This window comes from Amblyomma americanum, chromosome 2 (genome assembly GCF_052857255.1).
Source record: "Amblyomma americanum isolate KBUSLIRL-KWMA chromosome 2, ASM5285725v1, whole genome shotgun sequence".
NCBI classification, from domain to species: Eukaryota; Metazoa; Arthropoda; class Arachnida; order Ixodida; family Ixodidae; genus Amblyomma; species Amblyomma americanum.
The window spans coordinates 12281519-12353607 of NC_135498.1; the positions used below are offsets into that span (position 1 = coordinate 12281519).

At 48.8% G+C, this 72089-nt stretch overlaps 1 pseudogene; it reads left to right on the forward strand.

The window, feature by feature from the left end:
* Positions 1 to 149: 149 nt before the first annotated feature.
* Positions 150 to 1484, forward strand: LOC144118339 (ubiquitin-conjugating enzyme E2 Z pseudogene; annotated as a pseudogene).
* The last annotated feature ends 70605 nt before the right edge of the window (positions 1485 to 72089 follow it).

Below are 72089 nucleotides of genomic sequence, written 5' to 3' on the forward strand. Positions count from 1 at the left end.
AGAATGGAGAAATGAAATGAAAGAGGTGAGTTGACAGGAAGAGAGGATAGGGGGAGAAGTAATATATACAAACTGTTTACACAATAAGAAATGTGTCCAGGTTGTGCGCGTGATTATTTCAAGTTGGAGAAATTAAAACACACGCGCACAGCACTGTGTTGCCTACAACTGGAGTGGGGCGTCCAGTTATTAATCGTTCAATGTAGAACTCGCGGAGCGTTCGGTCACTGCGTGTAACCACCTGGCGGAGAACAGACGGGACGTCAAGCCCGTGTGTTCGAGGAATGCACGAGGCTCACAAAGGTTCGCCCACGAGCGCGCGCAGACCGTTACAGAACAGGCACGTGCAGACGAAGACAAAGAGCGCGGTAGCTCGTGCGCCGCGTGACACACCACCATTCGGAGGAAAAGGTGGACGAAGCAAGCCGTGACCGGAATTGTAGAACGTACTATAAAACTGCGAAGACAAGAACTGCATTTTTGACGTGCTGCCCCAAAGGATACGGACATGGCGAGACGCGCAGAGCTCCAACTCAAGCCGCTGAACTACTGGGATCCCATCTCGTACCAGCACGAGCAGCCGTCTCCGTTGTGCATGCTGAGGGTGAAGCGCGACATCGCGGAGATCTACTCCGACCCGCCTATTGGACTGACCATATCACCCAACGAGTGCGACATCACCAGGATACACGCCCTGGTCGTGGGACCTTCTGGCACGCCATACGAGGGCGGCTTCTTCCATTTCCTTCTGAAATGCCCTCCTGACTACCCGATGAGCCCGCCTCGTGTTCGACTCATGACCACGGACGGGGGACAAGTGACCTTCAACCCGCATCTCTACAGCAACGGCAAGGTGTGCCTCAGTATTCTGGGAACTTTCGAAGGACCCTCATGGAGCCCCGCACAGAGCATTGGGAGCGTGCTGATCTCCATCCAGTCCATTATGAGCGAGAATCCCTTCGAAGACGACCTCGCGCCCGTGTCTGCGCATGGCAGAAATCCGGGCATTTCGTGTGGCCTCAACACTACCGTCTTCCACGAGACCATCAGGGTTGCCGTGTGCGACACAGTCGAAGCCTGCATTTCCAACAGCACTGATCTCCCGCGAGATCTCGTGGAGGCCGTCATGAAGTCGTTTGCTGAGAACCACATCATCTACGAGGACTTGGTCAAAGCGCAGCAGCACATGAGCGGGAGGACCATGGCAGGCGGCGGCTCGATCGTTCCTGTGGGATCTACCTACGGATTCGGGCTACTGCTGGCGCGACTGAGAAGTTTGTACGACCGGGTCAGCGCGGGATCAGTAGCGGCTACCCCATCTGGCGACGCGGGTGGGAAATAAACCTGCCAAGTTCCAAGAAGCGAGCCGTACCTGATCACGTGAAACCTGTTGCTTGAACCTTCCCGGCAGGCACCAAATGCTCGAAAATGCAGGGTTCTCTGAAAGAAGCAGTGCGTTTGCGGCCCAGAACAAAGGCGAGGACATCAGGGTGCCTTCCACGCACCTTGAAACTACTCCGAAATAAACATTTTTCTGGGTGGAAAATGTGTCCCGTGAATTCATTAAGCGCTGTTGCATACAGTTGTATGCTGCGTTTAATGCTTTGCTCATTGACTTTTTATGGACAGGTTTCGTACACAGAATTTCTAGAATAGTGCACGCGCTTTGTTGTTGTTGCGACTGTAGGAAGAATGGAAAGTGCGCAGGCCTGCCCAATGACTGAAGCTGATCCCCATTCGCTGCCACGTGCAGACAGTAGGAGAGTTGAAAGAGATGCGAGAGGAAAGATTGAAAGAAAAGTCGCGCATCGCAACAGCTGCGTCATCAGAAGCGACGGCGACGGTTCAACAACAGATATCCCCGTTGACAAGGAGCCCTTGCCACATGTGCGAGAGTCCCCAGATCCCAGCCCCGTAAGGCCAGCAAGCCACCATTCCCCCATCGCCCCTACGCGCTTTGATCCCTCGCAAAGAACCCTCATATTGTGCGTTGTTTTTTTTTTAGGAAATTAAATCGCGCAGTAATTGTCTCACTTATCGGTGGACACTTCTACCGCGCCGTGAGGGTAGGGAGGAAAAGAGACTGTTTAGGGGGGTTTAACGTCCTAAGGAGACTCATGCTGTGAGGGACGCCGTAGTGAAGGGAAAATTGAAAAAAAAAATGGTTTTGGGGGAACGAAAATGGCGCAGTATCTGTCTCACATATCGGCTGGCACCCGAACAGCGCCGTAAGAGAAGGGACGAAGGCGCGACTAAGAGAAGAAAGAAGAGGAGCCGCAGTGGATGGCTCCGGAATAATTTCGACCACTTGGGGATCTTTAACGTTGCACTGACATCGCACAACACACGGGCGCCTTAGCGATTGGAAAATTGGTTTTGAGGAAAGGAAATGGCGCAGTAATTGTGTCACATATGCCGGTGGACTCCGAGCCGCTCCTCAAGAGAGGGATAAAGGAGGGAGTTAAGAGGCGATGCTAGGCTGGAGTCAACTTTTGAACTACTGCACCAATTTTGATAAAATTTTCAGAGATACTCGACAGAAGATTTTTGCTAGCCCGGTTCAGATATATGAGACGGATACTGCGCCATTTCCTTTCACCAAAAACCAATTATTATTATCATTATTGCTAGCCCCAGCATCTGCCTTGTCGCGTCGTCGAAAGTTGGGCTCGCCGGTGTTCAAGGGGGTGTCCCAGCTGCGTTGCTGCGTCGAGCAGGGCGTCTCCACGCGCGGAGTGGCGCGCACTGCCCCACGCACTATGGTGGGCGTTAAAATCGCGGCAGGTTAGATGGCGCGGGGCAGAGCCCGAAGACAATGCACGAGCCCAGAGCGCGTTCCACGCGACTGCTGGGCGCACATAAACGCTGGCCACCGACGCGTCACCACCACGCACCCCTGGGCATCGGATGTCGCCGCCGCCGAGCCGACGAGGGTGTGCTGGATGTCCTGCCGCACATATACCGCACACCTTGATTTCCCGGCTCGACGAGATGTGACACAACAGGGTACTGCGGCACAGGTGGGTTCCTCGCACATGGTGGCTGGGTGGTAGCCGATGTAGCCAGGTAGCCGCATCTGGAGCTCCCCAGCATGTGAACGTACGTATGTCTCCTGCAGCGCGATAACTTCCGGCGAATCATCTGCGATGCGAACTTAATAATAATAATAATTGGTTTGGGGGGAAAGGAAATGGCGCAGTATCTGTCTCATATATCGTTGGACACCTGAACCGCGTCGTAAGGGAAGGGACAAGGGAGGGAGTGAAAGAAGAAGGGAAGAAGGAAGTGCCGTAGTGGAGGGCTCCGGAATAATTTCGACCACCTGGGGATCTTTAACGTGCACTGACGTTAAAGATCCCCAGGTGGTCGAAATTATTCCGGAGCCCTCATTTTGGCGTACCGCGCCGCAAGAGAGCGCACGTTCCACTGCAGGATGGATGGCATGCGGGGGAGGGGCGACTAGACATGATGCTGGCTTATCTGTGCGGGAGCACCTGCTGCTTCTAACAGGCCCGTTGTCCATCGGTGCCCTGCGAGAAAAGTGCGCTGAGGGCGCGCAGCGCCAGCTTTAGGCGCGCGATCTCCGCGTCCCGGGCGTCAGGGGCCTGGCCATGAGAAGCAACCGCAGGCTCGGGCCGCGCTGCACGAGACGCCGGGCAACCGGATCGCCGCTGCCGCTGCTGGCGCGGCCGCTCCTTCGGTTACTGGCTCTGCTGGGGCGGCCCCTGTATCGGCCCTGATGCTGCTGCTGGGGTGCTCTCCTGGCGGCCTGCGCATATGAAAGAGCACGCTATTAGGAATTGACGCCAGCTGATATTAGGATTGGCGTCAGTACGTCTCAAGGATTGCCACCAAGACAGCATCTCTCGCCAGGTGTCTGCGGGGTGCATTTACCGCGCTCGCGCGCTCGTGGCGTGGGACAAAAGGGGAGCAGGGCTCTGCGTAAGTCCCCTTAAGGAGTCGCCGCCGCCGCCAGCCAAGTGGTCCCGGCTGTCTTCAGATCTTCCCCAGCGTCTCTTCCGACCCGACTACTCCTGGCTTCCCGGTATCCGGACGGGTACAGAGCTTCCGGCGTGGGAACGGATCGCCACAGCGGCTCGTCCACAGGCTTCGCCGGCCATCGCTAATGGCAGAACCACTGGGGATTATCTCCCGACGGGGCGCTCCGGCTTTACGCCTCGGCTTCTTCGAAGTTCGCCGACCGGCGGTGTCCTGGCCGCATCCCCCTCTCCCTCGGGCTCAACTTATGCCAGGGGCATGTCCATGTGTGCGGAGGTGTCCGTTTGTGAGTGAGAGGAAAGTTTTGGCCACACCCACCATGGCGAGGGCGTCCCCTACCTGGGGAATCTAGGGAAGGCGCTGTGTATAAAACTGGACGGCAGATGCAGTTGAAGCAGCTCACTTCTGAACTGAAAACCTTGTAAATGTGTAAAATAAACTAAGTCGTTTTAAAACTTTCGAAAGCGCTGCTACAGGGGACACCAATAGAAAGAAGACGAAGGACAAGCGCTACTATCAACTGAAGTTTACTGGAAAAAACACATAAGGTTAAGTAGCTCACACAAGGCAGCCAGCAGCGCATGCGCCTACCCCCAGAATGACAAAATGAATCACTGTGTTGAATTAAGATACCGAATTTTACAATCATGGATGACAACAGATGGTGTGCTGACGCACATGTCGGAGTTTTTGTGAACATGAAATGCCTCAGATAATTCCCTTGTTAGCTGATTGGAATGCCTATACAGAATTTTCTCTTGGTGTCCCCCGTAGCAGCGCTTTCGAAAGTTTTAAAATGATGTACCAACTCGCTCAATTGTCCGTGTTAAACCAAGTCTTCTTCCTCCACTAACGAACCCTTCACTCAGCGGCACTCCTGTCCTGGACGGAGCTGGCGTCATCTTGACCGAGGTTGTGTCGAGAAGCGACTCCGATCCCCACCTACAACAGCGCGGCGTTTGCTGATGCTGCTGGGCTGGGGCCGCTCTGTCAGCCTGGACGACGGTTCGGACCACCCGCCTGGACATTGCTGCCATGGATGAGGCCATTAAAGTGGCCACGTGGCGCTCTCGCTGCCAGTGCAGGCACACCGGGTCCATGCCGCGTGCCCCCCTCCCCTCCCCCCGCTGTTAATGCATTGGGGATTGCTTTCGCACGTACCAGGCTCGTGCGGCCCGCCGCAGCGCGTGCATCGGGCAGGAGCTCGACACAAAATAATAATAATTGGTTTTTGGTGAAATGAAATGGAGCAGTATCTGTCTCATATATCGTTGGACACCTGAACCGCGCCGTAAGGGAAGGGATAAAGGAGAGAGTGAAAAAAGAAAAGAGAGGTGCCGTAGTGGAGGGCTCCGGAACAGATTCGACCACCTGGGCAACTTAAACGTGCACTGACATCGCACAGCACACGGGCGCCTTAGCGTTTTGCATCCATAAAAACGCTGCCGCCGCGGTCGTTTTCGAACTTGGGAACTCCGGATCAGTAGCCCAGCGCCCTAACCACTGAGCCACCGCGGCGGGTCGACACGAACTTTGGAAAAATTGGTTTTTGGGGAAAGGAAATGGCGCAGTATCTGTCTCGCATATCGGCCGACACCCGGACCGCGCCGTAAGGGAAGAGACGTAGGCGGATCAAAGAGAAGAGAGGAAGGGAAAGCGGCACCGCAGTGGAGGGCTCCGGAATAATTTCGACCACCTTGGGATTTTTTACTGACATCACACATCTTAGCGATTGCAAAATTGGTTTTGAGGAAAGGAAATGGCGCAGTAACTGTGTCACATATCTCGGTGGACACCCGAGCCGCTCCGTAAGGGAGAGATAAAGGAGGGAGTTATGAGGGGATGCTAGGCTGGAGTCAACTTTCGAACTACTGCACCAATTATTATATTTTCAGGAATGCTCGACTGAAATTTCCTCAGGAACAAGATAAGGTGCTTTTCAGGTGGCTAAATATTTTCTAACACAAAGTATTTTGATATGTCTGCCATATAATGACAACAAAAGAATTGAACTGTTTTTAGAGTGTTGACATTCTTACAGAAATGGTAAAACAAATATTCAAATGGCCTTATTCTGCACTATAAAGCATCTAGAAGATATTGTCTCCGAAAGCCGGCAGACAGTTCAGTAGGGCACACAGGACTAATAGAGCAGACACACTCAGCCAACTCACGCATGAGCCGGGGAAGACAACGAAAACCAGTGGGTGCTGTCGCACCGCACGGCGGCGCCAGTAAATGGCTAACAGTGTGGCATTGTCCCTCCTCTTGGAAAGGGCATCGTCCGATGCCGCGGAATTACGGGGAGCCGGAATAGAGTCTGTGGCGCCGGACTTGGCAGATTAAGTCCTAGCGGGCGTGGTAGGGCTTCATCCTGGCAACGTGGACGATTTCGGATGCCGCCTGGCGCCTGGAGGAGCGAACAGACTCTTGCGGGAGCACTTCGTAGTTAATGTCAACAAGTTTGCGCACTACCTCGTAGGGGCCGAAGTAGCGGCGCAGAAGCTTCTCGGAACGACCCCGCAGACGGATTCGGGTCCAAACCAAAACTTGATCGCCAGGGTGGTAAAGCACCGCCCGATGATGAAGGTTGCAGCGACGAGCATCGCTTTCTTGCTGGGTACGGGCTTGCTGTCTAGCTAGCGCGATTCGAGTGTGTACCGAGATACGCGAAACAGTAGACAGATTTAGTATAGCGTGCGCAAAACTTTGCGTACGCAATAAAATAGCGTATGTAGAATTCGATTGCGCAGAACGCTAAAAAAAGCTTAGAGTTTAGCGTACGCTCGCAATTTTCTAGAAATAGCGTATCGTCTTTACGGTGCTTACGGAGGCAACGTGACCGCACCCTGTTTGCCCACTTCGGTTCTAAAATGCCTCGTCATTGCGTTATTCGGCACTCAACTGGCTGTAAACGGTTGCATTCGCTTCCGCTTCTTGTTATCTAACTCGGACACAATGTTATATGTGATAAGTTGTCGCTAGTTTTGAGATAGCAGTCTATTTTCAAGCCTGTAAGCCTAACAACAGACTGTTTACACTGCCGTCATGGCAACGGCCGTTTGTGTCATTTTTGTATGGCTTGAGGGCATGGCGTGGAAGCTGGGGGAACCATCTGCAAGTTCTAGCCACCCTACATCCGCCAAAGAAATGGCAGACGGCAAAAAGCGCGTGCTTTGCCGTGGCTTAGTATCTAATTGGCCACTAGAGGTTTTTTTTTCTGACGTGTGGTGGCGCTAGGTACTTACCCAAACGTGGCTGAACCTATGTGTTGTTTGTCCACTGAGCTCCTGTTGCGGAACGGTCCGCAAACGCTCATCTAAAAGCGTCGTTCGCGCTTTGGATTTAGCGTGCGCAACAGTCTTGCGTATTCCGTACGCAAAGAACGCAAACGCTATACTAAAGCTGTCTAGTTACTGCGTCATTTCCTTTCCTCAAAAATCAGTTTTCATTTATGCAAAGTCAGTAATCGTGCGCTAAAATTTATTTTCGGAGCCGCTGTTGCTGAAGTAAATAGCCTGCACCCTGCTTGCATCGCTGCATAACAAACAAGGCGTGAAGAGTTAGTAAAGATATCGTCTCGACGTTCTCCCGGCAGTGGCCGACACGAATTGGCCACCCAGGATGATGGCGTTACCACGACATATCGAACCATCTCTGCGCTGTCTGACGCGGGCGCTATTTCATTCCGCCCATTCCCAAACTAGGAAGGGGATATTTATCTCATCTGGTTAAAGGGGGTTTCCTTCGCTTCGAAGTCTGCGCTGCCAGGTCTGGCTTACAGCGAGCGGTGAGCCAACAGGGCGAGCAGAGATACGGTAACGGTGGTGCGCGGGGGTTTCGCGTGGCTACGCTTCGGCCCACAAAATTCGGCGCCTCGCAAGCCTCAGAGTGGAAAGGAAGAACGAAGAAAACAGAAGGTAAGAGGATAAAAAAAGAGACAACCCGCAGATGGCATGCCCGACAACCGCATTAAAATTTGCACCGTCTTTTTTTCCCCTTTTATTTCTCTTCATACTAACGAAAAAGACAGAGATGCTGGAAGAGGACCAAGAAATTCCGAGGACGCCCCCGGAAGGGACAGAAAAATTTGCCGAGAAGGCGAGACACTGGTTCTACTGGCCTATACGCGGTAGTTGAGAGGGTGCGTGTCGAGCACATTTAGTCAGCCGTCTGCAGTCACCGACGGAACTATGTGAGTCGGGTAGCAAGGAGGGAAAGCATGTCGTTATAGCACGGTACAATTACGATGTAGATTCAAATGGCGTTAAAACGAACCTCGATACCGCTTATAAAGTGCGATGAATGGCATTACCACACAAGTAAAGCAAAAACAACCGCACAGGTAAGCCGAAGAAGCGGTTTATCTCCAGGTAAGGCCTCAGAACTCGTACTGATTCGAATTTGAAAGCGCTCGCATAACTTCCTGCTTTGGCTAAACTGTAATTCTGGACGTGTTCTAGGCATTAATAATGGATGGTGCGTTATGCTGCCTGCGGCGATTAGCACGTGTGTGTCTATCGGCTGGCTGTCTGGCTGGCTGCAGCTACAAATTCTTGTCTTTCAAATTCTGTATCTCGCCTTACCTAGTGACCTCGCAGGCCTCTGCGGAAAGGCAAATGGCGATGAATACGGCGCGGTGTATCGACGCTATTTTGTCCATAGGTTTAGCACCGCTTGGCGAATAGCGTGCACCACCTATTTGCCTTCTATGATAATTTAGCTACCTAATACGCTTACTTAGCAGCTGCGATGACTCGCTGATTCTCCGTCTCACGACACACAGCGCTGAACTGTTCCCATGGCACGGTCTGGCTCGAGGGGAGTGCGCAGGACCGCGTGCATTTTATTTATTTTAGGCATTCACACCTAAACATTTTCACCACCACCACCACAGTCTCAGACCGGCCATGCCTACGGCTGAAGGTATGTAACAGCGCTGTGAAGACGGGACATGAGAGAAGGAGACGTGCACTTCCGTCGTCTGTCTCGTTCGCTTATGTCCTGTCTTCATAGCGCTGTTAAATCCTTTTCCGTCAGTATGAACCAAACAGCCCGCATTAGCCCCCTTCTAGTGTCTATGTCTGCTGTTCAGCTGGAAAGTTAGAAACGCTCTCGTAAAAGAAGGACGACGCAATCTGCACGCAGACCATTCATGGGCCGCTGGCTCCGAAAAGACAGCTTGATCGCCTGTGCGGCAGGGATAGTTATTTTCTAAAGACCGTGGATTCGTTTCCCGTCACGCTAGTAAGGTGACGAAGGAGGAGTACGAGGAAAACATTATTTGAGGCCAACACTAAGGCCCAGTGAAGAAGAATGCTTTCTCCGGCAAGGCCCGCTGATGATCTGCCGAGTCCGACTGAAGCCAAGCCCCCCAGGAAGGAGCAGGAGGGAAAGGGAAATAAGGAGAGGCAATGGCAGTGTTACATGAGTTGAGAATGTGTGCTATGTCTGCCTTGATCTCTGCACAGTTGGGGCAGTGAGCTGTGTCACGCCATCCGAAGTTCAGGTCATTGGGCGGCGGGGCAATTGTCACTGCTGCAACAACGCAAACAGTAAATGATATATCACACAAAATAAATGTGAGAGTGGAATATCTAAAAAAGGTGATCACTTTTTTCTTTGTCTTAAAAGAACGGTCGAGTGCAGCAGTGAATTGAGAGCGAGAAGAAAAAAAAAGATGCTAACGCTGTGTGTGCAAGGGCTACAAAAGGAGTACTGGTTGGCTAACCTGCGTTGGGGAAGGCGAAGGAATACCGAATGGAAAGGGAGGATTAAAATAAGAAAGACGGCTTATTGCAAGCGTAATATAGAGGGCGCTCGCTACTGAGAGCTTATAGCTTATGTCAGCGAGCAGTAAGAAAAAATCGCAGGTGCCTCTATCTCATTACTTTAAGCCCACGCACAGGAATCGTCCGCTAACCAGCACTTCATGCCGAAATTGCGCACCAAGGCAAGCTGGGGCTCTCGAAGGAAATAATTATCAAACGTCCTTAGAAAGTTCAGTCTTCGTACTTGTCTGAGTACTTGTTGCGTTCGATTTTGTAAACTCTCTGTACTTACGCCAGTTTCTCTGTTTCAAGGTGAAGCCAAAAACTTCTCTGGCGTAAACAGCCGTACAGTTCACGTCGTATAAAAGAGAGCCACGCTCTTTTAAGGCGATGCTTACGAAGTCGAGTAAAAATGTAGCCAAATATTGGATATCGGATGTCGGTAGCAATTCGAAACGAAAACCTTATCTCGCTGGCTCTTCTTCAGGAAAAACAAAGATCATGCGAAAAGCGGTACAAAGGCTGCACTTGGTGAAAGCACCGCTATTCAAAGCAGAGTAGAGAGCATTCTAACGTCTTTCTTTCTTTCTTTCTTCTCTTTCTTTCTTTCTTTCTTTCTTTCTTTCTTTCTTTCTTTCTTTCTTTCTTTCTTTCTTTCTTTCTTTCTTTCTTTCTTTCTTTCTTTTCCCGTCTCTGTCCGAGCGAATGTCTCTGTGCGCCAGCGCTTGCTCGCCTGTGTCTGTGTGCTCCCAGACTGCTGCATGAGTTCAGAAGGGAAGAGGATCCTGTTATGGATGATGACGTCACGCATAAAATGCAAGGAAGACCACGCGTATCACGAAAACAGGAAAGGCCAACGTCTTCCGAGAAAGCGGGTGACATCGAAAGGCATACGGCAGCAGAAAAGAAATGCCGATAGAAAAAGAAAACGTTTAGCGCACTGAGCTATTCGGCAAACGACACCCACTGAAGGAGCCATTTCCGCCCGCCGCAGGCATCAGCTGTATACGCTGGTGCACCCAAGAACGCGGGGCGAATTTTATCGCTCTCCGTTATCTTGCTGCTCGAGGCAGTGAACGACACCGAAGAGGCGGCGATAAAAATGTGCATCCGAGCTCTCTCGGTGGCAGTGTTTGCAGGCTACGATTGTGCCGGAACTCGATTCTCGCCGCTTGGGCGCATTCAGCTACATACACACCAGCGTGGTATTTCGCTCTTTCTTGGTTTTGTTTTTACTGGTTTTTTTGCTATTTAGAGTCGTGTTTTCTTCCAGGAGCCCAGAACTGCACCACATAGGAGCACCATCACCGCACACCTAATATAGCCAGCGCTGTGGCTCTCCAACCTGGTGCTTTATTCACTGCGTACCCCGTTCAAGCGACTAAACGAGCGGACGTGCGTACTGTGGTAAAGCCAGAACTCTGTTCGTTTCACCTTTCAAAAGGGAGTGAGAGAAGAGCGGAGGAAAAAAAAACATATTCTAGCGTTCTCCAATTTCTTTTTAAAGTTCACAAACGTCGCGTCTGTTACCAGTTTGCTGTAACGTAAATAATACTTGTAAGTAAAACTTGATTTCCAGCTTTCATCACGTTCAGCACGAATGCGTTTTTAAGCGGACACCTACAGAGGTGGACAGGGAGAATGTTGTCGTAAATTAGCTGATAGCTCGTTTGGAAGCGGATGCTGCGATTGGCAGTAAGCAGCTGTCGATTTACGTGTCTTGGTTCACTGTTAAAAATAAATAATATCCAACTGTCTCACTGTTCGTTAAGACGTTAAGAGGGGAACAAGCACTCGAGCCGTTCGCTTGGAGATGCTCATTGTTCGGTTTCCCCGTTCCGTTCTGTTTGACCTTCGACCTCTACCTCTCTCTGGATTATCAGGACCCCAGTGCCCGGGAAGACGCCGCCGGCCATAAACGCGCCAGTGGCGTCTGCGTTCACATTTCGCGAAGCGGACTTAAGCAATAACATACAAAAGAACACATAGGCTAAATATGAAAAGAACAGGAGCAATGTCTCAACACATGTAAAAGAGCGAAAAACATCCCAAATATCAACTCTACTGAAGCAACTAGGGCGCTGACAAAATATATATAGTGTTACAGCTGCACGACGCCCGACGTAACTGCGCGAGTGCAATAGCCCAGAACTGACCACTGCTAACGTGTTTACAAATTGCAGAGACGCAAGCTCAGCTGATACAACGCCACCAGTCGCAGTGGGTGGAGTCATGTGTGCTTGGAGCGTTTGAATCGCCTCGCTCTTCCTCTCTCTATAACTACATTCTGCTGACTGCATTCACGCATCTGAATCTTTAACAAAAAATGTTCTTACAAGGCCATCAAAGAGTATGGTGGAGCTGCCATAAAAAAACGTAAACCAATAAGCTCCTGCCTGTACCACTAAAGTATCACAGGCTTAACCCAATCGTTATATAAATGAAAAGGCCCGAAGGCAATGTTGTGCTTTTGCCACCCGTAGGCGGGAAAATAAAAAAATGGGGTAATGCTACTAAGCGACCCACAGCCGGGGGAGCGGGCCCGAGGAGACTCCCCTGATCTCCCCTGGGACGTAGCGGAGGGGGTGGGACATAGGTTGTAGGAATGGGACTGAGGGAAGGGTTATTGGTAATGTGATGGGAATGGGGACAGCGAGACATTGACCCTCATTTTATCATTGCTCGACTCCTGTCTGGCCAGGACAGGGAGGGCGTCGATGTTGTCCAATGGTGCGGCTCCACTCACGGGATGCCCGACCACCCAACGACGCAATAGCTCCGACTCGGAGACAGGGAATCCTAACCCGGGGCAGCTGCCTCGGGCTCCTCCACGACTTTCAGGGGTCCGGTTCGGACTGGCGTCCCGCTCCCAGCTACTAACCGTCAAGTGTTTTTCGCGGCTTTTCAGACTCCGGAAGTATGTGTGGTGGATCCAGCCAATGGAATTAGACTCCCGGGGACCCACCTGTGCTTCCAACCAACCAACCTTGCACTTATTTCCTCCCCTGGCTTGCTCCACACCTACTGAGGAGGGAGTGTTCAGGGCCGGGCTGACCGGGCCACAAACCAAGAACCTGGCCGAGGGTGAGATAACCCGGGCCTACTCCACCGCTACTCCACAACATCGACGGTTTTTGCATCGGTCCTACTAAGGTCCCCCTTACCTCGGCGTCCCGCGCTCTAGCCTCACGGCCCCGCGGTCAGCCATCCCTGGCTGCTTCCCCGAGGACATCGCTCCCAAGGAGCCCTTCTGCTGGAAACCCCAGCGCGGACCTGGCCTCTCCGTGGCCAGAAACCGACGCGCCAGCCGGTAGCCACGCACGCCCCCGCGTGCAGAGGCCTTTTGATTTTTGAGCACTTTTTGAGCCCAATTCCGTGAGTCCAGCCTGATTATGAAACCAGGCCTGCCTCCGCACAGGCATCGGACCTCACGTGCGCGACTGGCCCACTCAGTCGCTTGGGAGTCGCTGCCACTCCCATGGGGTTTTGCATCCCCAGGGGACGGGCCCCGGCCAGCCCATCCCCACCGCTGGCGTTGCACCGGAACAAAGCCTAGTAGCCGAAACTACACCGGCCCGTATCCGGTGGCAGGGGGGGCCACGGGCAGGCCGCACAGTCGGATTTCCCCCCCTACAAGGCCATCAGTTCAAATTTTACGTAGAAACCCACAGCGTGGTTCAGTGGTTTTGTTATACGGCTTCCGATCCCAAGGTCGTAGGTTCGATCCTCGCCGCGGCAGCCCTATTTCGATAGATGGGAAATATGCGATCGCCCACGTACTGTGCGATGACAGAGCAGGCTAAACACTCACGGGTGGTCTGCATTAATCCGGAGTCCTCATCTGTGGTGTGCTTCATAACCCATATCTCATCTCGGGACACTAAACCCTACGATTAATTAAGAATTAAATTCTACGAAATCGCTTCCTGTAACTATTTGCTTCTTCTCCAGAGAACATGCTATTTTTTCTTTGTGCGTTGACTATTTATTTTCGAGCTATACTCTCACGCAGTTTCCACTGCTAGTGACAATGTTTTGGTTCACGCCAGGAAGTGTCCGAAAATCTAAAACACGGACCTTATTAGAGGCAGAGTACAGCGTACCGTTCGCCCTGATTGCCCTGCAGCCAACAGAGGGCGGCAATCCCTTATAAAAATGGCCTATATACAGTCTACAGACTTCTTATAGACTCTACTGCCTTCGTATAGATATTTATTTTTGCCTAGTCATAGCCTATAGACTGTCTATAGACAAAAGACTACTAAATGTATGGCCATAAATCTATAGATTGTCTATATGCTGTCTATAGGATATGTATTGCCTAGAGATTGTTCTCTAGGTTTCGTCTATAGAGAGCCTATAGACTTTATAGAGCGAAGCCTATGGACAGTCAATAGAGTGTCTAAAGAAGTTTTTGTAAGGGAAGCGCCGGGCAGCTGCGGGCACACCTGCCGCGCCGGGAACATCTGGCCATATATACGCAGCGACGGCGCGCGGTAGGCGGCAAAGCGCTGGCGCTACGTGCTATGCTAAAGGTCCTATAGAATTGGGGCTGCTCCACGCGCTACGTTTTGAAAATACCCACTGGGCCCGGTATCAGATTCAACATTCCGGCCCTCTAAAGCGCTTTCCTCTCGGCCTCTAAACCCCAGCAAAGTGTGAAGATACAGGGCTTCCGTGCCAGTCTCCACTCCGGTCGTACTTCGCGCTGAGCGCCTTTATAGCCGACAAGCGTGAAAGCCCAAAATATACCCACGACCCGCCGCTATAACTGCTCCGGTTAAAAGCAATATAAACTTTCCCGCTCCGCACCCCAGCTGGTTTAACTCTGGAGCTGTTATCTCATCGCCTAAGCAAAAGAGAATTTAATGGCTTCCCTTCACTAACTAACACCTCCTCCCTGCCCGACCCCGACCCAGACCAATCCCGTTCCTCGGCGACTCTTCCAAGCGTAAGCCATACGTCAACGTTCCTTTTCTTCTCTTGAGTTCCAGGCAGCCGGAAGAGCCGGTGATGGAACAGGCAGCAAGCGACAAAGCAAACCCTCGTCCATAAAAACCAGCCGGAATGAGACCGTAGAGCGGGCAGGCAAACGATTTAAAGAGGATTTCTACGAAAACCGGCCGTGTGCCTACACAGACCTCACGGACGGGTGCTCGCAGTAAGAACGGCGATGCTCTTCAATGAAGAATATGCAAACACCGCACACGCAGCGCATCACAGCCGTGAGGGGGGGGGGGGGGGGGTAGTCCCGGACGTCCACTTTCACTTGCCTTTCTTTATTCGTGCCCAAACTTCGTGCCTTCCTTCCTGCCTCTCATTGCAAAGCAGGGCACTAGAAATATGCGCGTGCCCTGTGGAATGCGGCTTACTTTTTTTTTCCTCGTTGCCTTTATTATATATAGGTCCGTCCAGCCACCACTGGAGGAGGGGGATTGGCCACGGACCGGAGCTCGGGCCGGAGCTAGGGCTCAAGGAAGTGTAGAGCCAGGCGACCAACATTTTTGTTGTCGTTTGCCTCGCGGTATTAAGGCGTGCGTTGGGGACAGAGGGACAGCTTGAAGACGCACCCGCTTTTCTTGGCTGCGATCGCAGCGCGCATCAAGGAGCCCAAGACGAAGATGAAGAGGTAGCAGCGAGATAAAGACGAAAGAAGGCTAGAGAAAGGAGCGGGCAGGGAGGCGTCAGGACAGAGCGCGAAAGAAGCAGCAAGACGAAGCTCTGGTTGCAGCGTGACCCGAATTCCAGCGCCGGAGAGAGGCAGGAGTCGCCGCACCCCGGGGAAGGCGAGCAGATACTCGCGCAGCGAGGCGGCACTGGGTGCGGGTGACAGCGAGGGCTAGGGAGGAAAAAAATGTGCCTATTAGTTACATAAACGAACGGAAGGAGGGGGTGCCTTCCGTATTCACTCTCAACAGAGCAGTGCAGTGTAGAGGACGCTATAGAGGGGTCGTTAGGTAGCTGTGAGCCTAACTAGCAAAGCAATTCCCTAAAAAGAGCAGCTCCTGATAGTCCTGTGTATTGGCTGCGTTAACTCTGGTTGCCGCGATTGGCCGGTGCGTGGGTGACCGCTATATTTGTGAATAGCGATTTGAGCACAGTTTCTAGATAGTTGACGCCAACCCTAGCTTCGCTAGCGCTGCACGGTATTAGTTACGCGCCGTGCAAGGCGCGCCGGGACGTGGAAGAGCGCGGCAACGTGAACGACCGCACCTTGTTGCGCGGCGTTCATAAGCAGCGTCCTTGTTGTGTTCACCACGCGCTGTGACCGAAGAGAGCGCGGAGAGGAGCGCCAACGGCAGCTGCTGCCCCGCGACGCATCGACCCATGGCGTTGGCGACGCCGGGACAGCGACCTCGGGGCTCCCTGACTCGCGGGCCAGGCCGGGGTTGGAGTTCCTTTTTTTTCTCTATGGAGCCTTTGAAAGGTGCTCGCGCCTTGTACTTTGGAACGACGGGCAGTGTTTATACAAGCGCATTTATGGAAAAAGGAACATAGGATTAAGGAAATGGCGGTGCATGGCTGGGCTGGTTTTCACTCCTGTTACTCGCCCTTCAGAGGCTTAGTTCTTTTGCCCTTTGGCTTTTTGGCAACTTTCCTAGCAGCGCGACACGTGGCGACGCCTTGTGTCCGTTCCTCCTTGAGTACATGTGTCTGTAAAGCTTATTTTCTGCTAAGCGCCTGTGTCGTATACTGTGCCTTTTGCCGCGTTTGCGCTGTTTTTCTTGCCCGAATAACCACGTGTTAACTTGGCAGCTTAGAAGAGAAAAGGCGGCTCATATAATGCGAACGCTGTACGGTATGTAATAAAAAAGTACATATCACTGACAGTACCATGACAGCGACAGGCTCTCTCGAGCGCGTGTGTGCATTTGCGCGTCCGCAGGTCTCATACACGGGAATGCCTTGTAGCAACGGCCTCTACGCACGATCCTCTTTATTATTTTTTGTCCTTTCTTCCACTTTTTTGTTGTTTTCGTGCGTTCATTCCGCACGCAGTCTGCACGACGTTTACGTCATCATGCTGTCTGTTATAAAATTTCTGCCGAATGAACTTTTATCAGTGATTGCTCCAGCTAGGCCAGATACACATCCATTGGAAGAGCCAGTTATCAGGCGACGTTAAAAGGAATACTGAGGGCAAATTGAAGTTGGCATGCATTGATAGACTACAGCACGTGCATAAAAGCTGCACTTTCACTGACAACAAGGCTTTTAGAGTTAGAATACAGGCGATTTCGCAACTAAATTGGGGTGCGTCAGATACACAGTCTTTTTTCGCAGATCCCTGAGATCCCCGACAATGATCACGGAGTCCTTTTCGACGTAGACATCAGGAGTTTGGATCGAACATCAACACAGCCAAAAAAGAGCCATAAAATCAACTTTTACTAACAGTGAAAATTTGCTGGTGTTATACTCAGGGTTCCTTTAAGGTTCATGATTTCGGAAGGAATCGCTGGCCAGAACTTTACATAGAAAACTCCAAAGTCTTTTTCTTCGTCTCATCTACGTAACCTTTGTGACCAGCAACGCAACACTTTTGCTTCGTGATTTTAGCTCATTGTAACAAACAAGTGCAAGCACCAGGACCGTTTAAGGACACTCGAAAGTTATGCTCTAAAGCCCGAGTGGGAGTACACTTTCGCTTCTTCCATTTAGCAACCGCAAATCTTAATCAAGTACCCTCTACCTCCATGCGGTGGTGAGTATTGGGGGCCACCGCACAAAACCAAAATGACCAGCTTCGGTGGCGAACTATACACCAAAACTTTCCAAACAGTATAGTTTAGAAATCATCCGTTTATCTTCACGAATTTAGTTTGACTTTGCGCAACGTCTCAAAAGGCACGAAATTACTGTAATAGTGTATAAAGCTCTCCCATTTTTGAAGCTTTCGCTCTCCACTGTAATTCTGTCCCCTCCCTGTCCCTTTATTTGCGCCGGCCGCAGCTCCAGTGCTTAAGATATTAGAAAGCAATTGCCGCGGCTGGCAACACCATTTCCCTCTTGTATTGTATTATTCTAATAGTAAATGACTACTACTGTCTATAGTGCATTACAGCACTGCGTTGAGATGAAGCACGTTTTAAAGGCCTTCGATTACCAGCGCAAGATCTTCATCCAGTTAAACGATTGGCTTAGTGTGAAATAATGCAGTTTGTTGATGGACTCTTACGTGCCAAGTCAATCCCGTGAGCTTTGGCGTATGCTATAGTAGCGAGCTAGTAATAATTTCGACTGCCCGCGGTTGCACAGCGCACACCGAAATTTCGGAAAAACGCTTTCATCGAAATGCGGCCGCCGCAGCCACGATCAAACTCGCGAACCCTTACTCAGCAGCTGACCGTCACTTCCGCTGCGCCTCCGCAGAGCGGAAGCTTGAACGCAGTCATTTCTCTATAGCTGACGTTTCGCAAAAAGTCACATAACTCGAAACACACAACGTTTTAAAAATGTCTCGAAACAGCTGCAAGCGTCTACAGACAACAGACCAGATGAGGGAAACGGCTTTCCCCGCATTGCTGTGGCTTCTCACCGTTTCCAAATTGCAGGGTGGACTCACGTTGATGTACCATCAGCGTCTAATGAAAATCGAACGGGATAATATAAATACAAAAACAAAGAAACAAAAATATTGGTTGCTGGAGAGGAAAAACAGTTGGGATCAATTAATACTTCGACGCAGCAGTTTTCCCACCAGTTAACTGTAAATAAAGCGCGCTAGTGTTCCCTTTCTCTCAGCAAAGATTTTGGTTTCCTGTTCCCATTTTAGCTGTCTTGTTCGCTTTTCATTTGACGACGATTGCACAGATAGAGAAGACCATGCTGCCACCGCTACGTCACTCTGACGTAGACGGTTACGAAAAGGGTGCACGCCATCGTGGCCAACATATGCAAACTTCGCGCAAAGTCTACATGTGTAGATTTTGTAAACACTGAGCACACTACCTGCGTAGAGTACGTGTCGTGTGCACGAAGCGTTCATTAGAGTGCACTTTAATGCTTCTACGCAGTTTCCATTATACGGTAGAATTTCCTGCAGATATTACCTCTCCCCCTTTTCTCTCTTCCTGTCTCCTCCCCTCTTTCATTTCATTTCTCCATCCTGCCTGCTATCTTTTATTTCCGCTGCCCCAGATAAGGTGCTTCAGTATCGATGGCAGATGCCGGGGCTAGCAAAAATATTATCCTTCGTTTTTTTATTTTAATAAACCACTACCACTACAAACAAATCGGCTAATGAACAAGCTGCATTTACTTCGAAAAGAGAAGTTTTACGAGTGCCTTCGTTGCTTGGGACAAAATGTGTTGTACAGATGGTGGCGCCAGCTCCCGTGCGGCGGAGTAGGCATGTGCAGCAGTTTAGGCGGTGGATGGCAACGTGGGAGGCCTCTGCGGAGAAACGAGGCTAAGGAAGCCGCAAGGGGGCCGGCTTATCGGGATGCACCACGATGCTCCGCAACTCTCGCGTGGAAAACAATCCTTCTCCGACGCGCGTACAAGCGCGGCGGTCGGCGAGTCAAGGCGGGTCACCCAGATTCGAATCAGTGAGTGTGCGCGAGCCGGCGTTCATCGAGCAGGCGTTGCTCCTGGAACAATGACCACTCAAATGGCGCAACACTGTGTCCGCGTTGCTGAACTCGGTCGGAAAGAAAATGAATAGAAAACAACAACAAAGAATTCATGCAAAATGGAGGAGTTTTGCGGCCCTGTGCCAAGGTGTGAAGTTTTGGGACGTGAGCCGAAGCTACAATAGAAATTTCAAGTCTAACCCTGTGGTGCCCTGCTTATTGAGTACTGTGAACACTGTAAAAATGTCACTCTGCATTTCCCCTAAAAAGTAATATCACATTCTCAAGAGTCTCAAGCAAGCCGCACATCTCGCACATTTCTCAAAGCGAAGTAAAAATTTCAACTGCCAGAAATGCGAAAATGTACTGCAGGAACATCCGCGGCAGAACCTAAAGCTCGCGGTGCAACAATTTCAAATTTGAATGGGCCCTTTGTGATGTCAGCAGGTGATGGGATGATTTTGAACTATGCTGCAGATTTATCTCGTGTGCATCAGTATGCGTCCGCAGTTTTATCGTTTTTGGTCATTCAGAAATTTGCCTCATTTTGCGATTTTATTTACAGGATATAAAAGTATGTTCAAAGCATTTCCTAGTTTTTTTTTAATCTTTGTAACATATGTACAGTAGCGAGGAAATACTGGAAATCAAAGCTTTTATTCCCCATTTTCACTGCTCCGCGCTTACGGGGTTAAAAGAAACGAATAACAAAGGAAGGAAAAAGAAATGGATAGGGATACCTTCAGTATTTCGGTTCAAGTCGTTCCCGTGAGTGAGCGAGTGATTCTTTATTAAAACGGAACTGGCTCGGCATAGTCTTTTCAATCTATGAAGCCCTCGGTGAAGCACCTAGCTGCCCGTGATGTTCTCCATGGTCAGAGCTCATTGAGAACGTGTGCATGAGTTTGCCTGTATACGTTCGTTTGTAAATGTTTTCTATCAGGCACGCCGTGTTCACGCGAACTTGCAGGCGTCCCGCTCACCGGACTCTACCAATGTTATTCAATCCCGATGGGCCAAGTGCCGGCCGGATGCGCAGTCGTGTTCAGGGGTGATGAACTTCTCGTCGAAGCGGCGGCCCGGGCAATGAGAGAACCCGTCGTGCCGCTCCAGGCGCCATTGTTCCCACGGCCTGCCGAGGAGCAGTACTTCGCTCCATTTGAGGTCTAGAAATCTGAGAGCACTCTCGAGACACGTACTACGAGGAGGAATAAACTACAGCTCGCAGGATCGGCGCCAGAAATCCAAGAACCGAGTGCCGCATGACGACACCGCACGCGTGCGTCATGCGGCCTGGCCGAGGTCGTTGCCCTGCAATATGGCTGGTGGTTTATAGCGAGCTTACCGTAGAAGATGAGACTGCGCAGTCTTCGAGCAGCTTTCTAAAAAAATTCCTGTAAATAAAGATGTTTTTGGGGATGTGGGGCGAAACCGAACCACTTACAGACGCAGTACACGTCATTTGAGCGGTGGGAGGCGATGCTGACCAGCGATCGTATCGAGAACCAAAGAGCCCCTCATAAAACAGGTCCGTCTGACAGCTGAAGCCATTGAAGCCCTGGAATGAGGACCCCACCCGCAAGCCTCAAGAAACAGTTCCCTGATTTTATTAAAGTTTACCTACCTATTACTACTACTTCTTGCACATGCCGATGTCCATGTCAGTGGCATGAACTGTTAAGTTATAATCATGGCCAGCAGTTCTTGATATCTGCCGCCATCTACACAGTGCGGCTAACAGTCCGTAACCTCGCGCATATCTAGAAAGCGTTCTGATTGGCTAGGGGACAAACAGGGGAGTCTTCTGTCGCGACGTGCTGCGACAAAGACTGCCCTGCAGCTACATTAGTGAAAAGAAGACACCTCCTGCCTGCCGTCTTCATGCATTAGTTGCGGAGGCGGCGCGTGCCCTCGGCGGTTGGCGTGATTAAGCGGTTTCGACACCCGCCTCTCCTTTAGGCACGCGCTGTCGCCGCGCGCGCAACGCTTCCCACGCGGGTCAAGAGCTGGGGCTGCCGCGCTTCAACGCGCACGGAGGCCAGCCCGCTGCGCCCACCGCGATCGCCGGCAAGGCCGACTCCAGAGCGCCGCCGCTGCTGGCACGGGGAGGCGCTGCTGTCGGTGCCCACGAGCCCTGAACAGAAACAGCAGGAATGAATTAAGACAGTGTTCGCAGCTGCTATGTGTCTACTGTATAGCGTGGTAGCACCCTTACAAAAATGGTCTGTAGACAGTCTATAGACTTCTTATAGACTCCATGGTCTTCGTATAGATATTTCTCTTTGTCTATTTATAGTCTATAGACTGTCTATAGCCAAAAGTCTATTAAAAGTGTATGTTCATAAATCTATAGAATGTCTATAGACTGTCTATAGGATTTGTATTGCCTACAGACTCTTCTCTATGGATTGTCTATAGAAAGGCTATAGAATTTATAAACTAGAGTCTATAGAAAGTCTATATATTGTTTAAAGAAATTTTTCTAAGGGCATCGTCGTCTCAATCGTCGCATGTACAACGCTGCCAGCTCCTGTTTTGAGATCAGTCAAACTTATCCCAGATTTGCTAATGGGCGCCTTGAATAGATATAGATATGGAGGATAATATTCGTTCTTGAACTATTTTCAGCAATCACGTGAGCAATTTATTTTTCCAGAAATGGAGATCACAGCGTTAACTGCTTATATGCACCCAAATCTTCCGGCGGTTGTACCGACACTCTGTGAGGTGGTCAACCAAAATTTCCTGTAGGTACAACTTATTCCGATCTGATATTGATTTTCGGGAATGTGCACGATCCTAAAAACAAGAAGTCATGAAACGCTTATTTCATGAGCAGAGTAGTGCTGAGGCCTCAGGAAAGCTCCTAGTGAGGTGTAAGTCTACATTTCGTGACTTTACAGCTTTTCAGCTTGCTAAACGTACATGGTTATGTGTAACAGTCGGGCTTGAATTATCCTTTATTCAAGGGCGCACAAAAAAACACAATCCTTCCAGCGGCTAAATGACAGCCTATGTATGGAGCTAGCAGCTGCTAACTGACCAATAACGCCATAAATGGAAATCTATAATCCGCAAAGCCTCATAAAATATAGTTTAAAGAGTCAAGGAAAAGGAAAGGTGTAAACAACGCAACGGTATACACACACCTGTCGGCTCTGAGGCAGAAACCAAGAGCTCGAGGCAACGCGTGACTGAACAAGCATTAGACAGAGTGTATCTTTATGCTTCACACTATTTTTTGTTCGTTTTATTACCTCTACGTATTTGCTACATGCCGGGTCTACGGCAGCACACACTATGTCCATGCCTCATCGAGAGCGCTAATAGACGCAATTAACGGCTGTACGAATGGTCCTGGTAGCAACACTGCCAAAGCATTAAAGGGCGTATCGTTCAACGCCACGTTAATCATACAAAAGCTCACGCACTTAATCTTTCCCGTATCTTGCCTCGGAGCCTTTATATCTCCGGCCGCCATCAGAACAGGGCTCTTGGCGGTGCTGTTGACTCGAGGGGTAAACTTAATCGTCTTGCGTCGTGGTGCGCCGAAGCAATTTGCGACAGGCGCCAAGAACACTACGCCGCGGGCATTTTTATTTGCACGTCGCTTTAACCTTTCTCTCCTTTCAAGCAGTAATAAGCAAAACAGCACGAGCAACGGCACGCAATGAGTTTTTTTTTTTTCAGCGCCACCGCACGAGAACCCTGTCTCTTAATCAAAAGTGCCCTCTGATACGCGAGCGTCACTTGACCTAATTATTTCTACCTCTCTCTCAGTACTTTCAAATGACTTCCTACTGACCGCATAACACCAATGCGAGGTGCTGAATGCCTCGTGGTTGTCATAAAGCGTAATAAACCTCTCGGATAAGATCAGTGAGGCTATAGCTTCAGGAAGTAGAAATGAGTGAAGAATGTCTGCTTCCTTCGTTGCAAAAACCCTGCGGAATGTGGTGAACATTTCTCTAGCCAACCTGTGACCGACTAGACGAATAAGTTTATGTAAAGAGAGAAGAAAAAGAAAAAAATAGACATAAGGTGGAAGATGTGCATATAGCGAAGATAAGAGGCCCAACTATATAAATTAAAACTCGCATTTTTATATCTTTATTAGTGCGATTGTTGTCGTGCACCGAGCTCCTGTGTTCCTTTCATGATCCTTCTCGCATTCTCTGTTTTCGTTCCTTATTATAGCGACGTAAAAAAAAAGGATGAGAGCAAAATAGAAGGACTACTCCAGAGTAGCGTATGCCTTTGATCGAATTCTCTTGTGCTATGGGAAACCTGCGCTGCCAAGGTGGCACTGCAATTGTTCCATTCAGTGACTCAAAACTGCTTTTGTGAGCTGCTTGGGCCGCTGTAAACGCGAGAGCACATTCTGCGCGATTAGATACCCGCGTTTGGCTGACAGCACTCATTGTCTAGCTTCTCTCGGCGTATAGCCCAGATAGCTGACGCACGGCACTTACGCCTTCGACAGAGCGCGGAGGCTCACGCCAATAAGCGCCTGAAGGTGGCGCGGAAAGCTACTAATAGTACTACCCAAAATAGCCTGCTCTTCTTGCTAGGCAGTGTGTTATGGCGCTGCAATCGGCACCGCAAACTTCAGCGCAAGTTTCCCATACGACTTACCCGTTTCTAGCGGAAGTTCAGTCTATGCTGCAAGAAGGCATAAGTACTGAAGTTAGTCGAAGTCCGTCGTTAAAAGCTAAGTGAGACTCAGCTGTTTAACGAGTTATACTTGGCATATCTTGCTTGCATATTATGTCCCCTGTTATATGAATACTCGCATTTGGCACAAATTTTCGCCTGTAGTTGGAAGATCGGCGCGATGAAGCAGCAAAAGCTGCCGATTTGCTTTCTCGGTCGTCTTGAAATAAACGCTTGTAGTCGCTACGTTGCAGAAATTACGACCGTGAGTGTGATGGCAGGTCTCGGGTAAGAAAAATATTAACTGAAAATTATACGCCGGCATTAAAGGCACGAAAGGCCGCTCACACTACAAAGCTTGCTAGCCTCACTGGAGACCACCGGTTCCTAACTGCGCAATTTGTCAGAAGTGTTTGTTGACCTGTCTCAAGCTGTGCACTTCATCCTGTATGTCATGACGTCCATATCGTCTTCGTCGTTACGCCTTATCATTAATAACTCACGACAAGTGCACTGCATTATACTTCTTGCCGACGTCGTCTGAGATTGATATTTATGAGAAAGATAGCAAGGTTTTCCAAGTGCACGGCTCATACACGGCCTTGGCCGTTAGCGTAGAAGAGCAACTTGAGTTCCCGAACAAGGCCACACCGCAGATGGCGAAGCTTGGCATTAGACAGCAGCTCTCCAGTACCATCTACACACTGCGCATCCGAAGGCAAATGGTCGCTGGGGCGAGCGGATATATAGAGTATGTGCTCTCTCTTTGATGTCGCCATTCTGCATGTGCGTTGGCTGCTCTTTCTGGAGCTTTGAATTTCCATCTTAAGATCCAAAACGCATTTGAACAACTTGCAAAGCGCAAAAGAAAAATCCGGCATCCCGCCCACATTCAGGGCTAACAGCGTGCTGCAGGTAAAACTGCGCGCCTCACTATAAAGCTGTACACCGTCAGGGGAACTGGAGTTGGTGTCAGCGCATCAGAAATCAAATTCGCGAGGCGTTAACACACACACACACAAAATAAAAAAATTGGAGAAGGCACTTATGTTCCGCCTCAAGAGTATGACGCGATAGAGTTAATGGGCCTTGGCAGCGGCTCCTTTTTACACGCAGACGCGCAACCGTGTCCATATTCTGTGAAAGGTCAAACTATATACACACAAAGACCCGCTTTGCCCAAGCTGCAAGGCTGTGCCTGCGTGGCCTATCTTAGCATGCTTACGCCACAAAACACCAGGCCACCATACCCCTGTACGACCCCCCCCCCCCCCCTTCCAAAACATCAGAAGACTGGGTGGCACACACCAAAGCGCATTGCTAACGAAACAAAGATTTCGACCACCGTGCTGATTCGGCGTGGCGGTACATCATGTGGCTCTTACAGAGATTTTTCTTTTCGGCACTATTTCCATGCAATAAAGAAAAAAGAGTGCCTGCGTGGCCTAAGGGCAACGCGTGTGACTCCCTACTACTTACCCGAATTTTATTTTCAGAGTAAATTAACTTTACATACTTCGATATCTTAACGACGTTTGAGCCATGTTGCGACCTTTTCTAATCATCAGTTTTCTAATGTTTTAGACATGTTTCAAATCCGTGTGACGTAGCCACCTTTTCGACCAATCCAGATTTTTCGCTCACAGCCTCAGCTGACGCCGCCAGATTTTCTACAGAACAGGGCAACTAAAGCTATTGCTTAAAACATAGTGACTGTCTAGTTGGTTCTGCATACTGGAAAAATTGCAGCGCAGCAAGAACAAATACGAGACGAGAAGGACGCAAACACAAGCGCTTGTGTTTGCGTCCTTCTCGTCTCGTATTTGTTACTGCTGCGCTGCAATTTTTCCAGAAAGCTATTGCTTTAAAATAGCGCTTGATTTGGTCTGTCTCCTTAACTATCATACTCTTCGCTGCTCTGGCGCGTCAGCTAGTTATCGTTCTGGCACCGATTGCGTCTTCTACACGTGACGTGAGAACTGTATGTGCAACCAACGTCATCGTCATCAGCAGCCGAGCTGATTGCACTGTAGGACAAAGACCTCTGCCGTTTATCTCCGACTGTTTCTGTTTGGAGCCGGCGGCGGCAACGTTAGTCCAGGAAGTTCCCTAATCTCGTCGCTGCATGAAGCAATCGGCCGCCCTATATAGATTACGTTTTGTTTCACTTGGTGCACACGCTGACACTTTTGGTGGCCACGAGGTGTCGTTTCTGCTCATCCCAATGTGTGTTCAGCATGTTGTTACCTAATGTCAGCTCAGGTTTCGATGATGCAGACGAAAAATGGAACACTGCTAAAGAGAGAGAAATGGGTAGTCAGGAAATAATAACGCAGTGGGGTTCTTGCTTAAAAAACAGGCGCGAAACGACGGAGGCTTCTTATCAGGTTAACTCCTATCAGAGACTCCCTACTCACTGCGCATTGTCCTTGGCACAACAGTCGCCGCCTAAGAAAAGATACTCACAAACAAAAAAAGCGAAATCCTACCGATTGCAACCCTATGCCATCAGTTAAGCATGACGTACGCCCTTCGTTTAAAGCCCTTTCAGCGATCTACGGAAGTTGGATATTCGTTGGTAGCGAGTTTCTACATACACGTCCAATGACCGAGCTGGCAGCGAGGTTGTGAGGGCTAGGGGAGACATGGGCGAGTCGCTGGGTTCTTTTCTGTTCACAAGAAAGGGAAATCGCCTGCAGATATTTCTCCTGATACTTTCATCTTTATGCCCCGTATATGAGAAACATGCGTCTCTACAGTCATCTTGCATTTTAGGTCGACGCTGCTCACTCACGACTGCAGACCAACCAACCAGGAGCGAAGACAGACCAGATCGAGTTTTGTGGCCCTGCATTGCCTTATATGACTTTCGCCACCCGAGCGTGCCTCCTCAGTCATGTCCCATGACACTCTATCATTAGCGTTCAAGTTTGCAGACGGCGAGTGCACGACTAAGTACGCGATTTTAAAGACCCTCGCAAGCAATGTGTTCGAGGGGGGGGGGGGGGGGGCAATTAGTGAAGAAGGTGCACACGTGAGGGCACATCACCATTTGAACTAACATCTCTTCTCTTTACGCATGTATCCAGCATAGGATACGCTTTGACGCCTTCAAAAGGAGCTGACAGTGTGTCACATAGAACGGTACGAGGGCAAGGCGCCAGTATCTCTATCAATAACAAATAAACGTTGTCGCAGTTTCCAGGGCTGCTTCCGTTCCAAAGCGTGTTACCGCGGTGCGCACCTACCTTTATTAGCTCTCTAAGACTACTCGCGCAGAAGCGGCATGAGCCATAAGCATCAGCGCGACTAACGCGAGAAACATAATGACGAGTGTGGCGTAGTGGGTCAAACGGCGTTTTTCTTCCCCTTAATATGTAATAGCTCGCAGGCACTGACAGATTAATCAGAAAATTGCTCTGCTTCCAGCAAGTCTTCTCTTCGGGACGAAACATGCATGCCTCTGTATTACCAAACTGAGCCAAATCGTAGGGTCCTTTTAGCACCCGTAAAGCACAGAAGGTCTGGGGAGTGGAGGGCGATAATTCTTTCTCACCCTACGACAGATTAGGAGTGCCGACGATGCAAAACGAGCCGCGCTGCTCGGCCCGGAAGCAAATCGCATGATCTGTATATGTTTGCAAAGTGCCTAAGTTTCGGCGTATATTTGCTTTTGTCGGTTACATTGCACTTGAGTTTGACCGATAGATAGGGAGATTGTTGCCAGGAAGAAAGAAAAGGAAAGTGCACAGGCCTGCCCACTGGCTCAAGACGAGCCACAATCGCTACCACGTGCAGATAGTAGGAGAGTTCAAAGATGGGATAGAAAGACAGGATAGTAAAGACGCGCTAAAGACAAGGCCGATCCCGGAGAAAGTGCAATACCGGGCCAACCGGTGGCGGGAGTGAAGCATCCTCTCCGCCACATTTCCAAAAATAAGTTCAATTGGACCCTTAACAGACACTCTACGGGGTCCGGACATCTGAGTTTGACCGCTAATGAACGCACTAATGCAGTGAAGCGTGGGCGCCGTCTCTTTCTCTAGTCATCCTGGGGATGCTTTGCACCTACTCAGTAAGCTAAAAGAAAGGGGGGGGGGGGGGGTAAGGAGAAACACCTCTATATTATCTTATGTAACAAAAGAAATCTGCCGGCACGCGCCTCCCCGTGCACTGTTAAACAATGCGCAGAGAGTTCAACAGTAACGCGCCGATACGCTCGGGCGCAATAGGCAGCTCGACCATGCTCTGCAGCAGCGACCACGTGACCGGTGATGGCAGGAGTACCAGCGTTGTCCGAATGCATCGCTGCGCAACAACAATAGCGCACCAGCAGGCGGCGCACGGAGCCGACACAGCCTGGCGCTGCGGCGGAAACAATGAAATGCCAAGGCCCGTGGCTATATGCAAACAGCCCGAGACGGCAACTTGGAATAAGCGCCTTTGTGTACCACTAATTCCTATTGTACAAAGGAACAAAAATGTGAAGTGAAAACACATAACTCTGACGAATGCGGCAATCTGACATTCCAGACAGGGACACGCATTTTCTGCGAGACCGACCAGGCGCTGTTTTGCCTGCTTTCCGACTGCGTGCACTCGTTCTCGCAAGTGCGAGATACAAAGTGCTACGTGACTGGAAGTGCTCGCAGGAGGTTGCGCTAGTCCCGTGAAATAGAAAGACAGAGGCGACCGGCGGACAGTGCAGCCTCCATTGTTCCCTGCTGGCATTCTGTTCGGCCTGGCATTCAAGGCTTGCAAATGGGACGGGCTAATGTTCCAGAGATATGCAAATGCGGCTTTTGTTAGGGCTCTAGAAATGTCTTCATCGTTTGCAAGCTGCTCAAAGAGAGCAGGAGTGCAGAGGTCGAATATTCAGCGGTCGTTCGTGAAACGTGTCGGTGGAAGCGGTGCATTTTAGTGCCGCTAGATGACCGGAATCAGTGCCTGGAAAGCTCTCGCTGATTCTGAATTCTGCACTGATTCCCGTTGTTAGAGTATCTGTGAGGAAGATTAATATTTCATTTAACCCCAGAGAAAGATTTATGGTGCTGCCTATCAGAAGTCGACCACTAGGTGGGGTCCCTAGTCCGGGGCTCCATAGGTTGCAGCCACCACCTTGGCACGATTCACATCCCCTGCTGGCCGGTGGCCTTAGGAAGGCGAGTGGCCAATATGCGTTTTTCTGCATACAAAAAGAACTTTGCACACAGCACCGCTCGGTGGAACTCGCACTCGTACTTTGAAAACGGGAGAGTGATGCCTCGTGCCCATGTTAGCCATGCACCTGTTCCATCGCTGCTGGGACGGTTTGCGTAACAGCTAACAAAACATGTCTCTCTGGAAAGGCGTATGTCAGCACGCTTTCGCAAGGCTGCAACTGCGTCTTTGTCTCACGCAATCCACTTTTATTCTCGATGACAAGAGTAAGTATAGATAGATGCCAGTCGCTTCAAGTGGCATTGTGTGGGAGACTGGCTATTGCACAAGTTTTCGTGGTACTGTGGACAGAGCTGTCATGAAGGTAAACATGTTATTTCTTAGTGGTAGATCTGCTCGCGAAATTCCGTTTAGTGCCTCCTGGACACACTGGATAATCGCCAACATGTTCTAGCCGCTCAAGGTCGTATTTCTATGCCCCGACGAGGAAAGACGTATAGCTAAAGCGAATTCTTCATGTACAGGTCAAGTATTTCTAAGGAAGAGATCTAGAAGCGAAGTTTTCAAGCACAACAAAAAGTACAATATTATTTCTGTTCGCGTATACACCAGCACGGGTAAATAAAAATTGGAGGGGACACTTAAGCTACACCTTAAGGGTATGCCGAGAAAGCGTTAATGGGTTAATGCCCATCCATGTACGCGGAATTGGTCATTCTCTACTTAATATTTCATAGATCCCTGGGAGTCCTCATACCCCTCCTGGCGCAGTGGTGGAACGGTTAAGCCATGCGCCACTGCCCTGCGACGTCAGGTGCTGCCACCGGTGGGTCATGTGCGACCCAGGTTCAACCTCTGGCAACCAATTATTAATTTAACTGCCACCTCACACGGCGGGCAGTTTGCTCACAATCCGGTGGGCAGGTTGTGATGACGCCACAAGGTCACGTGACCTATGTGGGCCACTTAGATTGCTTCTACGGAGATTTTTCGCTTACAACGCCGACGCCGGATTTTCTGCAAAACGAGATCCTTGCAAAAAGCTGGTTCACATATGATGCTCTCGACATCTGTAGTGCGTTTCGTATTGTAGCTTTGAAGGACTTAGTAATGAGTTTAATCACTACGTTTCATGATTGCCTGGTCATTTTATCATCATCCCAAGAATTTCGTCTTGGTGTCGATAACATGGATCCATAGAGCAAACTTTTATACACCTGCGCCGCATTGAAAACACTGTCGCCAGAACCGAGCAGGACAGTTTGCACAAACAAACAAAGCAATGCAGCTGGTCATGTCCGCGTTTCCCGCGTAGTTTAAATTCTGCATTGGACGAATGACAGCGCGTGTTATTCTTCCCACCAACTGCATTCCATATCTCCATGAATCACGAGTTCAAAACAAGCGACAGTCCACTCCTTCAGATCCGTTCATTACACGGCTGCACGTCACTACGGAACTCTGCAGTGGCGCCGAAGAGTCGCTCATGCAAGATCTGACCTTCCTGGAATTTTTCCCAGGCCCTGGAGTGACGAGAGCCAGCGTCATCTCGACGTTCACTGTCCACAGGATCCGTAGTATATATTGGTAGCGACGCAGCCTGCTAGCCGAACGGGGCAATTTCCTGGACGGCGCCGGGATGGTATGCGTTCACGCTGCATGTCTAATGCACGTTGCACAGAGTCGAGCCTTCATAAACGAGCGACGGCGCTTATAGTAGACGGCATATAGCCACAAACACTTCAGGTCCTGGCACCGCTAGTAAAGGCACGTCCTTTATGCCGCTGAGGATCATCATTATACAGAGGGAAGGCCTGGTTGTTGTCATTCCAGGGGCACGATGACAGATATGTTGTGAGCAAAATAATCGTCCGCGTGCGCGCGGGTCATTAGACAGGCGCGTTTGCGCGTGAACGATGGAGCGCCAAGACGGACGTTGTGGCGACGCGCTGACGCAGTTTAATATACGGGGGTAGAGCTAAGTGACACGTGTGAGAAGCTTCCTCGAGCTGCATCCTGTCCACGCTTTTGCTGTAAACATTTATGCATGGGCATATACGAGCTTGGGAAGCTATATATTTATTTATTTATCTATTCAGCGTACCCCTAGAGGCCTTCCTTCGAGGGTATTAAATAGGGGGGGGGGGGGTCAGTGTAAAAACATGTACAATGAACATTAATAACAAGCGAAGTAACAATTAACAGGCTAGGTATAACGTGGAAAAAATAATTATCAGAGAGTAAATAAAGAAGCAGGCGACAGAAAACAATATATTACAAATTATAGGTTTAAAGATAACGATTAGGCATAAGTGAAATGAAAAATACTACAGTGTACGTATTAGGCACAAAAAGAAGTAAACGCAAAAGTACAGCAACTGAAAACAAAACATTAAACAATCTCTAACATTTCAAACATTTCACATGCCAAAGTCGCTGCGGATGAGAGCAAGAAATGTAGAGGCGTTAGATTCAATGGGAATATATGAGGCGGCACGGAAAAAAACAGTACTCCATGCTTGTTTCATTCGCTCACTGAAAGTGAAAGCATGTTTTCCTTTCCGAAAACATGAATTTAGTGCAACGATTCTTTGTCTTCAGAATGTCGCACACCTTGACAGCATTCACACCCAGAAATTCTGGACAACCACGTTTTTTCAACGGGAAGTTGCTTATGAACGCACTTTTCAGGCACGTCGTGCGATTCCACTTTAACAATCAATATATCCGCAGATGCCTCCTCGGGAGGCTGGTAGTTTTTCCGATATTTATTGTCAAAAACGTACCCCATTAGCTTTCTACGGCGCTCTTAGCTACTCGGTGCGGGCGCCGGACAAACTTTAAAAGCAAGATTTCTCTACGCGTGTGAAGGTTAGTCCATGCCCATCAATATGTCCATAACAGCAGCTTACAATATTCCACACTTGCTTCAAAATTCAAGACTTGGACGGCGCTTAACCTGCCCTTGAGTGTACTAGTACAATGAGCAGGTGGCTGTTTCAAACACAGCCATCCGTGGGGCTTGTGAGACCTAGGTTGCACCTACCTCCAGTAAAAGTCATTTTTGCGCTGGCAGTTTTTCTGGAGGCTGTCTGCCTCTCGACCAATGAGCTGATGCGTAGTGCCACGGTGGGAGGTGGTAATTTCATTGAATTTATTTTAAGTAATTTAATTGCCGCGGGCCCACCGGCCACCTGCTTTCCTTCTGAGCTAGACCACTAATGCTAATGCATTAAAAGTGATGTACAAGTAAGCTGGACTTGTAACTTTAGAAGGCAACTTCAGGGTTGTACCTCACGCGGAGACAGGAACTTTTCTACTGGAATATGGCGTCCGTAAAGCTGGTATCTTTCACTATTGGCTAAGCCTCGGTGTACCAACGTTTTGCGAACATATTATGGGATGAAATGTTCAAAAAAAATTTAGTTGTGTACATGCATGCCGGTGAAAATATCGACTAGCTTTGTGGTTGAAAGTACTTAAACTCCTGACTGAATAGATAAAATTGCTGAAGAACTAAAAATGGTGCATGATTAAACACACTCTGATCGCCTTTTATCACTGTCATGCGGACAGATACGAGCCCTCTAAGCGTACTCTGCGACCCCAATTTCTTCGCTTTGGTCTGTCTTTTTTAGTTTGGTTAGCACGGACGAAAGACAAATCAAATTGGGAAGCGACAACACGCGGCTTTCTGTCGCAGCCGCATGAATTTGACATTCATCAAAATTAGGCTTGCAAATTATCTACTATAGTGTATGGAGCGATTTGCCATTACGTTATGAACGTAGGGGACGTTTTCTTTTTTGCCTGTTTTAACCTCGCCAATGACGAAAGCTTTTCTTTCAAAACTGTTTCGCAAGTCTCTGCAGGAACGAACCCAAATGTGTGCACTCGGCGAAACAAGCGCCGGCGCCACAATTAGTCACGCAGTCAATTCTTTTCATATCTTATCATCTACTTCCGTATCTGTTCTGTATGTGCCCCACTTGAAACTGCTGCACAGGTGGAAAAGCCCAGCAGCGGGATTGGAGACACAGACGATAAAATTGTGTGCTTTTTACTGCAGCAAATGGACAATGACACAAAGGAGACAACGTCATACCGAGAGCGTAAACAAACGAGCAACACGGCACGGGACACGGCACGGGACATGGAACCCATCCTTTACAGCGCAAGCCCTCTGTAACCACCCGGAAGGCCACTTGGGGGCCGTGCAAACAACTACGACGGCCCATATGAGTCATTCTTCAGACGTCTTTCTCACGTGGCTTAGCCAGCCGCGCTATTGAATTGGTCCGGGCTCCGTAATCAACTGCATGTCAGGGGCGTGGCATTCTAACTATTCGTAAATATTAACAGCAGCGGGAATATACTCAACCTGCGGCTGCATTCAGCCCGTCGTCCATAGCGATCAGCCTGACGCGTTCGCGATGTACAGTGATAGCTATTATTGCGTTCTCTGCCGTCTTTCCGGTGTTTTATCTCTGCACCTTTCCGCAGCGGTGCTGCAACGCTATCATTTGTCCACGAAGCGATATCAGCGGTAATCAGGAACGACTTGACATTTTAATGTTTTTCGCTAAACCGTTATACGGGTCACTAGCATGCCGTTAAGAATACCGGTACATAGCCAAGATTTTGTCTCGTGTGTCTGTATTGGGGGGGACAAGGAACCAAGGGGGTTGCTGGGCGGACCATATCCAACGAGAACACTACAGGGAGGGAGCGCCCGTCCTGTCTTGTCTCGCTGTGTGTTCGTCTTAAAAAGTAGCGCTGTTGGGAGTTTGGGGGATTCCTAATTTTAATAACCGCTTTCCTCCTCCTTCTCCTCCTCCTGCTCAGCTTTGTGCCAGTAGAAATACCTACTCGAATTTGATTGAAAGGAAACGAGCTGCTAAGAGGAGAATGACGGGAAAAAAAGCCCAAGTTAATAACTCACAATGAAAAGGAAATGAAAAATACAACCAAACGCGCAGGAAAAGGAAGAACATCGAACATTTTTTTTTCCTTAATTTACACTCGACTGAGCTGCCATAACACCCTTATACTTTTGCGACTAATAAAGAGCGCACCACTGTGAGGAGAACAACACACGCAGAAAGATCAGTTAAAAAGGGTGGGAATAGAAGGCCCTCGTGTAGGAATATAGACGCATTGCCGTGTTAGATATATATTCAGGTTTCCGAGTGCCTGCGTGCATGCGAAAAAGCAGGTATTAATAAAACGGAGAGAAATTCTTCGTATCTAATAGTACTACTATCTCAAGCAAGCTTCTCCGAGTATCGCGTTTTATGCGACTGGCGAGTTGCCTGCAGCATTGCTTGCAACGTACTATACACTACTTTTTCCGTTGCACGGTGGCGACAGTTGTCTAAATCAAATATTTTCCTTCTTCCTCCTTTTCCGCAACCGAGCTTGCATGGCTTTCCGCTCCGTGGCGCTGGGCGAAAGTCACCCTTTGTTACGGAAGTCCCGTCTCCTCGATGCCGTATCTCGGTGAGGCTCCGATGGAAGGCATGGCCGGAGGCCATTGCTGCTGTCGCACGTGCGTCGCGGACACATATAATAGACTTATCGCGCATTACAGGAAATGACTTAACCGAATTTATCTTTTTCCTTGTTCAAGCCCAGTGAATGCATAAGTTCATTATCTGTGCAAACAGCGCGCACTCAGTGAGAATACGAAAACGGCCATTTTTCCTTCTTAACATATCCGAACAGTGCCGCACCGGTGAATTCAGCGGCCCCGGTAACCGCCGAACTTGCTGTTGCCGTTTTTTATCGATTGAGGTCACGATTAGTTGTTTGCCGGTTATATGAAACCGAGGTGGAATATTAGCGTGAAGCATCTCACACACCAGGAAGGAAATCTCACGTGTGGGAGGAGGAGGGACTTTAATGAAACAGGAGAGGTCTGCCTGGTTGTCGGCCAGTCATGCTCTATGTACTAAATTGCATAGAGTTCCCTACTGAAATATTCCATATGAGTAGCTAATATGGAACTGCGGAAATACGGAGTCTGTATAGATGCGAAAGAATACATGGATGATGGGCATGAGATGAGAGGCATATGTTTTCCATGTGTTTTCCGTGTCCTTTCCTTATCGTTTCCTTAGATTTTCCACATGATTTCTACACGGTGCACATGATTTTATACGGAGTCAGCATAAGTTTTGACTTTCCGACTTGCGTCATCCGCATAGTATACTGTACAGGTACCTATAGACTCCGTATGTTTCATCTTGTTTTCGTATGAGCCATACGGAAAGTCTGTAATCATGGGAATTGTATTATTGTTATGAAGACGAAGAAGAGGGCAGTGGCGCGGGATGGAGTGCTCGCGCTAGGCCCTGAGCCATTAAATCATATCTTCATTCTGTCATCATGCCGTGCTTTCCTTGGCTTGCCACCACGTAACATTTGGTGGAGGTGATGGGTACTCATCGTCATCCTAGTCCCCGGAGCGTCGCCGCCTTCTGCTCGCCTTCGTCGTCGGCCGAGGGGACCTGGGCTCCGCCGCCCGGCCCAACCCCAGCTCGAACTGACCAGAACCGACCAGCCGCTTTCCCCCGCCCCGTCCCCAGCCCCGACCACAAGACACGACGACCAGGACCAGACGTACGATGACCCCACTACGACCCGAACCAAGACGGCACCCCCGCCCAGGCTGTGCGGCGATCCCTCAACCCTTGACCTTCGGCAGTGGGTGACCGACCGTTGGACCTGAAGCTCCGGGGGCAACCGTCCACCAGATCATCTCCTTCATCTTGGTGGCAAGCCTTTCATCTTCTTCTATCTTTCCTGATCATCCTCATCGTCACCTCATCATTCGTAACTCAAGCAATCGATCGGGACGATCGCTCGGAGGACCGGGGTCATGTTATGAAGACGAGGAAGAGGGCAGTGGCGCGGGATGGAGTGCTCGCGCTAGGCCCTGAGCCATTAAATCATATCTTCATTCTGTCATCATGTCGTGCTTTCCTTGGCTTGCCACCTCGTAACAATATGAAGCATTTCACTTAGGTTTTTCAGCCTATACTATGAACTTTATACGTGAAGGAAAAAAAAAGAGCATATTTCTCCTAGATTAAGAGTTTCCAATGGTGTAATTCAACGAACTGTTCCGCGTTGGTTCCTTCTCGTTTCGTAAACGGACGTGTATTGGTCAGGAATGAAACATTTCTCGGATTCAGTTTTAAAATATTTCGCAGAATTCAATGCAGGAAGAGGCACCTGAAATGAATTCGCTAAATTTCGTATTCAACGCATGGTTAAGGGATTTGAAGAAACGTTGAGTTCCGAGAAATATACACACCTTGCTCACTCCCCATAGCTGGTGCCAAACTGCCGCATTCGCGTAAACCTCTGTATAACTTGACTTGAGATGGTCATAGTTTAGTGGTCATTGCCGTAAGGTGACACACAAGTGGCTCAAAAATTTGGCTTCAATCTGGTGTTTTCTGCCCCGCGAGAGCTTTCCAGTCTGTGCGCCCAAATCTCTGGTGGCCAACAGCAGACTGGCGCTTGCATCACTAAGCCCCAGACGAAGTTCACCACGTGCGCAGTGGGGGTGGTTTACTCCATCCCATTGTCCTGCGGCAAAATATATATTGGGCAAACTGGAGCGTGCCTAAATGAGCGTTTAAGGCAGCGCACAGAACAACTTTGGGCTTGGGCACGAGAAGCAATTTAGCCTTGCACGTCAAGGACTGCCACTGATCGCCTCGGTTTCACCTGGTCAGTATTATCGGCCGTGGGAAATCAAGACGGGAGCGCGAGCTGCTGGGAGCGTTTTTAATCGGGAAAAACAATCAAATATGCGTAAGCGATCCTTCAATCATAATCATCGATAGGGAGTTTCAGTTTTTATCTTCGTAAAGCTTCCCCTTCACCTTGCTAAAAGTGTGCACTTACGCAGGAATGATGTATAAATGTGGCTCAGTTTATCAGAATAAATCAGATGTAATTCCAGCGGTGCTTTGTGTGTACCTCCTTGTTCATGTACTGCGTCAGTTTCGCTGGTTTCACCATCTGTGCGTTGTGAACCACCCAACCACAGCAATTTGATCTATACAGCGCTCCGAACGCTCGAAAAAGGTTACACTTTGCACCGCACTTAAGTGAACGCTAATCTCCACGGTTACGTTTGGTGCCAAAGGCGACAGGGCTGTGTTATGATGGCTTGTTCATAACGCGACCGTTGACGGAAGCGAAACAGGAGGCTCCCTGCCAGATGCTGCGTCTCGCCGTCACGGCTCTAGCAAAATGACTTCCGTGCGTGTAATGTTACGCACTGTGCGTGCTGGGCGTCGCTGTCATCGGCTCGCGGAAAGCGTGAGCAACGAGGAGCGATTTCGTTTGTGTTCGTCCGGCCTTGTGCAAAAAGAAAGTCGTGCTCAATGCAAGGACGCTGGCCCCCTCGAGGTTTGAAAAGGGGATATGCAAGGACAGGCGCGGGGACATCAGAGGCTGCAGTCGCGTAATAGCCTAGCGATAATTTGCTCCGCTGGAATTCACGACCGCACGCAACAGTTGTAATGGGCTGAGTGAAGTTCCCGCAGGCGCAGGCGTGTTTAGCAACGCGGCTCTAAAATAATGTCCAAGGAGTGGTAGAAGGCAGATAGGTAGGATTACACGATGCACGAAGAACAAAAGCAACAGCTGACATTCAACATTTCCTTGCCAGAGCGACGGCTGTGTTTATCAACTACAGGCCTTGTGCGCACCCTATTATTTTAGCCTGAAAATATATTTGCTCACACAAGCTCCACTAGTATTTTAACTGATTTTCTGCATTATACTCCTCACATTTATCATATATTAAGACCTCAGAAATTCTACCTTCCGCTTTGCTTCTGTATCGTCGACAGAAAAGCGTGTTCACTGAGGTAATGGTAACTACATTCCTCAAGGGCGATATTAGTTGCACCAGAACGTGCACACGCTTGCCTACAAGGTTTCGGTCAATGGAGGGAAAAAGAAAACAATTGTTCTGCAAGAACGCACGGACGCCAGGGAAGGGGAGATGCAAAATCGGGCAGCTCAGGTGTCACGAATACATTACGCTTTAGGCTTCTTTTTAATTTGCAACCTCTTAACCGAAGTGCGCACATACATGATTTGCACAACTCGTTAGGCCACAAAATTGACTCACGATGCACGAGACAGCTAGGCGACCTGCCTCGATGTGCCATTCGTGGGAAGATTTACGACCTGTCGGCGCATTTTGCGCGTCGAAAGCTGAACGTCTACAATTACGCGCCCTGAATGGCTGCTCGACTAGTGTTGGTCGTTCCTCTTAAAGGATTTGAAGGCCAAGAATTACGTCTACGCAGAGCGAGGAAACCGCAACATACACGGGGCCTAGTAATAAAGTGACTATCTCATACATATCGAAAGCTTGCATGTGAAAATAACGTGTTGAAAATTGCCCAGTCTCGTTAGACTAGACTAGACTACTCTAGCGAGTGGTCACGCAACAAATGCAAACTGTTTGGCGCTGTTGTGCGTCGCCTAGCATCCCACTGTCTCACTCATCGTCGTCATTTAGTTGCCTTCAGGGGTTTCTGGTGGGGCATTATATACAGGTTTGTGTACTGGATTCCAATCGTTTTTTACTAACGCCTACAGCAGATCAATTGACATTGCCTAAGTTGTCTTTAAACCATAGGGCCCCAAGCCAGGAAAAGTGTCTGCGCCCGTATCGACATCTGGCTATGGGGAACTTGCGCTGAAGTTTGCGGTGCCGAATGCAGCGCCATAACACACTGCCTAGCGAGAAGAGCAAGCAGTTTTGGGTGGTACTCTTAGTACTTTTCCTCGCCACCTTCAGGCGCTTATTGCCGTGAGCCTCCGCGCTCTGTCAAAGGCGCAAGTGCCGTGCGTCAGCTATCTGGGCTGCGCCGAGAGAAGCTAGGCAATGAATGCTGTCAGCCAAACGCGGTATCTAATCGCGCAGAATGTGCTCTCGCGTTTGCAGCGGCCCAAGCGGCTGACAAAAGCAGTTTTGAGTCACCGAATGGAACAATTGTAGTGCCACCTTGGCAGCGCAGGTTCCCCATGGCCACATTCTAATAAAATATGTTCACTTGTTTCTACAGGTTTACCACCTACAACACATGCGTCATCATCCCTGTAATCACCCTGCCCCTGGTGGCAGAAAGTTGCAGCTCGATGCTTCGGTCGCAAGCGCTCACCCTGCTTTCAAGGCACGCTCCGAGAAACCGAAATGAAGAACTGAAGAACATAAAAATATTGATTGCAGGGCGCAAGGTTACCGGATAAACTCGATATCTGTCCCTTCCGGACGATCAAGAGCAGAGAGCCAGGTTCTCGCGGGAACGGTCGCGGCGGAAGAAGACGCACCATCATTTATTCAACAAGATTCATGCAGGGGCGACGAACAACACACCATCAATCATCGCACACTATTCCCCCATCAGTGGGGACGGCTGTATACAAGCAATAGGGCATAGCCTATACAAAAGGGCGTTGCATTCTTCTCTCACAATTCCACTCGACTAGACACGGCCGGCCGCCGAATGACGTAAGGAAAGAATGGAATCAGCGGGAGCAACTAACGCTGCACACAAACCGGAGTGCAGGTTTACCAGGGTACGCACGAGATACTGTGGGACTTGGGTACGGGAGTTTGGTGGCCAGCTAGTCGTTATATCGCCACAGCCGATTGCTATGCGAGATTGTTTTGTTGTGACGAGGTGCTTGGAGAAAGAGAACGGAAAAGAAAAACGTTGCTGTCTCTTCAATCCCGCTTTGTCGATTTCACCACTCGTCCACACCGTAGCATCGCCACGCCGAAGTGGCTAGGCGTATCGGCCATTTAGCTTCACGGGTGGTCCGAATGGAATTAGATGCAATGAAGAAACGAATGGTTGCATGATATCTAAGCGGAGGGAACGGGAAAAGAAAGCTACGCTTACAGCTCAGCCGCGCTGTGGGTCAAGTAGTCTGGATATTATTTTATATACGTATTTGACCTGCGTGAACAATGCTGTGCGCGTGCGACGATAATTTGTAGCTGGAGAGCACAATCATAAATATACCGCTGCTTATCGAAATTATAACTGCTACCCAGTCAGGGCCATGTACCGTCTATAGCGTCGATCATAACTACAATAAAAAAAAACGACGTTTCTTCGAATGATGTTTGCATATATACATTAGACGATCTTATCGGCAGTCACCTTCTTCATGTGTGCTGAGGACCTTTTCCGCTTTCGTGTACGCTGCGGAGTCTTCAATATTCACCAAGGCAGCCATTTAGGTTCCGACTGCGCTGCGATCCATTGAGTACATTATTATATCCCCCTTTTAATCGTAACGGCGCGCTGACACGGATCGCCGCCAGCGGCGATTTGCATAACACGGTGATATGCATGTCCAGGAAACAACTCTCTCAGGCCACGTGAGCATAACGCTGTCCTAACCTTACCAGCCCTATTTATTACAAAACAAAACGAGGACGCGTTCCATTGTTCTAACCGCACTAGTATTCCGAAAACGCACGTGTCGATGCTCAGAGCATTAATTAATTGATCGAGCCTACATGGCGTATGCATAGCGGCCACAGAGGTCACCCCGAACGAGTCTGCCGGCGAGCGTTTCCTGCGCAGAACCAGGACGGAGATGCTTCACGCGTTCTCTAAGTGCACCTAAGCGAAGCCTTAGTTTTAAAGTTGACGTTGCACGCACTTCGAAGACAATACAACTCTCATTACAGCCAAGATGTATAGAACGCGAAACTCGTTTGCCGCTCTTTGGGTTGCCTGCATACATCTCGGCTGAGCAGTCATTAAGTTGGCTTATACAACATGCAACTGTGTTAATTCACTCCAGCGCGCGGCCGCGTCAGAAGCCAAGCCGGCCAAAGGTCAGCATTCCTTGAACCCCCTGAAAGCAAGCTTTGTCTTAGCTTCTTTGTACACACAGTGATTACAGTAGAGAGTGAGCAAACAGGAAGGCTACGTACTTCGATCCTAAGGAATATTTGCTGTGTAACAGCGCTACAATAACTTCGCATGCAGTAGTTGTGAGTTTACGTTGAAGCAAAGCGCCGGTTCTCTGCTTTCAGTAGATAGAGTAGAACGATTCACTAATTTTTAGTGTCCTACAAAACACGGGGCATCTGTTCTTCATGCCCGCCTGTTCTATTTAATATTTTCTTGGCCGGGGGAGTGGGGAGGAAGAGGAGATGAAAAAAAAAGTAACACTGTAACTCATCGCATTAAAAACTGTCTCATGTGTGTTGTACTATCAGCGGCATGAACGCAGCTCCTCGGTGCAGCTGCTGCAGCTGTCGACCAAAGGCATAACTGCTTCTTAGACGACCTTAATTTCAAGTCTGGCAGCTACACGATAGATGACAACGATTTGCATCCATGCTTGCTTCATATTTCCTAATTCATTCCCAATAATTCCTAATATGATTTCATTTTGCAACGCACAGAATTCAGCGCCCTTGGCCCAACGTACGAATCTAGAGATGAACTATCGTATCAACGCGAACTGAACCATCCACGAATCCATACTACGGCTCCCTACCTAGGATAGCCGTGTTTCAGAAAAAATTTCTTGCTTTTGCCTCCTGCTTTGCAACAAAGGATTGGTAGCTTAGGCATCTATTATTCTAATAGAAGTGAAGTCCCGAGTTTAAGTACGCTTCACTTGTAACTTCCTTCATCAACTTCGAGGAATGGTGGTGTGAAAACCGCATTAAAGAATTAAGCTCACGAATTACCACGCAGCCATTCGTGGACAACACTCCACTTGATTTCCTGTGGTCGTACGAGAACCATGTCAAACACCAATAATGGGCAAAACATTTCGGAACGTCCGAAGGAAGTCGTGTTACGCAACCCCAATCTCATAATACACCGTTACGAAGATGTGCGCTTCGGAGCAGGGGTTCTTGCTAGATCCGAGAGACGTCTCGCCGACATTTCCCACCAAAAAGGAGGCCCCGTTTTCACGGAAGCTATCGTCGCTTTTCTAGCCATGCCTAGACGTGCGTGAATTCGCCGCGCGACATAAGATCCGCTTGACTCGCGAACACGCCCGAGAAACGAATTCCCTGCTAGCTGACCTCAGTGCGTATACAATCGTAAGCGCATCGACTGAGCGTTGACGGTGTCTGGTGCGCAGCAGTGGTTCGACTTCGAAGTTAGCCTCGTGCGTGTCGGATTCAGTCGAGCACGTTTTAGGACGCGCTGTTGTTTAATTTTTGTTATCGTGCGGGATGTTCGACGCGGTTTATTCTTCCTCTGGGCATTGTGGAAGACGAAGCGATTAGTTCGATGAAACAGAAAGAAATCAGGCCAGTTTAAAGGTTGCGGTAAGCCCCAATGACCAGCAAGAGTTTGGCACATGAGAAGCGATGAAGTGCAGAGGGCCTCCTCGCGTAGCATGAAACGAGGTTTAAGAATATTGAGGTTACTTTAGCGATGTCGTAACTCGGTGTTTCTGTCAGTTACAGAGCGCATCGCACAGCTTACTTCTTAATGCGGAAATGTGCTCAAGGTTTGCAGTCGAAATCTTCGCGGACCCTGTAAGCATACTGTGTTCATGCTTTGCGGTACCAGTTTTGAGTTCGCACTGAAGAGCTCACGTAAATAAAAAAAAACTGTACTCCCGTCTTTTTAAGCGTACGCTATAACATGACCATGCACGCCTAGCGTATGCTGAACCACGTAGCGCGATTCTCTTCCCTCAACGGTACATTGCCCCATTTTCCGACTTGGCCTCCCAGCTCCTCTTACAGTTTTTTAAAGAGGCAGACACTGAAGTTTTCTGGTGTCCATGCTTTTGGCTTGTCAGAGGTATGCGGTCCTAGTGATCATAAAAATGAGCTCCAAACACCCGAGCGCAGCGCTAATAACTCGTTGCAAACAATGCTGCACAGGCAGTTTCGGTCTCGATTGTCGCTAGAGCAGAAGTGCGCCTTGACGTCACGGTGGCCGGCCAATCTAGATTGCCGCCGGGAATCCTTCCCGCAACTTTCTAATCAGCAGCCGAACACCAATTAAAACCACTGAGCCACCGCGGCGGTTTCGACAGAAATATTCACCCATTATCGAACGCACCCCTCTATTCATGCACACGCTTCTTTGAGAGTTGCTGTGCAGAGGAAGGCTGATTTCAATGAAGAATTTGAGGAATAATAAGGATAGAATGAAGAATATAGAAAGAAAAATGAAACAAAAATGAAAAGAAAGAAGAAATTAGTCTCTTTCGAGCCTCCACCGCGCAAGACGCATTCATCGCGCTCAGTGCAAAGAACTGAGTCGTATTCCATGCTTACACCATCTGTTAACCTCACTTGTTAATAAGCCGTTATTCTAAAAGGCAAATATGCACCCTGTCGTTCGTTCCAAATCGCAATTCGCCTACATCGCACAGCACACAGGTGCCTATGCGTTTCGCCTCCATCAAAACGCTACCGCATAGGCGCCCGTATGCTGTGCGATGTCAGTGCACGCTAAAGATCCCCAGGTGGTCGAAACTATTCGGGAGCCCTCCACTGCGGCACCTCTTTGTTCTTTCACTCCCTCCTTTATCCCTTCCATTACGGTGCGGTTCAGGTGTCCAACGATATGTGAGACAGATACTGCGCCATTTTCTTTCTCCCAAAACCAATTTTCATTTTCAATTTTCCTACAGGATTAAATAGCCTCAGTTTGACGGCGACAAATTCTCCTGTTTCCGCTCGACGTTGCCTACCGTATTTGGCCATTTTGATTCCGGAGCTCCAAAACGACATGCATGGTGTTATAAGATGGGTATAGAGTGAAGCAGGTGATGCATATCATATTCTTCCTGCGCGTGACTGTCTCGGTTCTGCGAATCCTTGCGGTTGGGGCCACACGACACTTCCCTTCCCTTTTAATGACGTTGCCGAAACATAGACTGCTCATTTCCTTACGTAACGACCCAATGGCTTTTTCGAGGGTGCAGGCGACCACGTCGCCCGCAACGGTGAGCGCTGCCAGTTCGCGGAAACCTTGGGAGGGCACACGCGAGGGAGAAGTAAAAAAAAAGCGAAAAACGTGGAAGCCACACCGGAAAAGGAAATGTACCGCTACTGCGATCATCCACGTGCTGCGCAAGCTGCCTTCCAACGTAACTTGATCGAAGGAAAGAAATATACATAAGGGAAGTAAGCCAGGAAGAAAGAAGGAAGGATAGAAAAAGAATAGGAAGAAAGGAAAGATGGGAGAAGAAGAGAAAGAAGGAAGGAAGGAAGGAAGGAAGGAAGGAAGGAAGGAAGGAAGGAAGGAAGGAAGGAAGGAAGGAAGGAAGGAAGGAAGGAAGAAGGAAAGAAAGAAAGAAGGAAAGAAGGAAAGAAGGAAAGGAATAAATAAATAAATAATCAAAGAAAGAAAGAAAGAAAGGAAAAAGGAAGAAAGAAAGGAACTGTCTGCTGCCGAAAATTCTTTTGATGTCTTCATGCGTGTATAGTCCTGCAGCGGGCCCTCTGTCAGCTGAATCGAGCGCGAGTTGTGAGCGTGAGCGCGCACAACTCAAAGCAGCACGCCCCCATATCTACTGGCTTCTCTGTGATAAACAGTGCGGCCTATTTTGGTGCCAGCGCCCAGTATTGAGACTGAGTAACAGAGAAGCGGTGTACGCAAACAGGCCGGTGGCATAGGTGGGCTTATAAGCACTTTGTGATACACTGTTGGTGTGCAGATGCTATGCGGGGAGGAGAGTCCCCCCTCCCCCCTTTTCTTCAAGTCCCGATTCGTCCCACTCTGCGTCGGGGCTACACCTGACAAAGGACATCAGGTGTCAAGAAGGGCCCACTGCAGCAAATCTCAACGCCAGAAGTGCTTTGTCAGGTGGCGCCCCCACGCAGATTGGGACGGGTCGGGACTTGGAGAAATGGGGGGGGTCTCTTACTTTTGCTCAACGACTAAAGTGCACACGAGCACGACGCCCAACTTTCACAAGACGGAACCTCACCCCTCGCTTGTCTGTAGTTTTCTCCTGTGTCTTTTAGTCCTGCAGTGTGTCAAATAACGTCCATCAATTCTCATGAATATTCACTTTCAGTAAGCTTTGAACACAGTAATGCTGCTGAGAGGCTACACACTGTCGAACTCTTAAACCGGCTGTTGTAAAAAAAAAAAAAAGTGGTAACACGCCTCCGCGACACTCGTCGCCTCTCTTTGCTCCTCTTTGCGTCCTTTGACGTTTTCTTCTAATTAATTGACTAATTAATCTGTGTCAGTCCAACTTTTTGTTCGATTAATTGTCACTCATTAAACACATTTCAATCCATTTCAAACTTTGTTTTCACTAATTTGCCTATTTTTACCCTATTTTGCCGTCCACGGCTGTTTTCCCGTCCACTCACTACATCCGACGTCCGCCCGATTTCTGCGTTTTTTTTACATTAATAGCTCTAATTAATTAACTTATCATCATTCTATTGACATCAAATTTTTTGTGCATCTACGCCACATTGTCCTTTATGGATAATAACCATTCGTTTGATGCTATCTCTTCTGAGAACGTCACAATAATCACTGCGGACACGTTTTGGCCGCACGCTTTGGTGACACGACCCCGTCGACATAGCCGAGAAATGTTTTCGCATTAAATAAAAAGAGAGTTGAGAGAAGCCTGGCTTGTTTACATACATGCTCACGAGCCGTTGTTCCGTAATATGCACCGTCGCGGAAGCCATACGGGCTGGCCACGCTGCCTCTTTGGCCAACGGGTGTGCGTGGCTTCCTGTACGCTGTCGGCGCCGCTAATGCGTTGTTGCTGTGATGCTGCATCGCTCTTTACGGCGCCGAAGCATAACAAGCGCCTACTCGGCACTGTTCGTACACCGGAAGCGAAAGAGGGCTGCGTAAACCATTTCCGAGATTGCGTAAACAATTCGGTAAGTGCGCTGATGGTGCAGGTTTTCCGCCGATGCTCGGCCGTATACGCACGTGAGCCGCGTACAACGAGCACAGTGTTCGCATAAGAAAAAGAACTCTGAGAGAGCCTTAGCTGGCTAAAATCGAAGCTGCTTTCTTTATTTATTTTTCTAATCTGCCGTGCACCTTGCGAGGGCAGCTGGCTTCCTGTCAGAAAGCCCCGCATAACGAGCCCGTCCATGGACTATTCGCGGCTTCCCCAAGAAGGAGCGCAGGCAGGTACGCGGGCAGGCGTTCATCAAGTCTTTGGTTATCTGCTTACTGCGTGATGTTCTGTTTGAAACGAAGCGGAAGCAATCCTACGTTCGCACCACGCATGCTTTTTAGATCACGGCGTGCTCTTTTGTTCCCTCTTTCTATGGCTTTTTTTTTTCCTTGGTCTCTGTTTTTTACTCGCAAAATTATAACTTTGTCTTCTAGTACAGTGCAGCGTTATGGAAGTTAGAGCTGTCATTAGGGAATTGGGAGTTCCAGATCACAGTGTCGATCATACGTATTAACTACCTCACTTGGCCAGCGAATAATATGGCAGCCGAGGTAGTAGTCAACTATCGACAGCCCTGTTGATTGATTCATTAATTCATTTAGAGTAAGGGCGCATAAAGGGGCATTACTTAAGGGTGGAGGGGGCATAAGTACGCTGGAAAAGTAAAAATAAAAAAACACTAGACGAAAAGCTAGACATATCCAGCGACGATCAATAAGCAGTCGCCAGAACAAATCAGTATAACATTCAAAGAACGCACCCGCATGCACTCCTAGCTACCATTCCTAGCATTTCTGGACAAACGCATTTTTGAGCGGGAAACCATTTATGAAAGCATTTTTTCTATATAATGTAAGATATCACTATAACAATCAATATATCAAAGATCACCCGACGGCAGTTTTGTATTTTTTTTCTATTAACGTTTTTGCTATCGTCTAAAGCGTTCCACAATGGTTTTCTATGGCAGTCTTAACAGTTTGATGCCATCGATGTAAACACTTTAGAAAGATTTTGCTACATATAAAAAATATGGACCATTACCTTCAATATTTCCATAACAGTGTCTTACAATTTACTAATTTTTCAAAATTTCTGCCCGAGAAAGCTTCGTGAAAATTTCGTTAATTGGACGACCTCTCCGATTGAGTATACCAGCCACTATAACTCTCGCTTCCAGAACGGTGCACCGTGCTGGTAATGCGGGGCATAGTCCCAGAGGGTGTGCGTGCCATAACATATCCGTCAGCCGCCTCGGTATTCACACTCGCGCATCAGCTAAGAGCGTTGAAGGCCATTAGCCACGCGAGCGGCATTCCCTTGCTTCCTTCCTCAAAACAAAACCTGTCTGCCTTCCTCTTTCGGACGGGGTCTGGAGCGCCGTTTGCGCCTTCCGAGCGTAAACAGAGGCTGAGCGATGTCCGAGTGAAGAGCGAGAGAAAGTAGGATGTGTTCGCGAGGCAGTATTGCATGAGAAAAGCAAGGAGATGTAAATATTTTTCAGCCTCTCAGCTTCTAAGCAGAGTTAGAGCCGTTCACTTCTTTTCGAGCGCAACTCGTTCTTGAGGTTGTTCTCCTCCGCTAGTTTTTTTCTCACCTTTAGTATTGCTTTCACTTTGTCGAAGCCACACTTGCGCCTCCTTATCTTTTGCACCAACGCATGAAAACGCAGGCGAAAGTTTCGATAAAATAAACCTGCGTTTGCGTTCATTACCAGCGCAGTTTGATATCGAACAGGAAGGTAAGTAGTGCAGCTTTGCGCATACATGCGCCCGCTAAGCTTGAAATGTGTGCATGCATTACTTCGTAAGGGGGGAAAATCAGCGTACTCCCGTATTTCATACCGTGTCACCTCTGTAGTCACCATGCACCGTTCGAAGGCGAGCAATACTCAATACATCTAATATTGCGGCCCGTTCTCCGCAGTTTTGTGAGCAGTGAGCTTGCCATCTCCGCGTAAATACTCATCCACTCATTTCATCAAACGTACCGGTTATGGAGGAAGTGTTTTCCTCTGCGGCTGCCGCGTTTAGATGGAGGCAGAACGCTAAGAAGCCCGTGTGCTGTGCGATGTCAGTGCACGTTAAAGATCCCCAGGTGGTCGAAATTATTCCGGAGCCCTCCACTACGGCGCCTCTTTCTTCCTTTCTTCTTTCACTCCCTCTTTTATCCCTTCCCTTACGGTGCGGTTCAGGTTCAGGAGTCCAACGATATATGAGACAGACACTGCGCCATTTCCTCCCCCCCCCCAAAGAACAATTATTGTTATAAAATTATACCGGAGCCCTCCACTACGGCACCTCTCTCTGCCTTTCTTCTTTCAATCCCTCCTATTACTGTGTCGTTTCATTTCCTCAAAAACCAATGTTCGATTTTGTTTGTGTACTGCTAAATGTTTTATTTCCTCCTCCTCCCTAGCGCTAAATGCTGCCGCTTCTCGAAGTCCTTGGAAGCAAAGCGTTCAGAGATGTCTAACTGTAGTTTCTGACAAAGGCGCTTTCTCGAAGAAATTAAAAACGAAAACACCGAAGGTACGCGACTCATGGCGTTAGGTCGCTGCCGAGACACTGGACCGGACGGCTGTGAGTGAGAGTGCTAGAACTTCAGCCCAACGAATGAGGACATGTGAAAGACGCCGTTCTAATAACGGCTGACTGGACAAAACGGCATATATACCATACAATGTCGAAGCACATAAGAGGAGCACCCTTTTTTACACCCCTCCCTCTTCCGCTTTTCCCTCCTTCCTATTACTTTTGTAGGCGGACTACAGTACAAACGGTGCATTAAGCCCTTGGGGCTAAACATTGAAGTGTACAAGTCAGCGGTGATTCAGAAGCAAAGGGGTCATTGTCCCCTCTGGTTCCGCGAAGTCACTATGAATACGTGGAACGGCGATGATCCCCGCCTCGATAATCAATGAACAGTGGTTCTCGCTTTTATTCTCCTCCTCTTTACGAGTCCCGGGAGGGAACAAGCCCGGGACCATCAAGAGACAGTAAATCTCTAGACGCGCGCACTGAAGCGCGAGACTACTGAGACACAAGAGCCTTGCCTCTGGTCGAAACGAGCCGCGGAGAACCGAAGACGCGATCTTCTCGATGTACACGAAACGCGCCACCGACTCGCGTCGACAGAGCGCATCACTTCCGTTCGTCCTTGCATACAAAGAAAGCACTGCGCGTTGCGTTCCACCGCTTGTCTCGCCGCCTTCCTCCTCTCACCCTTTTTTTATGCTGCCTGTGCCTCTTCTACTCTTCCCTCGACAAAGGCTCCGACATAGAATGGGCCCCCAGATCTCCATCTTCTCTTTCGTGCTTCTGCGTAGAAGGAAGACCACACGGGCGTTTTGTCTTCCGACTAAAGCTCCTGGATCGAACCGACTTCTGGAGGAAACCGACTTCTTTTTCTTTACCTCCCGAGCGGACCGGGAGCGGTGTTTTCATCGTCGAGTACACTTTATCTGTCCTCCTCTCCAAGTAAAAGTCAAGAAAAGTCGAGACAAACGTCCGGCCCAGTCTCAGAAGAATTAAGTACGCGTCGTCTCGTTGCGATTTTTCCCGACGCTGCAATTCGCTTCGATCGCCCCTTCTCCAGAAAGCGGCTCCCTTTCAAGCAACGAGTCTTACTCGGGCGCCAAGGCGACGGTGCCGCCGTCTATCGTCCGGCTACTGCTCCCGTCCCAGGCAGTCAAGAAAAGATCTTTATACGGCCTGTCTTCCCGCCTCAGCCAGTTGGCAAACAACTGGCGTGTTTGGGCGGAGAACCAAGTGAAAAATAAGCCTGCGTGGGGGCACGTTGAGATCGCTTAAATGCCACTCGATATCGCCTGTAATGTCTCGCTGTTACAGGCGGCCACAAAGAGCTGTCTGTCTCCCTCGGTGATGCTATCTCGTCACCAGCGACCAGGTTCTCAACGACCGGATGCCGGATTAGTGGCCGTCGAACAGTCCTGAAAGTGAGGGCGAAATGGTGCTTGCAAAAGACATTCCTGCTGGAAAATAAATGGCAGAGAATGAAATTGATGACTTGCTCGGTTCGATCGGAGACGTGACGCAACACGAGTTCTGTCTCCCCCACCCCCTTTTCCTATTTTATTTTATCGTCCCTGCTGTCATAGGTATCACATTTAAGATCAGGGTACTGGCGACGCACGCCTAAGGCGCTTTGAACTTTCTCGTATATGTCGCCTTGTTTCTTCTTTTTCCTGTTTTTTTTTTCCACTACTGTCCTTGGTAAGTAGAAGAATGCGCAGAATCCGCGACAATAAAAGGATACGGTGTTGTTTACGCCCTGCATATCTGGGGTTAGAAATACTTCAAATCGCCGAACGGGGCTTGCAGAGTGCTTAAGTTTCCCGGCAGCTGTTGTGCGAAAAAAACTCGTTGTATCAAAATTTTAATAATTTTTCTGTTGTTGTACGGAGCTAATATATTCGCCTGCATGACAGCTACAGAAGGCTACAGAGGGGAGATGGATTGTGATTTAAATAACGAACACCACTGCTTATTGTGAAGAACGGTTTCAAAATACCCTCCGTGTGTAATTCCGTGATCGAAATCAGAGAGCGAAAATCTTCATGTCAGAAGTAACGGCTTCAAGCGTAAGGAGTATGTTCGCTTGAATATTGAATAAATATATTCTTATTCGAATAACTACGTCTTACGGCTATAGTTGTGATGAGTATTTTCTCCGGGGTAAATGACGTTGGGGGCGTTGACCCCTAGCCATAAATGTCTGCGCTGACATTTTCCCTGATTAGAATGTTATCCTAATGAGTCGCGAGCATCCACCGTCGAGTGCTTGCTTTGTGTGATCCTGTTATCTATAATGTGCCCGGCCCATGAGCGCCCTAGGATGCACGATCTCATGGTCAAAGTGGGAAATCGGGAAAATGCGCCCATGTGGACGTGTGAGCCACCTATAGTTCACTCTTCGGCCGTGACAAAGTTAGTAGGGACTTTTAGCATAGCGTGTACCGCCACCGCTACCGCGTACCGCGTACCACGAGCAGCGACTGCGTACGCGCAAATCGTCCTGAAAGCGCCAGTTGTCGGCCAGCTGCGTGCGGGCACACGTGCCGTAGTACGCTGTACCTGCCGCATCGAGACCATCTGCGTATGCGTACTGGTGACGAGAGGCGCGCGATTAAGCGGCAGCGGTGGCTATACGCGCTATGCTAAATGTCTCTAATAAGGACTGTGTGTGTCGGGTAAGAAGTTTGCGTGAGGGAAGGGGAATGGGTACAGCCATCGCTGTTACTGTGAGTCGGGTAAGGGGTTTGCGTGGGAGAAGAATTGGTACAGCCATTGCTGGTACTTCTTCACCTGAGAGCAGGGCGAGAACTCCGTGAGGGTCCCTGCAGTGGGGCAGAGTTTGAGGAGGAGGATGAACAAATATGTTCATAGAAAAGAACCAAAGGTCATCAAGGGTGGGCTCCTATTTGTCCAACAGTCAACGGGCCTAGGCCCCACGGACAGCCCTGTAAATAGCCATGTTTGGCCAGCTGGGTCAGTAACTCGCAGAACGGCCTTTCATGAAGAGGGGGATGGGTTGGGCATGGGGACAACTGCCACAGGTTGGGGGTATTCGCACAGGTAGTGTATAAAGTGGCCTTGGCCGCCCTACATGTTTAGAATAGTGAGGGGGTCGAGGTAGAATGGCAACGATGAAGGAGGTAAGGTGAGATGTACCAGTGTGTCTACAGTTGCCGCCATACCGCACTGTATTTTTAGTCTAGTGTAGGGTGTGAGGTGGTGGGAAAATGAATCGGCTGTTTCAGTAACGAGTGGTGTCTTGGTGGTATGTAAGTAGAGCCCGCGAGGTTTCCTGCGTGGGTTTGGGCGTTCGACCTTTCGGAGCCCGGAATGATAGTTCTCGAGCCAGCGTATAAACGCGCTGATTATCGGGGATCGAGGCATGCCCAGAGTATGATGCATGGGCCAACGTTAGCGTCGTCACGTAGACGCGAGGCCAGCTGCGCAGCTTTGCGAAACGAGGGACTCCACGTGGCCCACCTTCGGAGGAAGAAAGCACGTACACGCGGGCGTGTTGCTCAGCTGCTCTTACGCGACAGGGTGTGTGACGACGAATGCTTCGATTCCGTGAAGCGGCGACGTTGGTGGGCGTATAATAGAACGTACAGTTTCCTAGAAAGTGAGAGGTACGTTACCTTCTCTCAATATCAAAAACTTTTAAAAAGAAAGAGTACTTATTTGCGTATTTCAACTCGAGATGGATGGTTAGAAGCAACCCAACTATGCGAAATGAAATCAGAATGTGAACGGAAGAAGTGATACGGCGGTATACTACACGTAAGTCTCTTGCTCTAGGCAGGGCCTTCAAAGGAGGAGGAGCGAATAAATGAACTACATTTTTCAGACGGAATTATTCTGACTGAGAAATGCGCGAATAATTCTAAGGTTATGTGCAGTCTCAAAATAAACGGCTGTCAAGCTCAAACAAAATATTCCTCTTCACATTGTTTGAGCCTGTAACACGTCTAATCACGTTATCTGCCTGAATAAAAGCAAACTGGGGGCGTGGACAGCCGTGTACGATAATACTTCCCGATGGAGGACACTGAAAACGGCGAGCTGGTACCACCAAGAATAAGAATGACGAGGTCTGGGTCACCCTCGCAAGGCTTATTCGCTGCTCGCAGGCCAGATTATACGGTGGAAACGATTCTGGGGCACCATTACTCATGCTGCTCTGCTTGCGCGGCGAGATTCGTGAAAAATGACCAGTTGAATCGGGATCGCGCTGTAGCCGTCTCAGTCACCTCAGCCGCTGCTGTTGCTCTTCGCTTCGCCAAAAGGGCTGTGAATTACCTTTGTGCAGGTCCTGTGACTCAGCAAGCGAGAAACACGTACCGAAAATTTCGCAGTCATGTCGCATCTAATAGCGAGCTTCGTTTTCCTTAAAACACCTACTTGGCGACTGTGGTATTATGACCCTAAATTTACGGCGTAATGGCGAAGAGCAAATGAGTTTTGAAGTTCTAACTAAAAGCATGTGTCGCAGTGCCATGCGACATGAGTCGTGGATGCATGCATACAAATATCCAGTATATTCATCTCTCTTGTTTTCTTCTTTCTTGTTTTGCTCTGTTCGTCATTCTTCAAGAGGCACCAGCTAGCTGAAACCACCGCCGTAATAGACATGACTACGTAGTCAACAACCAGAGCCTCAGATCTTATGTGGCAGTGAACATCAGAGAAACACCCGTTAAAAGCGCTGTGCCAAGGATAACGTAAATGTTCTTACAAGTCGAATTGTTGCCACCTGTGCAGGTCAAACATTCTCTTTCTTTAGCTATTTATCAAGCCCACCTCGCCATTACCTAGCTCACAGACTAGAACAGTATGTAAGAGTCTGTATTCTAAGGTTCTGTAAGTTAACGAGGCTGTAAGCTTACCACACGGCCGCCGCGCGCGTCCTCGTGCATGCAGGTGATCGCGATGGCGGACGGCGGTAAACGTGACCGTCAGCTGCTCCGATTAATTTTCAAGCCTCAGCTTTCTTCGCTGCGTTCTACCGCCCACTATCTAGAATAGCTAGTTCAATAAATACGCATTTTATTTTCCCCTAGCAATTACATTAACCGACAAATACTATGCACGAGAGCCACGCGGTTTTCTACCTCCTTGAAGCATGCTTCACTGCACAACAATTTATGCGGTGAAGAGAGCTTTTCAGTACTAGCTATAACACGCCATGCACAGTAACAACGTAAAAACGTTATTCGGCATGGGTCGCAGGACAGACAGAGACATTGTTTAGTTCCCGTTCTCGGCAAACTCAGGCGAACATCATCAGCGAGCGGCGGAAAACTGGAGGGGGAACATGGAGCGAACTTTCCGAAACTTACGTCCGAGCTGTTATCAGCTTGGCGCACGCTAAACCAAACGGTACTTTGTCGTGCAAGTCTGCCCATGTCGAACAGGTAAAGGCACAGCGCAGCTGAGGCAGGACGAATTTTCTACTTCCTTCGTCCATTCTTAGTTGCGCTATGCCTTTTCCTGCTCAATACGCTAAAGCAACCGGCACGCTGTGACCAGAAGGGCGCCATGAGTGATTTCTAAGGATTAATCAAGGCGAAGATCAATTTGCCGCAGGCAGCGCTGTAATACTGCGTGCCCTACAGCAATTAAATCTGCTCATAAAAGCTTTACTTTATTCATCGCAGCTTTATGGAGCGTCCGTAATCAAGAAAACAGTGAGAGCTATGGAAAGGGGGTGGTGTGGGGTGCAGGCTCTCCCGACCTGGCGGTGCCACGGTTGTAATGTTTGTTTTTGTTTTTATCTTTCAACCTTCGCAATAGTTTTCAGCTGTGATAACGAATCCAGAGCGGAGAACCACCCAACCGCCAAAGCTAGAGAAGATTGCACGCCCCCCTTAAAATGCTAGGGTCCACTGCCATGCCCAAAGACCATAGCCCTGTGTCATATGATCAGATAGCACTCGGCGTTAGTGCCCACAAGTTGACGCGGCGATGCGTTATTCTCAATTGCACGGGGTCCGAGAGTGGTGACGTCACTGAGTGTGCTATTACTACTATGACTAATACAACAATGTCGCAATCTCGGCGAAACACTGCATGGTTGTCGTTATAAACTAAGGAAGGAGGAGAAGGAGCAAGCTTGCAACAAAAGCCTGCGAAATGTGCGCTCACTGACTGCGTATACAGTCATTAATGCTCTACGCTGTACGGCAATGCCGGGTAGGGAGTTCAGAACCCATATGGGCTCTCGTTTCATGCCAGTGGGGGCCACCTTCACGCTTGGTATCGGGAAAACCAGCCACGCCCCGCTATCCTATATGACAAAGGCTACGTGCGAGCTCTTGTTTCTTCGTTATCGCTGTCCTTACGTCGGTGAAAGCGAGAGAGATAAAAGAAAAGGAAGGGGTTCAGACGCAAGGGGATTCAAGACTTTGCATATGGTAAGCACTAAGCAACAGAAATACGGCAGGAGCACTCTCGCTTAAATGTCATGGCCACATTGCGCGGACGCAAGCAGAATCAGCTTGCGAAAGCCGCAACGTAGCAGATAAGGCAACGCGAGTGCTGCATGTAGAACGCAAAGCGGCGAAGAATAGAAAATATCGACGCACGCACGCACGCACGCACGCACACACACACACACACACACACACGCACACACACACACACACGCACACACACACACACACACACACACACACACACACACACACACACACACACACACACACACACACACACACACACACACACACACACACACACACACACACACACACACACACACACACACACACACACACACACACACACACACACACACACACACACACACACACACACATACACACACACACACACACGCACGCACGCACGCACGCACACGCACACGCACACACAGCGAAGAGCCAGGAAGGCGGGCTTGAGCTAACACTTCAAGAAGAAAACAACGGTAGGTGGGCAGCTGTGTTGCGGAATGCGTGTCATTATAAGGAAAGGACCAAAATTTGCGAAACAGGCACAAGGATAAGGGCAGCCGTGCGTTGAATCTTAATGCAGGCAGGGCTCTACTAATGCTGCTGTATTGTTCTCTGCGAACAGTTCGTACAATCGTGTATGCGTCGTGCGTCTACGTGAATGCGTGCTTACCTACTGCGTACACTCTTGTGTAGACGTAGTACACTGTTGTACGCTGCCTGGCTGGCAGAGTGATCTGATATGCCTCACTGATGTGCCTGAACGATCTGACTGATTGACTTACCGACCGACCGATTGACACTGGCTGACTGAATGACTGACTGACTTGAATGATCTCACCTGCTAGCCAATCTGATATTATCTCAATTCCTGACTGATTAACTGATCTGACTTATTGCCTGTTCTGGTTGGCTGATAGATGTGATATTATCTGACTAACGGATGTTTTCGTTTTACTCCCTGTCAAATTTCGCGTGCCAAAGCAGCACAGTGGGCTAGAAAGCACGCCATAGAGGAAATATCTGCGCACATATCGACCAGTTGAAGTTTTTTACATTAATAAAGATCTGAAGACATGACCTTTTTGAATTTGCGAGTTTTTGGGAGTGGTTCTCGAGTTTCGACGAATCGCAGAATCGCAGCCAGCGTCGCCAGAACGCGCTTGTCGCGTCGAGCGGTGACTCAGTCAACCGCTGCGCCAGCGGAGCCGTCGCGTCAGGTCAGAGGCTCGGCTGGCGCGCCGGCGCGACTCGCGTCGCGGCAAAGGGCAGCAAAAGCAGTTGCGTCAACTGTTTGGATGGACGCGGTGACGGCGCAGCGGGAGCAAGCACCGGCTCACACGATGTCACTGGTATGGCCTCATCGGAGCGTCCCTTTCTCCCTCTTCAAGAAGTCTCACTGACTGACTGACTGACTGACTGACTGACTGACTGACTGACTGACTGACTGACTGACTGACTGACTGACTGACTGACTGACTGACTGACTGACTGACTGACTGACTGACTGACCGAACGACCGACCGACCGACCGACCGACCGACCGATTGATTAACCCACTGAGTGGCTAACTAAAGGACTGACTGGTCACATAATGAATAATCCACTGACTGACTACCTGCCTGTTCGACTGACTGACTGACTGACTGACTGACTGACTGACTGACTGACTGACTGACTGACTGACTGACTGACAGGTTGGCTTACCGAATTACCGACTGATCTACTGATATACTGCCTGACCGACTGACTGATAGATACGTTAGTTGGCTGGCTGATTGACTGAATTATTAACTGAATGATTGAGCGACGGCTGACTGACTGATTGAAAGCCTATGCATTCAGCAGACAAGGGATGGAAAAAGAGGGGCTCGTTGATATACATCACGGAAGCCAACAGTCAACGAAACTAAGGAGCATAGGAGGTATCTTTTTTAACGTGCGGTGTTAATCAATGGCAGATTAATAGGGTAAATATTAAAGATAATTGATTGGAAAGGTGAATAAAAAGCAACCATATGCCGCCAGTGGGATCCGAGCCCATGACCTCAGAATTTCGCGTCTGGTGCTCTACCAACTGGGCTACGTCGACGGCTGTCCAATCTTCTGCTTTCGGGAGTATTTATGTGCAGTGTAACCGAACCTTGAGAGTTTTCACCTGCGCCACCCTCGTCCATAGCGGCGGACGCAGTGCATCGTGTATTACCACGCGTGCCACGTTAAACGTGATCGAACTGTTAGGGCGGAAGCTGTGCGATAACCCCTTTATGCTACCTATGACATCAAGACTTCCAGTACCGAAGGTCTCATTAGCTGTTGAGCAGACAAGAAAAGGAAACAGAGGGGCTCGTTATGACATACATGACGGAAGACAGCGGTCAAAGAAACCAATAAGCATAGAGGACGTTTTTGTTTTGTTTTTCTTCAGATTTCTAATCAATTATCTCTAATAATTATCCTATTAATCTGTCATTTATAAACACAACAAAATAAAAAGAAACAGCTCTTATGTTTCTCAGCTTCTTTGACTATTGGCTTCCGTCATGTAGCCTATGGATTGGCTGACCTCTTGACTGACCGAATGATTAACTTGTTGAACTGTCTGACTGGTAATTTTTGCGTGCCAGGGCAACGCAGCAACCTATTTGAGGTGTGTAATCTTGGAAGGATCCGGATGAACCTCAACCATTTCAGGCCCTTTATCATGCGCCTATATCCCAGTGCACTGTTGTTTTTGTAAAGGTACAAGCAATATGAAAGGGAACACGGGAACGCGTGGCCTCCGCACTTCTCAATGCGCTGTCGCTGACAGCCTACGAGAATGGCCAGCACCAGGGGTATGTGCGGAAAGAGTAGCCGGTCACGCTTACTGGGAATGGACCTTTGCCGAAGATTCTCGCCACATCTCGGCGACAGCGGTCCGCGAAGTGCGGCGGCCACGCGCTCCCGTGTTGAGCAGCAGAGCAGGGCAGCCTCCCAGTCCTCTCAGGTGGGGTGGGGGTGGGGTGGGAAAGCAGGATTGGCAGCGCATTCCCACACCGTGTTGTACGTGTCCGCAAACACTTCCCCACAGTGTGGTCACTCGCCCAAAAAGGCCGAATTGAACTCTCCAGGACAAACAAGCCCTGGTGACAAGAGCCCAGGCCGCCGCGGAAGCCACAGGGGTCCTGGACTAGGCAACCTAGTGATTGTGAGGGCCGGGCCCTTCAGTCCCGGTCCAAGCGATACCTCTTTGTAAATAGTACTAATAAATGTTTCACAATACCACCACCACTTCCCGTGTTCCCTCTCAAATTGCTTCTAGCTGCACTTTTCCTCGATAGAAATGCGGTAGTTTCCGCCGGGTTCGAACCCGCGACCTCGTGGTTAACAGCCGGAAGCCAGAAATAGCTCGGGGGGCATCTTGTACTGAGGTCGACGTCCTCGTGTCTTTGGAAAGCGCTAACGTGCGTTAGCATGTTTGGACAAGCTGCTGGCTCAGTGGTGTTCCACTGCGTGCCGGATGACCACGATTGTTTTTCCACGGAAATCTGCGATAAACAATTCTGGTTCTTTACTCGAGAGCATGTTCACGAGTTTAAACAACGAATCAAAGGAGAGGGGAACGAAGAGCGCATCAGCGCAACGCAGCTGCTGAAAGCATTCCTTGGAATCCACTAGAACCAGCGAATACCTACATTTGTGTACAATGCATTATGATAAGTATGCCTGGTGCGCTGGCTAAATTGTATACCTCGTTAAACTAAATAGTTAATTTAATTTTTGCTGGCCTAGTGAACAATGTTTGTTCACACCGTTCACTAGAGTAACTGAGACCATAAACAGCCTCGGTCTGCTTGTTCATCTACTGCCGAAATACAAGGCGCCATGTTGGCGTTAGTGCGTACAGTATGCCAACAGTGCCATTCTTCTCAAACACTGTACATATTAAAGTGCTGGCACTGGGTATAACTTCATCATTTTATTTGTGCGGCTACGATTTGTGTAATCAATAAGGCCATGAGAACGAGTGGAATTAAGCAGCTTGTTCTCAGGACAATCGACGGGACATGCTAACAACCGTTTTTTTTTTGTATTTTTTTAACATTACTTGTAGAGACACGATTTGGTTCTTCAGGATAACCAACTATTACTTTTCTTTTTTTTTACAGCAAAGGTACTGAGCCGAAAAAAATTAAACAAGAAAATGTGCACCCAGCATCGACCACCATAGGCCACACTTCTGTTAAAGTCAAACTGCCAACTGTCACCATTCAGGTCGCTACCTCGTCATTAAGTAATTAGACGGGATTAACCCGAACCTATAAATATGGCTCTAATGTCCTAAGGGAAAATGATAAATAGCCTCTGAAAACCTACACACCTTCCCCTCTAACGGCTCTCATTTCCTGCAACCTATTATCCCGAAGCTTTCAAAGAAGACCCTAAATTTGATATCCCACCCACCTCCGCTGACGATTATGATGATGATGATGTCCTCAGGCTTAATGGCACATACCCATGAGGGGGGGGGGGGGGAATGGCCTCCACTGTTTCCAGCATTTCGTCGAAATGCAGCGCACGCAGTGACGCAACTTCGAGGCTGGCCTTTCTGACTATTTCCTTCTCACTAAAGAGGCACCTGCCTACGAAACGTCAGTCTGGCTTGTATACTGCGAGCAAAGGCCCACTTGAGCGTTGAGGAAAAGGCGAAGAACATTTGTCGGTGAAATATACCGTCTCTGCACTGTGACTGCGCGCCATTGCGTCGTAATCTGGGCATCGCGCTATCGGCAAAGAAAACTCGAATCGTTATGAAGCTTCTATCTATTAGGTACATATCTATGAAGTACAAAGGGCAGACGAGCAGTGCTCTGAGAGAAATGCCATCGTGAAGCGTTTCAGGCAGTAAGTTTATTCATTTAGAATACTTCACAGAATCCTGTACGCAGAACTGTCTCAGGGGAGAATTATTGCCTAAATGAAGAAAGTTTAAAAAGGTAAAGAAATAACAAAAAAAGCCAGAACTTTGCGGGAAACGGCAGTTATCACGAATCGCTCTCATAAAAACGGCAGCGAGAACTGTCTTGCCGAAGATTTTTTGCTGCAACAGCCTTAAGTGCCTCGAATCTACGACTTAAGCTAAAGCTAGGCTGCTTAGACTTTATCCAGACTGAGTGTGACATGCACATGATCGACTCTGGTGGCGCCGTTCTGTTTAGTCTCGAACATTAAAGTTGCGTTTTGTAGCAATAGCTACTTTACAGTAGCATTTCGAGCCTTCAGCGTGGCGTCGCCGCCACGTTGTCACGTGGTTGGTCACGTGGTGCGGAGCAGCTGCCGTCAGCGCGGCGTCGTGGCTGGTCACGTGGTTTGTCACGTGGTTGGCCACGTGACCAAGTTCCACTCGGCCAGCTGTAGCTATCGCGTCACTCCAGGTTTAACAAGAGCTAAACCACCGCCATTTTCTGTCATGGTTTATTTAATGAATTAAATAAACCATGACAGTTAATTGTACACCTGCATGCCAATAATTAATTTTTGCCGCTAATTGCGATGCTGCTTCTATATAGGTGTCGCAACCCTGAGCGCTTGATTTTGTATAATTATTACACACCCGTGAGTTCTATTCCCATTTTGTCGCTATCGAAATGCGACAGCTGAAGCTGTCAGAAATCGAAGCTCAGGCTGAGCGAGGAGCCACTGGACCACTGCGGCAGTGCATCGAGTGACCGTGTCTCAGGAGCGACATAGGAACGACTGCGACAACACGGCTTTTCAATAAAATGGGTAATTCATGGCGCACAGCTAAGCATCGTAATGAACATTATTTGACAGTCGTGTATCGCAGAACAGACCAGCGCGCAAGTATAGCGGAGACAACCAAACTTGTCTCTGCCCTTCTCCTCATCTCGTTGTTTGGTTGCAACTGATTAATGGGTTGCATTTGCAGTCATCTACTTCTGTGTTAATTGCTGTTGCTGGTCTTACTCCTCGTGCGGTAACGGGAAATCAATAACGCGTTTGGACGCGCACAGGCAGCGATAAGCGACTGAGCGAGAGAGCCCACAGTGTTCGGCAAACGACCCAGCATCATTAACCGGAGAATCGCTGAAGAGCCCTCACTGTGTCGAGAGAAGTTCGGCATCGCTCTGGACCGCAAAACCTAAGGAGCGACAAACACAAGAGTAGCGAACAAAGCGGGAAAAAGTTAGTGCCTGAAATAATCGGGGAAAACGGAAAGGGAACGAAGAACAAATTATTAAAGTAATGTGGCGCGTTTATTTAGGGAAACACGAAGCGGAATTGCTGAAAAATAATGTTGACGAGCAGAAGAAGCGCATGCAGCAGAGGCACCGCACCTCTCCCACTAGTAACAAAAGAAATGGTAGACAAGTTAATCGAAGATGGAGATTCAAGATGAAAGCCTGGTAATGCTGCTGAGAGACACTGCGGTGAAGAGGGAGAACGAGGATGCTTAGCCTCCATAGCAATTAGGGCTATGGTGTTATGGCGCTGCTTTATCATCAACTGCTAGCACGAACCTGCCCTGACACAGCCTTCAGTGGACCACCGCCGCTGTTCCCTACTGTGTACACGTTAGTTCACTAACACATGCTGCTTATAAAATGCAACCCGAAGGTGCAACACTAAAATACCGCAGGGAATAGGTGGCATTTGGGCGGGTAGGTTTCGGCATACATGATGGGGGAGGACCCTACACTGTCACTTTCGTCTTTTAGACCTACTATCGTCATCTGCTACGGTGTTCTTATCGTCTGAAACGTACAGACTTTGTCAGAAGTGAAGATAAAGCGGGGTTTGCTTCTAAGCCGTGTGGTATAGGGCTGCTGTAGAATTGAAAAAAGTGAGATGAAAACAAAAGGACATGGTAAGAATATTTATAACCTAAAAAGAGCAAGACGAGAAGATCGTTACATTTTGTGCTAAGGTATCAAAAGGGTGAAAAAAAAAGAACCCACAGATGGCGTGTTAACCGATATGTGCTCGTTTCACTGAGACGACCCCATACTGTCAACCCCATATAGCTGTGTTTCTATATGCATTACTAATCTTTACTTTCGTGCATGCACTAACCAACCTAGGATTGCTTTATGCTCTGACAGAGCTACTGAAAAAAGAAAAGCGGAACCTTAACGAGGTCATGTATATCATAAAACTGTTTCCCACCACGTCTATCTTAACCAAAACATGCACAGCCGTGTTCGCGCTCGCTCTGAATACCTGTTTAGCCTACTTGCATTATCTTTACAACAACGTGTAGATCGCGGCCAAGGGCAGCTTTGGTCCCACAGCGGCACTCGATGCCCGTGAAATGATCCAGGCAGCGTGTTCTTTATCGACCCATTTGGGACCGCAGCAAATGTCGCCCACGTTACAGCGATAGAAAAGTCAGTGCGCAGCCTCCGTGCTCCGCGCATGCGATGTCGGTCATCGGAGCGAGAGTCCTCGCACGCGCATGGTATACAGCATGATGGACAGAGCACGCAGTTAGGAGCGGTTAAAAGGCGTCGCATATAGTTAAGCAGTGCTCGATCGTTATATAGAGGTCGATGTGGCTCTGGCACACAGCGATCTAATTCAGCAGATACCTCATTGCTTTATTATAATGAGGCGTAGACCAGATAACTTGTGGTACCTTTGCAGCTGAGATGTGAGGAGAATGTTGGAGGATAAATGATCTGTCACTGAGAGTAGCGCTCGCAACGCGCCCAGTCTCGACTGGCATCGATAAGAATAATGATGATAAAAATATTTATTGCACAAGAACGAATGGCTTCTTTCTGGCTCCAAGGTAAAGATTAAAAAAAAAAAGGAGTTGCGAGGCGACTATCGAATATTATGTTGATTTCAGTGCTAGCTGGTCGCTTTACTTCACCTCCCTATGGTGTTACTGAAGAGCTTGCAAAATTATCAAGCTGCAGCCTATTTGTGGTTTCGCAAACGCATACTTGCGACTGTGGCGTCTAAGCGCCAAGACCATGTGTATTAGACTAGAATGTACCCCGAGCCAGAGACATCAATGCAACATTTACAGCGTGCTTTTGGCCCAGGACGATGCTAATAACTTACGAAAAAAGAAGCGTTAAATGTTATTTACTTTTTACAATGCAATTTTATAGTACTGCCAGCAAATTCGCTTTCTCTTGTCGTGAGAGCACCGAGACTCCCAACACGATAAATATAATTGATACAAATACGTTGATGCAAATACGTTGCGTGCCAGTGGCGCACAATGCACATAAAGCGATACACATGCAGAGCAGCTATGACTGAGTCAAATCTTTCGAGATACTTCTTTCTCCGTTTTTCTGTCCGGGTTCTCGTACCGCAGTCTCATATCCATACCAGAGAGTGCAGTGGTGAGGCGGCGAAAGTCCCAGCCTTACCTCCGCCTCCTCCTTTATCGAAGTCACGCGTGAAATGTTCTGACCGCCGTGGCGGAATTAAACCGGTGATGGATGGTTCCCGCGAAGCCCATCGCAACTCCGCACTCGCGGACGCCTTGTATAGGCCAATATCGCACGTGCGAATATATAACCAGCAGTCGCGGCTCGACAGCTGCGTGGGACGGGCTGCGCGGTTCGGCGGTTCCGCAGGATTAGCATATTCAGAAGCGCGGCTCGCGCGCGCCCTGTCGGCGTTGGAAAGTGCGCGGCGGAGTTCCGGCGGAACGTGTTTACCGTGTTTTCTCGCTTACAAGCCCATCTCACGGGTGGTGTACTCAACATGGTTGCGCTGTTCTCGCCAGAATGAATCCCAGTCTCTCAAGCAAGAGGAAGAAATATTTTAGGAGTCGCAGTATCCACGATGTTTGTCCCCTAATTTTTTTTTTCGGTCCAGTTTCAATGTTTGTTTCGTCTGCTTGACTGAATTTAGATGGTACGCTGAAGCCTGTCACAGAAGTTCAGAGACATAGGAGAAATTTTCTTGCGCTAATTTTGGTAATAAACGTTTTGACACAGGGCAATGTCATAAAATATAAGAGGAGGAGGAGGGCAGCTCAATGTAAATTTACATGTTATGTGTTGGTTTTGAGGGGCGCTATACGTTTCATGATGCGGGTGAGCGGTGTGTGAAGAAGCTGCGTGGGTAACAGCGCGAAAAAGAGGACCGTGTGTGTGCAAGTTTCTTGTTTGTGCTGGGCAGAATAGCGATTCGTCTTCCCTGGTGCGTGCTTTGTGCAAGAAAACAAATGTGCAGTTGAGATATTGAAAAAGAAATTTTTTTTAGGATTTGTGGCTGCGCTCCTTCATTAGGATCTAAAAGAGATATGATAGGAAAAAAAGCTGTGAAACTGACACGATGGAGGAAAATAAATGACTCGACGCCCGTGTTATTTTGCTCGCGATATTATTTTCTGCGACTCAAGGCGCTCTTAACGGAAATTGTTCATGGTCGTACTGGAACTCTCATTCAAGCTACGCAGACGATTTCGTGAGTGAATACTGCAGCACACAAACCATCATAAGCATGCTATCCAAGCCAAAGCAATTGCGGTACAAGGAAAACCTTTCGCGATTCGCGAGATACGATACAAAGCCTCGAAGATTCGAAGTCAGAATCAGTTTGGTGGTCTAGTATATTGGTTTTACTAAATCAGCTTGCAGCTGATTTACTAAATCAGCTTCGCATGCGCGAAGTGTTGCATACAAAGCACGGGAGCGGATTACTCGTAACGCAACAATAAATCTCAGTTACTAACACCTTGTTCGCTGAAGCAATGGTCCATATCACTATCCAAGATTTTGCACCGCATACCACCCTACCGAATCCACCGCCGTTGCCATCACTACCGATCTGTGAATATTTTCTGTTCAGAAATTAAGGCAGGGGTACAGTGAGCGTATAAATACGGCACGCAGATAACGAATCGGAAACCCCAGTCAGTTCAAGAGACGGAAAGCTTGCAAGGGTAGGAAGTGTGGTGTTTGCAACCGTGGCAAGCTCATTCAATTAGCCTCGGCGGCTAGGAGTCGAGCCGGCTTAGTTGACCTGTTCCGCTGAATCAGTTGCTTACGGCAGCGCGGCAGAAGCGAACAATACCTGCGCACACAGGCGTCAGCTACGGTCGTGTGTTCGTTCACTGTCGAGCGGTCGATACGCGGTCACAAAATCGCTGTTATGAAATCTCTCTTACTGCAACGCTTAGGTGAGTCTAAATATTGCTACAGAGCCAGATAAGTGTGTTCCCGTGGAAGACATGTTCTAGAGAGCATGTGAGGAGGCCAGCATAGGTACACGAGCCGCATTTAAACTGGGACGTTTAGCTTCATTTTTTTTTCAATTTGTCCTCTCTAATTGGTTGTGGTATCCTGGTGACGTAGGCCATGGCTGGAGAGAGGACCAAAGGAAATGGACGTAGAACATTTCGAAACAAGACCTTTACAGTGTTTAATGCTTACTTACACTATATTGTAACGCTTTGGGAGTTAAGCAAGCTTTGGGAGTTAAGCAAGGAATTCACGGCTTGTTAGATGCTCTTAAAGAGACAATTATGCCTGCCTTGTTACTTCACTCCAATATCTTGTCCAGCGGGATGCTATATTATAAATAAAATAAATAAATAAATAATAAAATTAATCCGCTTTGAGCATTTGACGCATAGGCATTATTGAACTGAAAGTAGGCAGTGCGCAACATGCGCGCTATAGCTTCGGAAGCATTGTACGTAATTTTGAGACAGGACGTAGAGTACGAGCACTACGCACTTATCCAAGTTTCTTAGTAATAATAATAATAATAATAATAATAATAATAATAATAATAATAATAATAATAATAATAATAATAATAATAATAATAATAATAATAATAATAATAATATAATTGGTTTTCGGGGAAAGGAAACGGCGCAGTATCTGTCTCATATATCGTTGGACACCTGAACCGCGCCGTAAGGGAAGGGATGAAGGAGGGAGTGAAAGAAGAAATAGAAATAGGTGCCGCAGTGGAGGGCTCCGGCATAATTTCGACCACCTGGGGATCATTAACGTGCACTGACATTGCACAGCACACGGGCTAAGCTTAGCGTTTTGCCTCCATAAAAACGCAGCCGCCGCGGTCGTCATACGAACTGCGAAACTGCGATTCCTAACTCGGGCGCCTCCTACGGCACATTTTCGAACGCTTTTAAAGAACACAGCTATCTATGAGCTCTGGCGTAAAAATATGGTGGATAGCTTTTTTTTTTACTGCCACAAATGATGTGGAAATTTTTATGAATTCACTTGTATAAATTTCTACAAATTTTCTCATCACTTATGGCAACCAGCGCGCCAGACAAGCAGGTGTTTATGAGAAAAGCCATGAGAAGTACTCTTCAGAGCTCTTCTAAAACTCAAAAAGGTTGTTCAGGTCAGATCCGAAGCTGCCTGAGAACTTTCGCAGAACTGCTCTAAGCGCTCTGCTTTCAAAAACTCGTTCTTGTCCCTATTATATTTGCCATTTCTTTTCATCAGATTATTGTCCGCTCATTAAGATTCGCCTCTAACCTTCATTTCTTTCGCAACTTTCTTTTAATTTCTTACTTTATATCATCTCGTAAAATCCGCGGGATTTGGGGTAAGTGAACGCCTGCTTTCCATTGATTCCTAGTCCCGCGAGGAATCCATCGCATGTACCCAGCCAATAAAAAAAAAGGGAAGTTGAGCGCTTGTTACGTAAGATGCCTGCGAAGCCGCGTGACTCGGCACCGCGCGCCACGTCAATGACGCATTAATTCCTGCTCAAGTTCTTCCCTCGCCTTGGGCTTCACTGCACCCGAAAACGAGCATCCGAGTAAGTCACGTTACGCTTCTGTGGTCTTTTTTCTATGTTTTACCTCAGCAGCACTGAACCCCTGCTTTTTCTTACCATGTACTAAGGGAGGCGTGCGCAATCATACGCAACACCCTCAGAATGACAGCTCTCTGGGGCAGGCGCAAAGCCCCCAGGCTAGACACGCTCAGAGGCAGTGGAACCAGACACGTCATTTTGACTTCGGGGGTAGCGATTTTCCTCACTTCCTGCATTATTTTTGCTTATTTGTCCTCCTGTAATATGCATATAGCTTCGCATTGCTGCTCGGCGCGGACTGTCACGTAAAGCACGTTCAGTTTTCCCACGAGATTTGCATTTATAGCGCAAGTTTCTGGAACTTAGTTAACAAACACAAGTCTGATTTCGCTGCTGAACTCTGCATTCTCTGGTACATCTTTACAAGTTGGCGCATAGGGGAAATAGAAAAGAAAACAAATGTTCTCGCAACATAACTTTCTCATCTGTCATTAGCTTGCTTGCTTGTCTGTCCTTATCTTCTGTCTGAAAATCAATGATATCAGGAAAAAACGAGGGCAACTCATGGTGACAATCAGGTCACACAGTATATACCGACCCGCCATGGCGCAGCTGCCGTGACGTTCTCCGCTGAAAACGAGCTCGTGGGATCGAATCCCTATCGGGGTGGACACATATTGATGGAGGCGAAATGCATAGGGCGCCCGTGTGCTGCGCGATGCGATGTAAAAAAATAAATGGATGTCAGTGCATGTTGAAGAATCCGCCGCGGTGGCTCAATGGCTGTGGCGTTCAGCTGCTTATCCCAAGGTCGCGGGTTGGATCCCGACCGTGGCGGCAGCGTTTCGATGGAGGCGAAGCACAAAAACGACCGAGCGCTTTGCGATGTAAGCGCACGTTAAGGAACCCCGAGGGGCCTAAATTACACAAGAGCAGTCCACTACGACGTCTGTCATAACCTATGTGTCTCTTCCGGACATTTACAGTCTGCAAGTTAAAGAACCCTAGGTGGTGGAAATTATTCCGGTACCATCCAGTAAACGTCGCCTTAAATCCATGAGATCCACCTGCCAACAGTGAATGCAGTATGCACCGTACCTGTAGAGTGCGTGCGTGTCTGTGTCATTGCGTGTTAACCCCTTTAAAGTCAGGTGTTTCAACGTCTCGTGTGTGCGTGGCCAAGCCTTGTTCCCGGGCAACCGCAGCCCTCAAAGCGCACGCTACACACACCGCTTGTTCGGGTGCTTCTCAATGTAGCGGCAAGCAGCACGTCGCGCATGCGCCTGAGAAAACTGTACCTGGCAGAAATCACCAGAGAGTCGTGACTGCGTGGTTAACGAAATGCTCCATGAACAGCTATCGCGAAGTCTGCGATCCTATTTTCAAGCCTTCTGGAGGGGAAGGGTCTGCGCAGCAAGAAGCAAACGGGATAAGACGTGCCTGCAAGTTGGCTGCCTGCTGTTTTTTTTGTCGCTATTATTATTATTACTCGCAATTTCTGTGCGACCATTTGTAATCGCTAATATTTGTTGGGGTAGCAAGCAGAGAAGAAGGCGTCGAAGCTAGGCCTATATTAGTCATACAAAACGTGTAATCCTTGAGAGGACGGTGAACTGCCGGTTAACGGTAGAACGTGGGGCTTCATGCCTTTTAAGCCCGAAGTAATTCCACCACGTATGACTTCGCACGGATCTCGACTGCATAACGCAAACCCAACAGCAAAAGCGCCGTCCATGCATGCACATTACAGCACAAACCGAAGAAAGCTGCAGTCACGAGTGAATACCGCAATAGCCATAGCATGAAAACATCGCTGGTGCATTGCCAGCAACGTGCCTTCGAACAGCACGACATTTGACGTAATCAGTCTCTATAATGCGTGATGTTTTCGAATCGTGTGGCCACTCAGGTACACGGGAGAAAACCCGTTCGTCACGAGCTCCTCGCGTGACGATTACTCTTCCATTGCTCTCTTCTAATACCGACCTTCTGAGCGACCTATAAGCCCATTGACCATCGAGGAGGTAAACTAGCAAACAAATTGGAGGCAGAGGGTTCAGTACCGACTACACGCTGTTGAGTTAAGGTGTCAAGGTTGTCGCGGCTTCGCTGTCACGGCTGAAAGCCCCAAAAAAGGCGGTTGAGTTGTTGCCATTGGCGAATAGCCAATTAGCACTCCTGTTTAAATCACTAAGCTTGCAGATGTTGCCAGTAACATATTTAACGTAAACAATAATGCAAGTGTTATCTGCGATATCATGTATGACTGTTTAGCTTTCTGTTTATAGCTTTCTGAAGTATAGTCATGTCCAGAAAGCACATGACTATACTTCAAATATAAATTTAAATTTTCTGTTTTTCAGCATCAGATACATCGATATTGAGGGTCGTAGAATAAAACCACCCCAGCGGCTTGACGAGGACGCAAGACTGTCCAGCCCAGAAAATCTGGATTAAGGCTTCTAGTTTGCATGGTTGTCACTACTTGATGAGTGGCGCTGAACGCTCAAAATTATAGAGTGAATGTGCCACCTTGTGAATTTATAGACCGATTTATTACACAGATATTACCGTTAAATGAATATAAAGAAAAAAAACGAGAATATTCCGTCCGTCCGTCCGTCTGTCCGTCCGTCCGTACGTCCGTCCGTCCGTCCGTCCATCCGTCCATCCGTCCATCCGTCCGTCCATCCATCCATCCATCCATCCATCCATCCATCCATCCATCCATCCATCCATCCATCCATCCATCCATCCATCCATCCTCCCTCCCGGCCACCTGCCCATCGCGGGAAGTTCGAATGTTTGATGCACCACATTGATTTTCTATGGCACTCGGAAAGTGATGTGAGTGCAGGTAGCATATATCGCTTAGATTTTGTAATGATGAGCAAGAGCTTGAGGTCTCTGGATTCTCTATATACTTCGTTTCATGCATCAGGTGCAACGCTGTGATAGGTACGAAAGTAGTCTCTATGTAAGTAGTCCCATGAAGGCGTGTTATTCCGAGCTTGTTTTGTGATCGAGTGGTCTAATGCACTAAAAAGCGACAGCGTGTAGTCAGCAATAAGAGCGCATTTAATAAATCTTGAGACAAATTTATCATGTAACAAGCCTGCAAGCAAAACATTCATTATTTTTCCCTCCACCACAAGGAACGCACTACTTTTAGATCGCTGATGTAAGCAGCGCATACAAGAGCGCTAGTTTTAACGACGTTGCACCTGATTTGTGAAACGATGTATAGTTCTCACAAAGTTACAAGTTCAAAATTTTTTCACTGAGTTACGTGGTGTTCGCTACTGGCGGCTAACAGATGACGCTAGTTGCAATGGTGATGACCACGAAAGCTGGGTATGTCTCTTCTATATGGGTATGTCTATAGCTATAGCCCATTGCGCTTACCTCCTCTTGGAATCGGGTCCGTCAGCCGTAACCGATGGTCGTTAAGGGTGACGACGTTCATTCCAAGACAAGGAAAGCGGAGTAGGGGCCAGAGAAAGGTGGGCAGATGAGATCAAGAAGTTTTCGGGGATAAGGTGGCCGCAGCTGGCACAGGACAGGGTTAAGTGGAGAGACATGTGAGAGGCCTTTGCTATGCAGTGGGCGTAGACAGACAGATGATGATGATGGCGATGATATCCCGTTCACCAAAGACTAAGGCGCAAAGCTTTTTCTTCACACAGTTAAACTAAATAGGAAACAGATTTAGCTTGCGCAACAGCTCAGTCTGTTCACAATTCAAAGCATAACCGCTCGCCCTGCCCCTCTGACACAAAGCGCCCCCTGGCGCGAAGCCTTTGCCGCGATGCTGCCGTAACGGGACCCTCGGGCATAGAGGTGCCAAACGTGACCCATTGTCCTGCTGGGTACAGACCACAGCCATATAGCAAGAAGTGAGCACCCCCTGCGCCCAACACCATCACGCACACAGAGCAGAGCGGATGGCGTATATGAATGAGACACGCCGCGCTGCACGCCTCCCTTTGTCTTAGTGGCGTCGTTTGTCACTGTCTTCTTCGCCTATTATCCCCGCTGTCGTGACGTGTACGGCGATCTTCTCGCCGTTTGTGTTGCTTAGTCAAGCCAGGACAAAATCAAAGGTCTGCGTGTAAACGCTGTTCAAGCACCGCCAATTACTCAATCGTCTTTGTTCTCGCCGAAATAAAGGAATAACGGTCGTCGTTGGAGCACTCATGGCAAGGTCCATGGATGTATAAGACGGAAGCAAGAAGTGTTTGTGAGGCACGAAAATGATAGAAACAGAGAATAAATGTCTATTTACAAGACCCATGCCCGGGACCGCATTCTTGAGCGTGAAGGTCAAGGGAGGTTCAAGGGTATGAGGAGTCGTGTGTCCTACTGAGTTCAATTTATCCTCTACTGACAAATGCAACAAACTACGCATTCCTCCTGACTTCCGTTTTTCAATGTCCCAATAGGAAGCTGGAGTTGGAACATTAATCTTACGTCGTTCAACTCCGCCGTTTTTCTCCCTCTGTCCGTAAACTGTTCTCGCCGAGCGAAGATCCAATTCTTATACTGTATTTTACGTTTTCGCTAGTTTTTAAGAGCGTCTTACGCAGTTTATGGCAGCTGATCTTTAGCGCGACGCTTAATGAGGTGTCAAGCTTCCCCGACATCTTCTCTTCCCTTCTGCAACATCCCGGCCCACGCAGAATCGTCTCTACATGCCTTGTCGGGTTCATTAGCCGAGCCGACATCAGGTGAAACAAATGACAGGCTCCGCGGCTTTTCTGTGCCTCTCCACCCCTGCTCCAGCACTCGCGGGGCTATAAACATCCGACGCTTACACGGGCCGCTTGTCACCGGCCTGTTCATTGGGCCGTTAATCAGCAGCAAGCAGCTGCCGGAACGTTGCAGACAGGAGGCGCGCTAAGTTTGTGCCAGCACCGACTTGCTTGAAAAGACGCGACGAAGGCTCCTTGACTTCTTCCCCTTTCTGCCGATGTCATCAGCCGCGGCCGTTCATTCATTCAGGTCCGCCACGAGGTATACTATATGAAGAACGAGAACACAAGACAGCCGAAAAGCGTAGGGCGGGGCAGACCTTCGCTTAATTCTCAGCGCGACATCCCTGCAGCTGTCGTCGTGGCAATATTTTTTTAGGGCTGGGAGGGCGTCCTCTTGTTCTAGGCCTACAGGTCGCGCCCGAAAAGGAGTTGCACGCGTCTCCGAACGTTTCCCGACCATGGCAGCCGCAGGTGACACCAG